Source organism: Eumetopias jubatus, unplaced genomic scaffold, assembly GCF_037043125.1.
Source record: "Eumetopias jubatus isolate StellerSeaLion01/CBP00866 unplaced genomic scaffold, mEumJub1_p1.0 scaffold_10, whole genome shotgun sequence".
NCBI lineage: Eukaryota > Metazoa > Chordata > Mammalia > Carnivora > Otariidae > Eumetopias > Eumetopias jubatus.
The window spans coordinates 35,470,383-35,538,658 of NW_028274816.1; the positions used below are offsets into that span (position 1 = coordinate 35,470,383).

At 59.3% G+C, this 68,276-nt stretch overlaps 3 protein-coding genes across 4 annotated transcripts in view; 2 read left to right on the plus strand and 1 right to left on the minus strand.

Annotated features, from left to right (window-relative positions):
* The first annotated feature begins 16,610 nt into the window (after positions 1 to 16,610).
* Positions 16,611 to 27,245, plus strand: OSGIN1 (oxidative stress induced growth inhibitor 1). The gene is made up of 6 exons (XM_028095009.2): positions 16,611 to 16,657; positions 20,572 to 20,676; positions 21,893 to 22,029; positions 22,839 to 23,030; positions 23,283 to 23,374; positions 25,945 to 27,245. The coding sequence occupies exons 2-6, from the start codon at positions 20,610 to 20,612 to the stop codon at positions 26,891 to 26,893; spliced, it is 1,437 nt and encodes a 478-aa protein (XP_027950810.1). The 5' UTR covers positions 16,611 to 16,657; positions 20,572 to 20,609; the 3' UTR covers positions 26,894 to 27,245.
* A 1,258-nt stretch (positions 27,246 to 28,503) lies between these two features.
* On the plus strand, positions 28,504 to 54,523 carry NECAB2 (N-terminal EF-hand calcium binding protein 2). 2 transcript variants are annotated; one of them, XM_028097043.2, is made up of 13 exons: positions 28,504 to 28,728; positions 31,259 to 31,283; positions 34,362 to 34,470; positions 36,433 to 36,458; positions 36,587 to 36,684; positions 44,978 to 45,114; positions 47,470 to 47,588; positions 47,741 to 47,820; positions 50,649 to 50,702; positions 51,314 to 51,426; positions 53,581 to 53,658; positions 54,096 to 54,187; positions 54,440 to 54,523. In XM_028097043.2, the coding sequence occupies exons 1-13, from the start codon at positions 28,504 to 28,506 to the stop codon at positions 54,466 to 54,468; spliced, it is 1,185 nt and encodes a 394-aa protein (XP_027952844.1). In that variant the 3' UTR covers positions 54,469 to 54,523. The 2 variants fall into 2 exon arrangements, with proteins under 2 accessions (XP_027952844.1, XP_027952849.1); XM_028097048.2 differs by lacking the exon at positions 50,649 to 50,702.
* Positions 54,524 to 60,243: 5,720 nt separating this feature from the next.
* SLC38A8 (solute carrier family 38 member 8) overlaps positions 60,244 to 68,276 on the minus strand; it is a 20,780-nt gene continuing 12,747 nt past the window's right edge. The window contains exons 7-11 of the mRNA XM_028091501.1: positions 65,982 to 66,096; positions 64,333 to 64,480; positions 63,764 to 63,972; positions 62,558 to 62,609; positions 60,244 to 60,337 (exon numbers count right to left, since the gene is read on the minus strand). Of these exons, the coding sequence (XP_027947302.1) occupies positions 60,244 to 60,337; positions 62,558 to 62,609; positions 63,764 to 63,972; positions 64,333 to 64,480; positions 65,982 to 66,096 (618 nt within the window). The remainder of the gene's footprint in view (positions 60,338 to 62,557; positions 62,610 to 63,763; positions 63,973 to 64,332; positions 64,481 to 65,981; positions 66,097 to 68,276) is intronic.

Here is a 68,276-nt window from a genome sequence, read left to right on the forward strand (position 1 = left end):
TGGTCACAGTGGTAGAGACACAGAAGCTCCCAATCAGGGGCCTGGACAGGATCCAGAACCCCTGGGCCTCTGCCAGCCACAGACTCTTCCAAATCAGGGTGTGTGCGCGGGGAGAGGTGGGAGGGAGCAGTCAGAATGGAAAAGACCCAGAGCCCGAAGCCGGTTGACCTGGTTTCTAGGCCTGGCCCTGTCTCCTGGGCTCCTCCATTGAGGAGGAGAGTGGGGAGGTTGGCAGCGAGGATTTCAGCAGAGCTTACCACATGCCAGGCTCTGTTCTCAGTACCGTATGCCCTTCCCAATCCTGGGTGATGGTTGCTGTTTTTATCCCCGTTTTACCCATGAGGAGACTGAGGCCCAGAGCCGGTAAGTCACTTGCCCCAGGTCACTGTGTTGGGAAGTGGCCCCTGAGGCGTGTTGCTCACCACGCTGCCTCTCAAAGCCCCAGGAGGCCGGCCTCCGCCCACAAGCATCCCCCGTTCCCCAGCCCCAGCCCCACTGCTGTCCTCACACCAAGCCTTCCGGCCCCAGGGCCTTTGCCTGTGCTGTTCTCTGCCTGGAGTGCTCTTCCTGTGGCTGGCTCTCCATGCGCTCTTCAGGTCTCAGTGGAAATGTCACTTCTTCAGAGACATCCCCTGACCACCCACCTTCCCCCAAAATCCAGACCTCATCTTGCTCCTCCGCTGACACCTCAGCCATTCAGTAAAGCCTCCCAGGCTCGGAGTACAACGGTGAGCACAGAGAGCAAGGTCCTCCCTGCGCCCTCACCTCAGAGACAGAGCCCTACCACCAGCTTTCACAGGGGAACCCACAGGGTCATCCTGGCCCCTCACCCCTCTCCCGCCTCTTAAATACATGTGAACTCCTTGAAATGCGCCTCAAGCTAGCCGGTCCCCCCACATGACCCCGGGAGTCACTGGTCTGGTTGAAAGAATTAGCCCTCCCTCAGCCTCCCCCTGCCAACACCTGCCGCCTGTCCTCAGGGAGCCTCCCCTGGACCGAGCGCCGTGCAGGGCAGTGGAGAAACCAGAGTGGCTTCAAGCACAAGCCCTAAATGGAAAGGGCTGAGGGCAGGTGTGACCCGTGGAGCCACTGCTCCAAGGAGTGCCTTCTGCCTCTTGGTCTGTGGCAGGAATTCTCCAGAGAGAACAGGCCTAGTGTAAGCCCCAATCTGGAACCTTCTTGCCATATGGGTTCCTCTTTACTGGACATTTTCCGATTTTCTGTTAAGACGTGGGGCTCAGAACCAAATATCTTTGATCAGTGCCCAAACAGGAACTTCACCTCCACCTTCTGTGGACGATGCCCCTAGTAACGTGACCCCAGATTGCAACACAGAAGGGCCATCCGCTTGCCCCTCCTGCAGATGCCAGCTCTAGAACAGTGGTTCTCAACTCTGGCTACCCATGGGGAGTACCTGGGGGGTTCTTCAAACTCCCGGTGCCTGGGCCACACCCCACACCAGTTCAGTCAACATCTCTGGAGTGGTTGGTGTCCCGGGCCTTCCGGTCCTCCGAGCCCCGACCCTTGTACTTGACTCACTGAGTCCCTGGTCTCCTGGCCTCAGGGGTGCCAGTAGGTCTTCAGACAACTATCTAATCCAGGGTTCCCAAAGTATGTTCCAGGGAACACTAGTTCTGCAAAATGTCCCATGAAGAAAGGGTGTGTGGTCAGTGAGTTTGAGAAATGCTGCTCTAAAGCCACCCCCCGAGATGAGGTCATCAGAGGAGTCACGGGGGAAGGCAAAAACACCTGAAATCAAGCTTCCTGTAGAACTAACCGGAAGGGCTGTTCTAGCAGAGCATTTGGACCCCTGTCCAGCCGTCAGTCAATCCACAAATACCCCAGCATGACCTGAGCCAGGCCCTGGACCACAGCTCAGCTCCCAGCTTGCTCTCTTGCTCAGGTGGGCACTGAGCTGAGTGGAGTTAGGATGGGGTGGGGGGCAGGGGCTGGAAACCCTGGGACCAGGGAGAAGTCACCACTGCAGGGTCCTTCTTGGAGCCTCAGGTGTCTTGCCCCCATAGAGCCAAGCAGAGGCCTGGAAGGGCCCTGGAGGGGTGCCTCCGCCCTGGTCAGCTGGCAGGGGGGGCCCTAGCTTGAGTTCTGGGGGCCCAGGTGTTGGGGAGGCCTCTGTGAAACTCCACAAGCATTTGCTTATTTATGTGTGAATTTTACCTATGTGCCGACCAGGCGTACTCCATGGAAATTGTACGGCCCTCAAAGTGCAAATGGGTGTAGAGGGAGCAGTCGGTCCTCAGCCACCCAGGTCCCCACCTCCCGACCTGGGAGAGAGCCACCCCGTCCTCCTCGCGCCTCCTCCCCCCACCCCCGCTCATCCTCTCCCCCCCACCCCCGCCCCATGCTCTTCCTTCTTCCTTTCCCCTGTCTTGCACAAATGGGGGCAGACTCCACCACCTCCTGATACCCTGTTTTCATTCGCCGTCACAGGGCACCTTTCATGTCGCTCCATAAAGAATGGCTGCAAAATACTCCATTATAAGAATGTGCCAGAACCTATTTCACGAGTCTCTTAACGACTGGCACTTGGGTTGCGTCCCGTTTTCGGCTCTTCTCAACAATGCTGTAATGAATAACTCTAGACAGACATCATTTCGGATGGGTGCAAGTCTGTCTCTAAGACAAATACCTCACAAGGGATGGCTGGGTCCACAGCCATGTGCACTGTTACCCTGACAGACGGGGCAATTCCAGCTTCCACGCCCGCCCGCGATGCCCCGGGGATGCTGTCCTTTTCTAAAGAGGGCCTTTCTGCCCTAGAAAAGCTCACCATGCCCCCAGGGGTTTCTGGTTTCTGGTCTCGGAATCATTTCTTCCAATGACATCTTGTGCAGAAGGTTGAGAAGCAAAAGAAAGAAGGGGCGGGGCGGCTGGCGTGCGAGCAGGGGTGGGCATCCGCTCCGTTGTCTGCCACTCGCAGGACGCCCTTTGGGGGAGCCAGGCAGGGAACAAGGAGCACTGGGGCACCCTGAGGACGGCAAAGCAGGAAGCCGGTTCTGCCCCAGGGACAAGGGGAGTGTCACTGGAGCCGAGGGAGGCCGAGGGAGGCCGGGGAGAGGAATCGGGGGGCTGACGCCGGCCGCAGAGCCTTCTCCAGGCGGCCACGGCCGACGAGGTGTCCCCCGGCCAGCGCTGCGCCCAGACCCGCGTGCGCCCTCCTACTTGCAAGAGCCGATTGTGACCTTTTCGGGAATTTTGTGTGCCGGTTGTGAAACACCCCCATGTTTAAAAATTACATGAATCATATCCAAAACAAAGATAATCCATCCTCAGAACTCTTCACTTCCTGATGATTTTGCTGCCTTTTGCCACGCGCCGTGGTCATGATGTCATCTGCATCCGAGGTGATCCTCCCGCACGCCTCTCCCCGACTCTGCGTGCGGGGTCGCCACAGTAGCTTGAAATTGACGGTGGGCAGCACTGCTAATTAGGGTTTTCCACCGTGCCCCCGAGGCTGGCTGTTCAAGTTAGCCAGCACTCCACCACGCTCACTCCTCTGCCCTCTGCCCTCCTGCCCCGGTCTTTCCTCGATGGAACCCAAACAGAAGGCGGCCGGTCAGGGCACCAGGCTCCTGGGGCTCAGAGCAGGACAGGGAAGGTAGAGAACAGATGTGGGAGAAGCCAATGGAAAAGATTTGGCATGCCAGGCCTCTACTGACAGGGTGACAAAAGACACCTTGGCATCCCCGGCTCCCTCCGTGTGGGAAGGACATCTGGGCAGGGTCTCGACTCCCACCAGCGCTGAGCCAGGCAGCCAGCTGGGAACTGGCCAGTCCGCGGGGGAGGCTCGGGCTGGTGCTCTGATTATGGATCAGAGGACGTCAGACCCGCGTAGCAGAACCCTTCCACGTTCTTTAGAATGACTATGGCATCATCGTACTCAAAGCGGTGTTCCCATCCTGCCTGATTCATTGCCAGCACACTCAAGCGTCGGGAGTCAGGGCTCCTCACACCCAAGCTGCACCAGAACCCCTGGGGGGTCTTTGGGAGTACAGGCTGCCAGGCCCCCGCCCCCGACATTCTGCCCCAGCAAGTGGGCATTGCGATAGAGGAAATGCATAATTTGGTCTTTCCCCCTGGCTCCTGGCCAGAGCTCCTCCAACCTTTGTAGTTTTCTGACTGATAAATGTGCTTGGAGCATCTCTTATTGCCATAGTTGATCTTTGACCCCATTTCCGACACAGAGGCCCTGGTGAGGTCTTTCCTGGGTGATGAGAATGCCTTTGATCCCAGTGAGGTGACCCTGGGTGGCTCCCGTACAGCAGCCCCACCCTCCCCATCCTCCTGGACAGGGCGGGGCGGAGACCGAGCTCACGGTCCATCCTGCCTGTGTGCTGAAGTGTCCCTCAAAGTCCCTAAGGTGTGCGGTTTGGAAGGCTTCCAGGTTGTGAGCACATCCACGTGCCAGGGGGGTGGACACACCCAGCTCCACAGGGACAGAAGCTCCTGTGCTCGGGACCCTCCCGGGCCTCACCCTCTGTGTCTCTCCGTCTGGCTGCTCCCCTGTGTCCAAGACCACAGCCTTAGTAACGAACCAGTAGTCGCACATACACTGTTCTCCGGGGTTCTGGGAGCTGCTCTAGAAAACTAGGGAGCCTGAGGAAGGGGTCGTGGGAACCTGTGATTGTAGCCAAGTCAGAGCGTGGGTCAGGGCATCTGTGGGGCTGAGCCCTTAACCCGAGTGGTCTGGGCCAGCTCCAGCTGGTGTCGGAACGGATCGAACTGTGGGACACCCAGCTGGCGGATGAGACTCGGTGGGTGCAAGAAACACCCACACATCTGGTGTCAGAAGCACGGGGGTGGGGGTTTGAAGTAAAGGAAAGAAACAGTTTTCCTAGACAGTGAGTCTGGGATGGGGTCTGAGACCTTCCTGAGCTCCCAGGTGCTGAAGCGTGAGAACGCACTTACTGCCCAGCGGGGGCCGACCTCTAAGCCTCCTACCCCACGAACACAAAGTGTCTCTCTCGCTGTGTTGTCGTGCCAAGCCCAGACGTGTGGCCAGGTGGATCAGGGGGACACACGTGGGCCAGGGTTTGCCTTGATCAAAAGGCCAGGTGGCTGCTGAGAGGGGACCCAGCAAGGCCCAGGGGACAGGGAGGAGGAGTCCGGAACAAGCCAAGGAAGGCAGAGACCAGAGAGAACATTCTGTGTGATTCCTTTTACAGCAAGTTCAAGAACAGGCAACACTAACCTATGGGGAGAAAAATCGGAGGCAAAGCTGGGCGTGTTGCATGCGTTGGCCTCAGTGGCAGTCCCACGGGCGTCCGTGCCTACGAAACTCCATCGAGCTGCACACATAAGCTCTGTGTGCTTTATCAGAAGGCGGTCACACCTGCCCGTGTGTCCACCCAGCCTTGGCCTCGCTGATTCAGCTATTTCGTGTTTACAGCAGCCTCCTGCCTGCGAGATCCTAGCTGGGAAAAGAAGCCGCCATCCCCACCACAAGGCAAACTCGGGGTGCTCAGGAGAGCCTGAGCAAAGGTGGCTTACAGGAGGCGGGAGAACGTGGGGTCAGAGATGCTGGCCAGGGCCTGGGGGACGTCAGCGGGTCACCAAGACGCTCTAGTGAGATTTGAGAGGCCCCGGAGGCTGTCCCCAGGAGGGCAGCGGGCGGACGTGTGCTCCTGGCAGAAAGGACGGTTCATCCGGGAGGACAGAAGTGACCTGTGTTTGGGGAACTGTGAGCCTTCAGGCGGTTGGGGAGACGAGCAGGGCTGCTGGGGGAGGGCCCTTTTCCCCTAAGGGCAGAGGCCGCCTGCAAAGCGCTGTGGGCCGCCGGGTGTTGGCGCTGGTGGGGGCCAGCAGAAGCCCAGACCAGGTGGGCCCAGCCTCTGGAAAGCCATGTGTGGTTTCTAATAACCTTGCATACTTGCCCTCCCTGTGACCCGGCAGTTCTACTTTACTCCAAATAAACGAAAGCAGATGTCCCCACAACGGCTTGCCTGGGAACCGTCACAGTACAAAGCTGGAAACAGCCACATGCCCAGGAAATGGATAAGCCAGCTGTGGTGTTTGCAGACAGTGGAACTGTGCTCAGGAATAAAAAGGAGGGAACCGCAGGCCCACACATCAATGTGAGTGAATCCCAGGGCCACACGGGGGAGCAAAAATCCAGACACACGAGAGGACATTCTGTGAGATTCCACTGATGTCAAGATCAAGAGCAGGCAACGGGGTTGACAGAGAGGGCCCCGGGGAGGCGTCGGGGGGCTGGGCATGGTTCATGTCTTGACCCGGCTGGTGGTTACGTAGAAAGCACGTCTGCAGACCTCAGTACGCACTGCACCGTGTGGACGTTATACGTACATATGTATATGAAATACCGATGCTGCCCCGGTGGGGGCAGAGCTGCAGGGGGCCTGGGGTAAGGGACAGATAGAGGGAGGTGAAGGGTGAGGGCCTAACGTACCCCATTGCTCTGGACCTTTGGAAAGGAGGAGAGACCACACCCACATGCCCTCTGACCTTTCCCCCCACGGCAAGCCCCTCCACTGGCACTTTGACCTCTCTGTCTGCCCCTCACATCCACACAGCACACACACACCACACGTACACACACTCACACGTGAGTGCACACACACACACACACACACACACACACACACAGCATCCTGGAATCCGGTGGGTCCCAAAAGGAGCTTCTTCCTGAGGAACAGGAAGTGGCTATAACCCTGACGTGGCTGTAACCTTGACGCTTTCCTGAGACAGCGGCCACAGCCCCTGACCCATGCTTGCCCTCATCCTCCCCACCACCTTTCCACACTGCAAGCCTGATCCTGTCACCCTCCTCTGGGGTCTTCCCTTTGCTCTCGGTGGGGCTGGGGGGCGGCGGGGACCAGATTCCTTCTTTGGCCACCAAGCCTACATGATCTGGGTCCCGTGAGCCTCTGCCGCCTTCATGCAGGCACGTTCAGTTTCTCCAAAGTCTCCTTCCAACCTCAGGGCCTTTGCACCTGCTGTTGCCCTCACCTGCACGGCTTCTCTCCCTAGTCACTACTTACCCAACCCTCGGTTCCCAGCCCAGTTGTCCGTCCCGGGGCAGCTTTTCCTGACCCTGCCAGAGAGGTCAGTTTGTGATAGCGCACCTCTGCACTTACCTCCCCTCTGGGTAAGAAGATCTTGGTCTTTCTCCCTCATCACATGTCCACTTCTTAGCACAGCGCCCGGCAATAAATTCCTGCTGACTGAGTCACTGAAGGGCGGGGGAGCTTTGGGCTCCCTCCCCGGAGGTCACAGACCTGTGGAGGGGAAAACAGCACTTGGCAGATTTCCAAGGCTGTTCCTGCCGGGTGACCCCGGAGGAACCACTTCCCGGAGGTTCATCAACTGGGAGAGGGGGCGCTGGGCTCGTGGGACAGCACCCTCTGGGCACAGACATCCTCGCACCCAGGATTCTGTGCCTGACCATTCTCGGCCCTCAGTGGACCACGGATCTCGGGGGGGCGGGGGTACAGGCACAGTCCTGGCTGGTGACACAGCAGCGGGCACCCTGATCAAATGGACGGTGGAGGTCAGGGGTTCCAGAGGAGGAAGAAGGCCACAGCGGCCTGGACTCAGGTCCACAGTCCTCGACAGCCAGAGGTGGACAGGCCCATCCTTGCACGGACTTGTGAAGGGAGTGGGGCCAGGCCCGGCCTGATGGCATTTTTAGCCTCCGTGCCCTGAATTCCGCCGTTCAAGCAGCATCGCCTCGAGTGCAGGAATTGTCCGGAGGTGAGGCCAGCTGGGCCGCCCAGCTCGCGCAGTAGACATCTGGGCAAATCTCCCCGAGCCCAAACAGCCAGGTCACTCCTCCACCTCCACCCGGGCCCCAAACACGCAGCGCCTCTGGGGCCCTACCCAGACCTGACTGTGCCCGTTGGCAGCACCCCAGCGCCGCAGGGGGCAGGCAGCCGGGTGGTGAGGTGGCGGGCTGCCTGCCATGCTGGGGAGAAGTCAGTCCCAGGGGCCCGGGGCCTGTCGGGTCCGGCTGGATGCAGCCCCGTGAGCAAGGCGGGGCTCCTGTCCCCTCAGAGGTGCCCCCGTCCCAGCCCCATCCTTCCCCACGCTGGTCCCAGTGCCTGCATCCTGCTGTTGCACCGCCCCCCGCCTCCAGTGGGCAGATAAGGAGCAATCCTGGCGTCCCCCTGTCCGGGCTGCTGGTGGTGGTGGTGGTGAAGGTGGTGGTGGTGGTGAAGGCGATGAACATGGTGGTGATGAGGACCCCCTGCCGGAAGCCAGCGGTGGTTCCTTTTGGTCTCAGCTCAGGGTGGTATCCGTTCCTCAGAAACCACAAGCACGCACCAAGAAGCTGTGTGTTGTGCTCGGGAAGGAACCGGGCACCGGGGACACAGGCCGCCAGGCTCGGCCCCTCGCCGCCCCTCGCTCTGCTCGTCTGAGAACGTGGCTAATGGGAGTTACTGCCTCAATCGCCGGCCCAGGGGCCGGCTAGCACAGACTCGGTGGTAGCTCCTACGATCTTCATGTGGGTCCCAGCCTCCTGCTCTCCGCCGGTAGTCCTCTCCCCCTCCCTCCCCCTCCGTTCCCTCCCGTCCCCCTCCCTCCCCATCACCATCACCTTGGCCCGGAGCCAGACAGACCTCTAAGCTGCTTTGCAAGATCCTCATGGGGTCTGCCTGAGGTCTGGGGGCTCCAGAGTCACAACCAAAGGGGGGACGTCACCGGCCCCGTGAAGATGCATCCTCTGAGCACTGCTGGGCTCTACCTCAGAGCCTGACAGCATCCCCCCAGGGTGGGGGGGGGGGTGGGGGGCGGTGCACGCGTCTGAACAAGCCATGGGGACGGCCGGCTCCATCCTGGCCTCCTTTTTCTCTCTGGGAGCTCCTCTGAGCACCCACACTTACATCCCAGCCAGGACCCCTTGGTCCCCACACCCCAACCTTCTGTGCCCAGCTGGAGAGGTCCATGGGTGCCCTGGGTAGCACGACAGCCCTTGACCACCCCCTCCCTACCTCTCTCCTTACCAGGCTTCTCAGCCTAGCAAATGCCCTGCCACCAGGAAAATGTTCTTGGCACCTCCGTGTCCTTGCTCACGGCCACTGGGCGCTGCATGCACGTTGGTAGCCAGCACACAGTACGGGCCAAAGGGGAGCCCCTGGAGGTGGTCCAGCAGGGGAGGGCAGGCTCTCCTGTGCCATTTGTAAGCTTCTAGGAGACCCTGCAGGCATGTGGGGCCTCAGTGGGAAAGGACGGGGCTCTGGAATCCTGCCTCTGTGTTGGCCCTGGAACCCTGAAGCCCTCTCCGTAGGACTTCCGTGCTGGGCACGAGCGCTGTTTAGGGAGGATTTGTGCAGAATGCTCCTGGGGCTTTCTCTCCTCCTGTCCTGTCCCTGGGAAAGGTCTAGTCACCTGACACTAAGTTAAATCACTGAGGCCCTGACCCCACCTGCCCGAGAAGGCAAGGCCCCGAGGGTTGGTAAAGCCTGATAACAGTGGCAAACATGACATTTTTTAGCAGTGTGTGAGCCAAAGGAAACAAAGACAGTGATGCCCCTGCTCCCTGGGGACCAAGGGGCAACAGCCACAGCTGCCAGAGAGAAAACAGCCCGGCAGCCACGGCTGCTTCTGGCCCCTGGGTCCCGGACAATACACCTGGGCTCGGATGGGCCACACCTCCGCTAGAAGGGCCTGGAAGCCTGGCAGAGGGGCTGGCCAACCCAGAGTCTGCAGAGCTTCCTGATGCTGCAAGCCCACCTCTCGGGGTGGCCGAGGGGGCGGGGGCTCCCAGTCCCCCGGCAGGACCCTCAGAGGCAGGGACAAGGCAGGGGGGACCCAGTTCTCTGAAGAATGAGGCGCGTGCTAAAGCTCCAGCCCCAGGCCGCAGGTTACTTACGGATTCCGAGCCCGTGAGGAGAAAGGAGCAGCACCCCAAGGGCCGAGCGTGGGTTCCCCAAGAGCAGTGGAGTCACATGGCTGTCCCTTCTGGGCCTGGCTCCCTCTGTAGGCACAGACAGATGGAATTTCTCGTCCTTTCCTTCAGCCATTCAAAAACCCGAGGGAATCACCAGGAAGCCTCTTGAGAATGCAGGCTGTGGGTTCCCCGATCTCGTGGGGCCCGGGTGGGGCCTGAGCCTCTGCATTTCTACTAAGTCCCCAGGTGCTGCTAGTGCTGGTCTGGGGACCACATTCTCAGAACCCCTGCCCTCGAGGAAGTTTCGGGGGGGGGATGGGGCGGGGGCTGGGTGGCTGGAAAACACGCAGGCCCGGAGCCACGTGAATGGCCGCCCGGAATGAGAATGTCCGAATGGGGGTACACGGAGGTGAGGGGTGGCCACCACCCCCTGAGAACCCACAGCAAGCCGGGCCAAGAGCTACCTGGGGGCCAGGTATTATATGGATAAGGAGACTGAGGCTCAGAGAAGTGAAGTAACCCACCCAAAGACACATAGCTTCTAAGCTCCAGAGCTGATGTACGACCCAGGGTCTCTTGACTCCACACTACTCACTCACCCCCCTCTGCCAATCAGAACCACATCTACTGGAGGAAGGGTCTCTACTGGTGTGCCACAGGGCTCTGTCTTCAACCTTGGCCAATTCACAGTTGGTCTAAGATTTAAATATATCAAGGCATGCCAGTCCTCCCATATGATAGGAAACATAGGATATAAAGGGGGCTTCTTTCATGGTCAGAAATGTTTTAGGAGTCTATCAGGAAAGTCTGAAAGCCACCAGATTCATTAATTTGTTTAGTCAGTATTATCTGAGCTAGCACTGTGTCCCAGGCCCTGCGCTAGACGCCTGCAGTACATCAGTGAACAGAAGAAAACACAGAAAGTCCTTGTCTCAAGTAGTTTTTACTTAGGCTGATTACTGCTGTTCATGACACGAAAGCAATGGAAATGAAAGCCATCTGAGACTCCCTGGCCTCGAGCATCGGCCTCGCTTCCTCTCTTTGCCCAGTCCCGGTCGGTTCCAGCCCTGGGCTCCTGCGGTGGGTGGGCGCCACCCCAGTTTCCAGGCTGCCCCTCCTGCTGCTATCATCGCGAGCTTCCTTCCACATCGCCTCTGGCTCCCGACCTGCTCCTTCCAAAGGCTGCAGAGTATTTCTCTCTGGGCCTCGGCCACCACTCGCTGACCCGCGGTCAGCAGCGGCCACGGAGGTCAGTCACAGCCTCTGCTGGTAATATCGGCACCCTTGGGGGGAGAGGGGTTCCCCCAGTTTCGCGGAGCTGTTTCCCACGTGGGGGTTGCCCCGGGACTGGACTGGCTCGCGGGATGGCAGTGCAGACGCATGAGACGAAATGCCAAGGGGGAGAAGGTCAAAAGTCAGTGGCATAGAACTGAGTTGGGGAAACCGAGTCATGGTAAATGAGCAAGGGGACATCGAGGTTCGTCCAGTGGTCGAGTCGGTGGTGCTTTGGGGCTCCGGCGAGACCCCCACCGGGGTCACCAGCTAGTCCCTGCCATCCTGGTGGTCCGGCTCCTCTGAAGATGTGTTTCCCTTGTAGACCTCATGACTCTTGCGGCAACTGCACAAGGAATGTGGCTTACAAAGGTCAGGCAGCGGGCTGGGAGGGGCGCTCGCGTGCTGGGCCCTCCACGGGCCAGGTGGTTTCAGTCTGTGTTGATTCAGCTCATCTCCCAACAGCCGCAAAGACAGAGGCTTCCAGCCGCGCTGCACAAGCAAATTGCTGGTAAAACTCCCCGGGGCCAGCCGCACCCCCGCCCAGCCAGATCAGAATCTCTGGGACGGGGGGCCTCAGTGTTAGGGTAGCTTTAAATTCTCACCAGGCGATTCCCATGAGCGGCGGGGATGAGAAGGCTCTCGGCCATCTGCCGCGCGCGCGCGCACACACAAGGCAAGGGAAGCTCAGAGGGGTTAAGGCACTTGCCCTAAGTCACACAGCTGAAGGTGATGGAGCAGAGTCCCTGTTGGTCTGACTCCTGGGCCGGGCCCCCATCCACCCTGAGTGTAGGGCAGGCACGTTCACTCCTGCCATAACTTTCCCCCTAGTTTTTAAGGAGAGGAGGAATGAATCAGGAAGCAGAGAGTGTGCCTGCAGGATGGGGCTGAGCCCCCCACCAGACTCGCCCTTTGTGCAGACTCTCCTCTGGGGGCTGACCCCACACTCTGCTTGTGGCTCCTGACCTCCCCGGTCTCTCCATGGGCGGGGGGGGGGGGGGCGGTTGGGGGCAGGCAGGCCTCCTCCAGCTTTGACCTCATTTCGCACAGGGCTCTGTGGCGACTCCCTGGGTCATGAACCCAGGCTGGGCCAGGCCCTGGCAGCTCACACCCCTGTCCTGGGGCGGTCTGCCACCAGACACTCTTACATCTCAGTCGCCTCTACCACTTCATGGGGAAGAGTGGCCTTGGGCAAGTCCCCCCGGTTTCTTCATCTGTCAACTCAACTTGTTATTGAAAATATTTGCCCACCCCCTCTGGTTGTGGAGAGTCGAGGAGATAAGGTGGTGACAAAGTTTTGTAAATGGCGAAAGCAAATATTAGCTCTGGTGTCATGTGCCGGAAGAGCCTGGTCTCGTCGAGCCAGGGCACCTGGTCACAGTCCCACTGTACTGCTGGCCGTGATTTGGGGCCACGTTTACCAGGGCCTCAGCTTCCTCACCTGTTGAATGGGAGAATAGTAGCCCCGTGCAGCCTTTCCTCACCGGACTAGCGTACAAACCAAACGCACCAATCCCCAAAACGCCTTTCAGCGTGGGCACCTCAGACCAAGGGCGACTATGGTGGTAGGCAGGCCTTTCTGGAGAGTTCTTGAGGCCGTGCGTGCCTTTTTGCTCCAGGCAGGAAGGAGACTTTGTCCCTTCGCTAGGTCACTGCCTTTTCGCAGGAAGTGTCCAGACTCGGCAGTCCCAGCCCTGAGTTCAAGCCCCAGTTCTGTCGCTCATGCTGTGTGACCTCAGGCTCAAGACTGGCCTCGCTGAGCCTCAGCCGTGTGTAAAGAATATTCCGTCTACAGCCTGGAGGTGCCCAGCAAGTGACAATGCTATGGGAACGGCCCCCAGGAGGAAGGGAGGAGGAGGGGGCCAGGAGCAGCCCCTGGGAATAGTCCTAGGATTGTGTAGGGAGCGAGAAATGGTAGTTTTGATATGGAGGCACAGGGGTGGTAGTTTTGATATGGGGGCACAGGGGGTCCTTTCACCCGAGGCTACCCTGTCCTCCCTTCCACTGGTTCCCCAGCTCCCAAGCACCTGCAGGGAGCTTGGGGGAGGCCGGGGGGTGGGGTGGGGGCTGCTGTGTCTGAGCTCCTCAGTGCTGGGCCCCTCCTGCAGCGGCACCACCTTGCAAGTCTGGTGCCCTGGTGGGGAAACTGAGGCTCAGAAGGGCAGCACCCCTCCCAGGGCACACTGCCCAGCTGTTTGCAATGAATGGTCCAGATGCCCAACCGGTGTGGTTTCCCAGGGACTTCCACTGCTGAATCCGGGGATGTCACGGTTGGCAGGAGCAGCTGGTGCCCATGTCCAGTATAGAAGGCTAACGAGAGCCACATGTAAATTTTCCAGTCGCCACATTAAAGGCGTAAAAAAGAAACAGGTGAAATTAATTTTAATAATATCCCTTATTTAACCCAAGATGTCCAAGATATTTTCACTCTGTCACGTAATCCACAGAAACATTATTAATAAGACGTTTTACCTTCCTTTTTTTATACTAACTCTTCAAAATTTAGTGTATTTTACACTTACACCTGGGTTTGCCAAATACAGGCTGCTCAGGTAACTGAATTTCAGATAAACAATGAAAAAAGAGGTTTTTGTTTTTGTTTTTGTTTTTTTTAGTATAAGTGTATCCTAAATATTGCATGGGACATATTTACACTCAAACCTCTTTCTTATCTGAAATTCAGTGGCCTGTGTGCCTCTAATTCTATTTGCTACATCTTGCAACCCTAGTTTCGGCACCTCTGAATCCAGAGGCCTACCGGCCACCTGAACTGGGAGTGGAGAAGGGGACAGGCAGATGTGGAGGGATCGGGGCCCCCAGGAGAGTCTGAGAGAGCCAGGCACCCCAAGTCAACCTGCCTTGCTCCTTCCCTCCCCATGGCGCCCCCTAACCACCATCTCTTTGTTGCCCGTGACATTATCTCTTTGTCTTGGTTGAACTTTTGGGAAGCAACTCAACACATTCTATTTCCCACAAATCTCCTGGCACAAAAACAGGCGACAGGGAAGAAAGTCCACATCTCACCCACAATTCTCTGTATCAGCAAATTTTCCAAATCCGGAAAAGGGGTCAGGGCCAGCGGGGGTGGTGGGGCAGGTCGGGAGGAAGGATGGGCCAGACCCAAAGATGGGGGACCTGGGAGCCCACCTCCTTCCCAGGCCTTCCTCTCTGGACCCCAAGCCTCAGCCTCATCCCACGGGGGCTGAGACGCTCCAGGTGGGAGTCTCTGACTCGGGGTTGTCGCTCTCTGCCTCAGTTTACACATCCAAACACACTGGGAAGTCGCAGTCCAGAGCCCTGGGATGGGGAAGTGGACACAGCCAGGCGGCTGCTGGGGAGAGATGCAGCCCGCACAAGAGGTACGTCGGAGGGGAGCTGTCCTCCCCCGGCTGGGGCTGTCCCTGGGCTCCTGGCATGTGGGGGGTGCACATTCCAAGTGTCCGGGAATGCTGGAACAGAGACCCAGAGAGGTGGGCCGCAGCCGAGGTCACACAGCATGTCTGCAAGGGGCTAGAACCAGCTGGGGAGCCGGGGCCCAGAGCAGTGGGCTTCCCGCTGCCCCTGCCACAGGCCATGTACTGTGTCACATGTGTCCCAGAGGAGGAGAGCGGAGGCAGGAGGGAGGTGTTCCCTCACACCTGGCCTGGTGCAGCCCCCTTCCCGGGCTTGTGTCCCCTAATCTCCTCCCTAAGCCCAGGGTCTCCCTTCTCAGCCCTGCTCTCTATGCTGCCCCCCGCCACCCCTCGGTTCCCCCACCCCCAGCCCTTCCCAGCGCCAGCCAGCTCACCTCTCTCCCCCTCCCCACCTCAGCTCTCGCCTCACTCCGTCTCTGTCTGTCTGTCTGTCTCTCTCTCTGCTGGTCCCAGCAGAACTCTGCATCCTCGGAGGTATCTTTCCTTGGTGGGACGCCAGACCCTGTCCCTACAAGAGCCCCTGGCCTCCCTTTCCCGTCCCCCCTCCCACTTCCCGGGGCATATTTTGTGCTGTGCACATTTCAGCCCCATCCCCTGTGGGCCACCAGACCCAGGAGAGAGACCACACAAAGTGTAAGGGGCACCGCAGCGTTCCATAATCAAGACCCACAGTGTTGTGTTCCTGTGATATTTTTAAAAATCAAGAGTAATGCCAAAAATTCGGGATGAAGAAAAGAGCAAAGTTTTAAATAAAGACAGCATCAGTATTCTGAGTTTTCCTCATGCATCAGGCTCCAATATGGTTCAGCACAGCGCTGTTACAGATCCTGTCTGGTTCTGGAAATTTAATTATTTTAATATTTAATCTCCACTTTTTGCATTACTATTGACTTTTTTAAAAAGTTTATTTATTTTTAAGTAATCTCTACACCCAACACAGGGCTTGAACTCACAACCCCAAGATCAAGAGTCACACGCTCCCCAGACTGAACCAACCAGGCCCCTAATTTGGATTTTCAAAAAAAATTTTGCCCTAAAACATGATTGTCTTCATCACTGAGTGTTTTGGGTACCCCCTTAAGCCTTGCATGCAAGGTGAGAGCCTCACTTGCCTCCCACAGGCCGCCGCCCCCCAGCTACAGGGAAGTCCCCAGACAGGAAAGGATGAAGGGGTTAGCCATCACATCAGTGATGAAAACCACAACTGATGTGCACTGAGGTCTATGGGCTATTTAAATACTGTTCCAACTCTACCACTTCCTCCCTCCCTTCCTTCCTGAGCACCTACTATGTGGGGAGCACCAGGCTAGACTCGTGGTAAAGCAGACACGGGAACACTTCCCTGCCCATGCAAAACCCACATCCTGGTCTGGGGAGAGAGACACTGAAATCGTAAGTAAGGATCAGCAAAACGTGAGGTGTGCAGAGAAGAAATAACCAAGAAAGGAAGATAGGAACCAGGGAGCCGGCTTCACGTTTTAGGCATGGGAGCCAAGAATGGCAACACCTAACCACCACACCCACCCCGTGAGGGAGAGCCTGTTTGTTCGCCCCATTTTTCATATGAGAAAACTGAGGCGGCTTGCCCAGGAAGTGGCAGGGCCAGATTCTCACCCTGGGCAGGCCGATGCCCCAGGGCTTTATACGGGGTGGGGCGAGTGGGAGTGGAGGAGGGGGCGACACCAAGTGCAACCAGGGCGTCTTTCTCCACTTCAAGGGCCACCTCCCTAGGGGAAAAGGCCGGGTTGGCTGGGTCGGGGGCCCCCGGGTCCTCTGTTTACTGACCGAGCCCCGCCCCCCCCGGGGAGGGGGAGTCGCCTGGCACGCCCCCCCCTCCCCCGTGGCGGGGCCCCTTTAAGACCGGCCCTGGGTCTAGTGCAAGTTCATTCATCCAGGGGCCCCTGCTGACTCACGCTTATGAAAGTGGTTTTCCCGGCCCCGCCCCCGCCCGCCTCCTCCCGGGCCCGTGAAATACCCCGGCCTCCGCGCCTCGCACAGCCTCCTCGGTGCCCGCGGGGAGACGGCCGCCTGCTCCGCGGTGGCTCCGACCGCGGCCGTCCCGGCGCGCGCCAGGCCGGGCTCGCCGCGCCCCCGCGCCGGTCAGGTGAGTGGCCTGAGCAGGGCCGGCGGGTGGGAGACGGGGACCGGCGGGCTGGGGGGGGGTGGGGGGGGAGCCGGCCGGACGCTCGCCCCGCCGGCCGGTTCCCGCTCCGCCGCCGCCGCCGCCGGCCCCAGGTGCCCGGCCCCCTCGGCCGCTGCCGCCCCGGCGCACGTGACGCCGCCCCGGGCACGAAAGGGAGGTGTGGCCGCCCGGGCGCGCGACACGCCGCCCGGGCCACTGGGTCCCGCAGCCCGGCCGGGCGCTCTTCTCGTCCCCTCGGGGGACCGGGCACTTGGCGCCTGACAGGCTTGGGGTGCTGAGCACGGGGCTGGGGGGTTGCTCCAGGTGGGGGAGGCTCTGGAGGGAGGCGGCGCACCCCGGGGGCCCCCGAGGCTGCGGGCAGGTAGGACTCGTGTCCACGGACCCTCCTCACCCTCACCCAGCCTCAGCTTCATGTCCCTTTCTTGGCGGCACTGTCGCCATCGCTCTTTTCCGCAGAGGGGCCTCGCCCACCGTCTGACAGGTACGGCAGGCAGGACTTGCACTCTAGGGCATCGTCTGGCACATTGCTGGGCAAGACGCCCCCTCCGTCCTCACCACCACGTCTGTCCCACCCCCGCAGGGATAAGAACGCTCTCCGAGTTGGGGGGGGGCGCGGGGGGGGGGTGTCTCAAAGTCAAGTGAGCAAAGGGCCCACCAGCGGTGCCCAGGAAATGCAGCCGTTCAGGTGTCCTGGAGGCTCAGAGCAGTTTTAAGCTCTAGTAACCCTAGAAGTGCGGGTGCTACAAACTTCAAGGAAACATCCTGTCATTTAATGCTGCCAATATTCCCATTTCTTCTATGCTTATTTGCTTCTGGGAATGACAGTCTGTCCCAGGAGCTGTTTGCACTTGGCACTTGCTGTCTTCAGCCAGGAGGGACTCAAACAAAAAAAGTTAACGTTAAAAGTTGGCCATTCTAACACCACAAAACTAAAACACATAAATGAAAATGAAAATAGTTGGAGATCATCCACTGTCTGTTGGCAGTGTATGCACTGCTCCAAGGTAATGAGGGCTCTCAGCTGCTCGGGGACCTCGGGACACTGCACAGGAAATGACCTCGGGGTGGTGACCTCATGTATGTGGTATCTAGAAGTTTCTGGGAGGGAGCACTGAACTCGGAGCCCAAAAGCCCGGATGGTAAGTGGATTCCTCCACCTCCTGGGAAGCAGGATAAGAGGCGAACCAAGGGCTCCTAGGAGTGCCTCTCGCACTGGGGAGTCGGGGGCACCAGCGAAGGGACAAGAGAGGTGAAGGACGTGGCCCAGGGTGGGCATGCTCATTTTGGGGGGCCATGGGGAGTCCAGGCGGACTCAGACCTGGGGGGGTCAAACTCTAGATCTGTCACCCACTGGCTCTATGACCTCGGGGGCATGGCCTCACCTCCCTCAGCCTCAGTGTTCACATCCGTGAAGTGGGTTGCCATGAGAATTAAAGTTGTAAGGCATAGGGAGCTCTCAGCAAGGACATCGCATGGGTCCCCATTGCTGTTATTCCTGGGGATAGTAGAGACGAGGGGTGGGGCCCTGGGGCTGTTTGGAGGTTCCAGGAGAGCGTGCTGGGGGAACTGCAGTACGGCTCCCCGGTTCCAGGAGAGCGTGCTGGGGGAACTGCAGTACGGCTCCCCAGGGCCACCAGGCTCCCCCAGTGCCCCGCGGGTGGTGAGAAACTGCTCCCTCCCCACTGGGAACGTGGCCCCTTGGCCTCCCTCCCCATCCACAGTGGGGACAGAGCAGAGGGTGAGCAAGGGCAGCTGGGCATACTGCACTCTCAGCCTGGCTGGGAACGGCCTTTGGCAGAAGCTGTCACACCCTGTCACTCTGCACTCTGGAGCCCGGCTCAATGACCTCAGCTGCCCTATCTGTAATATGGGAGTGAGTGGAAGAGTGTGCAATTAAATAAGGATTATATGGCTTAATGTGTATAATGTGTTTAGAGCATGCTTGGCACCCAGCCAGCTCTGCATAGCCATGCACGAATGTTACCATTTGTGCTGCTGGTGATGGTAACAGTGGTGCCACCCCCAAATCCTGTCCCCGGGCAGACAGCGCCGCCCCTGCAGGGAACCCGGTGTGGAGAAGGCTAAGCAGTCCCCAGTGCCACCTTCCATCTGTTGGAGCCCCGTTCATCTTTCGGAGCCCCGGGGCTTGTCCACACAGGAGGAGACTGTCTGTTGCCCTGGGCCCCCGGGACCCAGCCAAGGCAGAGAGGGCTGTTTCCAGGATGAGGGAGACCCTGACATGCTACCTGACATGACACTTCCCGCCGTGGGTCCTTCACCTCTGAGCCTCCCTTTCCTCACCTACCAGCAGAGGTGACATGGCTCACCTCCCAGAGTTGCTGGACCCAGTGCTGTCACTTAGGTGCGAGCCCCTCACTGTAAAGTGCAGGGAGAAGGTCTGTCGTCCTCCCTGGGAGAGCAACACCGGGTCTTCTCACGGGCCCATCCGTGGCGGGGCGGGGCGGGGTGGGAGCGGGGGAAGGGTGGTGGTGGTCCTTGTCCGTCTGCTCGGGACCTGCCTGGGGGCAGATGCTGGTGTTTCAGTCACTCTGCACGCATCAGAGGTTGTATTCTGGCCTCCGTCATGTTTGGTCACTGGTCAAGATTTTTTCTTACAAGTGTGAATTAGTTGCCCACTTTTACAAATCAGAGAATGCACATCAAAATCCAGATTTCTGCCTTCTCCGGAATAATTCTGTAGGCAGTGAGCCTGGGCCCCCATCTCTGGCTGCTCTGGGGCCACATGATCGCTCCCTCACTCTTTACACGTGTGTGTGTGACCCTGAGCTGAGCCCCGGGTCTCCCTGGGGCAGGCCAGTAGCATACAGGGTGCACACACAGGAAAAGCCTCGGCACCAGTTTCAAAGCCAACTTCGTGACACCGAGCAACTGTGCGCCCTCTCTGGGCTCCAGGTGACGTGTGTGTGAAGTGGGATCATAACTCACAGTGCTTTCTGCGTGGGGCAGCGTGAGGAGCTAGGTCCGTGCTAAGGGCCACACACTCCTCACACGCTCGTGGGGATGTTGCCTTGTGGCCCTCGGGACGGCAGGGTGTGGGCAGTGGGTGAGGTTGGAGGCCCTGTTAGCTGGGTTTGGGGGATGTAGAGCAGGTGGGTCTGGACCCTCCTCCGGCACCTGCGGCCCCAAGAACTGGGTGTAGGTCCCCACGAGTGATGTGATGCGGGCCTGTGGCCAACAGGCGGCGCTGGTGTTCCAGAGACAAGCCAGTTCACAGGCATTTTCCCCAAACCTCTGTCTTCCAAAGTTTCAAGTCCACCTGTTCCAACTGAGCCCCTGGAACCGGCAATGGGCTCCGGTCCTTGCCCAGTGACACATTTGCTCTGGCCGGTGCTTCATGGCCATTACCTCCCTGTGTCCCCCACCCGATGGGGTAGAGACTATTATTCCCATTTTATAGATGAGGAACCTGACCCAGAGAGGTCCAGGAATGGGCCCATGGTCACCAGCTAGGAAGCACCCTGCCGGGTGATGGCTCCAAAGGCCACCAGCTGCACTGGAGAGCTGAGGGCTGGATTGTCGGGTGGGGGCTGCAGCGGTCACGAAAGGGTTAGGTGGGGCTTGCCCCCACGTGGGGCAGAGGAGGCCTTACAGAAGATGGGGAGAGTGGGGTGAGGCTCAGAGCTGGAGGGGACCGGGCTGGAGGAGGGGACCCTGCCTTGTGGGGCAGGAGGGGAGGCGGTTTGTTTGGAATAGAACAGGTGTGAGGAGGAGAGAAGGAACAGGGGAGTGGCATCCCGATAGGCCTCAGCAAGGACCTTGGACTTGACCCTGAGGGCCACAGGACAACACCCCGTAGCTGGGAAGGGAGTGCATGACACCCCAGGCTCAGGGCCCTTCCCCCTCGTTGCCCCCAGGTCAGCTGCCAGCCGCGGGCCCCCCACCAGCCATAGGCATGAGCAACTGGAGGAAAGACCACCTTGGCACCAGCAGCTCGGAGCCCCTCCCAGTCGTCGTCATCGGTGAGTGCGTCCAGGGGGAGGGGCCACACGGAACCCCTGGGGTGGAAGGTCAGGAGCCAGGCGGCCCAGGCCAGGCCTTTCTTTACAAAAGTTGTCTTTAAAATTGGCCATTGAGCATTCAGGATGTGCCTGGTGCTATGCCTAGCAGTTTATAAAATGTCATTCCCTGTGATCCATCCAAGAACCCACGAAGCCAGAGCAGAATGGTCCACTGAGGCTGCCCAGCAAGGGGGCAGGGAGGCCTGGTCCTAAGCCTGCAATGGTCCCTGTGCTTACCCTGTGCCTGGCACTCTGCTAGGGGCCCACGTGAGGGGGACGCAGCTGCAGCATGTGGTTCCTGTCCTCGGGTCTGCCAAACGGAACAGACGGCCCCTCCCCTATGCAATGGCCATTTCTGTAAATCAGAGTCAGCTGAACATCAGTGATCGCATATGGTTTGGCCTAAGGGGATTCCACATATGGGTAATACTCTGCACAGCACAAGATAAGGTGGGGGCAGGGAGACTCAGACAAGAAGAGAAGTAATGTCACGAGGGTAAATGCCCAAGAAGTGCCACAGATGAGCAGTGTGACTCATTCAGGCTTGGGGACTGGAGGCCCCACAGGGGGCTCTGCACCCCTCCTTAGCCCCCCCACCAAGCTCGCCCCCCAAAGCACAGGAATCTATCCTGTAAGATCATTCTTGTCTGACCACTCTCATAGCTCTCGGAGGACAGAACGAGTTCCTGGTGATCTTAGCATCTGTCATGCTGCTGTGTGACCACAAGCAAGTTACTTAACCTCTCTGAGCCCCCAGCTTTCTCAAGTATGAATGGGGGAAAAGGGTAGCCTGCACCTCACTAACGTTATTGGGAGGGCACAGTGGTCTAATGCACGTCAGGGCTTCACGTGGGGCCTGGCCCAGCAGAAGCGTCTGTCACGTCTTACTATTTTGTTATTAAAATCCCTTGACGCATAATAGGTACTCCGTAAACATCTGTGGTTATCACCTGTACCTCACTGTTGTTAAAGTAGTACCCAGTAGGCTCTCAACAGTCGTCCCTTACTTTGTTACTGTGATTACGCACAGCGCCTGGCACACGCTAAGGACTTACTGTTGTATTTTAATGAATAAAGAGCAAATCAGTGAACCAGTCAGGTCACGACCAAAGCCCTCGGAGCCGGTGGTCTGTTGCACCTACTGGCCCTGCCCTCTGACCCCACCTTCTCTCCCCAGGCAATGGTCCCTCGGGTATCTGCCTGTCCTACCTGCTGTCAGGCTACACCCCCTATGTGAAACCGGACGTCGTCCACCCACACCCGCTGCTGCAGAGAAAACTCACCGAGGCCCCGGGGGTCTCCATCCTGGACCAGGTGGGCCAGAGCTCTGGGCACGGGGCAGGGGACACAGCCGCCCTGGGGAAGCAGGGCAAAAAGAAAAAGAGGCGTTTGTTAGACGCAAGGAGGAACGGGAGTGGCCGCACAGTCAGGCCCGGAAATTGTGAGAGAGGGGTTGCCTTTTGAGACCTGCAGATACCGCACCTGCTTGTCCCACATTCCCGAGACCAGTGGGTCTAAACCTGCTCTCCTGGGCGCACTTGGCAGTATCTGGAGACAACACCAGTTGTCACAGCTGGAGCTGTGGCGCTCCAGGCTCACAGGGTCGCGGCCAGGGAGGCCATTTAATCCCCTACAGCACAAGGGACAGCGCCCCCCACAAAGTGTGAGCCGGCCCAAACGTCAGCAGTACCAAAGTCGAGAAATCCTGCCCGAATACTTCAGTTCACTACCCCCTGCCCAAGAGGGCTCACCAATCCTCCATCCATGCCCCTTGCCTTCCAGAAGGCCACCCATTGTCCACCCCCCCAACTTCCAACATCATCCGTCCTCCTAGCTCTTCCCCCCTCAAGTTGGCTGATGAGGAAGTAAGCTGGCATTTGGTCTAGATCAGCATTTCTCAAAATGCCTTCTACAGGACATTTAGTTCCTCAGAGAAAATGTTCATACTTCAGTAAGTCTGAGAGTTACTGGGTCTGGCAAAACTTAAACAGGTAAATTCAGCTGCGGGACTTGTCAGAGCCTTTAACACGTGGATGTGCATTATCTCCACGAGGCAGCATTTTCCAAGCTTGTCTGACCGCCCTGATATCAGGGTGCCCCTCTGACCTGTGCACCACCCCCAGGACCTGGATTACCTGTCCGAAGGCCTCGAAGGCCGGTGCCAGAGCCCTGTGGCCCTGCTCTTTGATGCCCTCCTGCGCCCAGACACAGACTTTGGGGGAAACATGGAGTCCGTTCTCACCTGGAAGCACCAGAAGGAGCGAGCCATCCCCCACATGGTCCTAGGCCGGAACCTGCCCGGGGGAGCCTGGCATGTGAGTGGGGGCTGGGAGAGGATGAGAGGGGCTTTGGGCCGAATCCACCCGCGGTCTTGGAGAGACTCCCTCCCGAGGGTTAGGACTCTTCCATTTCCAGCCTTTCCCTATTCCCTCCCCCTCCTGCCCCTCCTCCCCCTCCCCCCCCCTACCCTTTCTGCACCCACCCCAGCTAAGGCCTCCCATGCCCTTCCTCCCTACCGGGCTGGGGGCTCGGAGAGGCCGGGACCAAAGGGCTCCTTTTGCACACAGTCCATTGAAGGCTCCATGGTGACCCTTAGCCAAGGCCAGTGGATGGGGCTCCCGGACCTGCAGGTGAAGGAGTGGATGTGCAGGAGGCGAAGGTGAGGCTGCTCTGGAAAGCCCAGGGGGGGCAGGGGTGACCGGGGCCCACCCCCACATTGAGCCCAGGAGCCAGAGGTATAGGGGCTCTGAGGCTCCCCTAGCCTGCCCCTCCTCTTACTTCAGGACGGGAAACTGAGGCTCAGATGGGGAGAGGACTTGCCCGGGGCCCCAGGGGGCTAGGCTCACCCCAGGACTCCCTGCCAGTGCTCCCTCCACCTGATGCACAACACCACCCCCCCCCCCCCCCCCGCCGCCCCCCACCCAACATGGCCCCTGGGAGCATCCCAGCCTCTAAGGAGGGCGTGGCAGCTGGCCCTGCCCTGTGCCTCTGGCCTCCCTCCTGCCCTTCCCACCACTCAAACCTGGCCTGGAATAATCTCTTTACTCCAAGGTCAGCTAATAGGATGCACTTCCTTTTTTTTTTCCTTTAAATTTTTATTGTTATATTAATCACCATACATTACATCATTAGTTTTGGATGTAGTGTTCCATGATTCATTGTCTGTGCATAACACCCAGTGCTCCACGCAGAACGAGGATGCACTTCCTTTTTAAAAAATGCTCTTGCAGTAGAAACATAATCACACAGAGAAAAGGAGACAACTCAGCCGAATGCCACGCTTCTCTGTCACTCTCCCATTTGGGGGTATTTCCCCCCATCTTGTTTCCTGCTCCATCAGGACCACACGACACCCATCTGACCATCCTGGGGGAACAGTTCAGTCGCTGACCAAATGAATTCCAGCCCCTACTCATCCTGGGGATCGAGGCAGAACGCTGCCCAGTGCTCGGCGGGGGGGGGGTGCAAATAGGGGATTGCCACTTGCGTGGTGGCTGACCTTGTGTGACACCCTGCTCCCTTCGATCCCCAGGGGCCACGACAGGGGCCCGTCGTCCCCGCCCAGCAACTCAATTTCACAAGGACTGTGTGTCTCTGTGGTTTTGGTAGGAAGATATCCAGGCTGCTGGAGTGATGTGTTAGAGACAGGAACCGCAGTCGTAATTGGGGACATACCCTTTTATATCCTACTTGTAAATTTAATATCATGGCATAAGGACCTCAGGCGGGGGAGACAGGGTTTGCAACCGTCCTTTTACGAGGCTGCATGATATTCCCGCTCGAGCCCCTCTCCGTGGTCTGTGTCTAGACACTGCCCGGGCTCCGGAGCCCCACCCAGACCTGGGGCTTCGCTTCTTTCTGAGCCGCCCTTCTTAGAACCCTGTATGTAACATCTTAGGACCGTTCTCTGGAAAGGTTTTTACTCAGAGAAGGGAAGTGACAAACCTACAGACACAGACCGCAGAGTTCCAGTTTCAGAAGCAGGCTGACGTGCTGGGCTGCGTGGCGTGGCCTTGGGGGATGCAGTGTGAGCTGGCGCTACCGTTGGTCCTGCTGGGTGTCACGGAGGATCCTCCATCTTTTTTATTTTTTAATTTTAGAGCACAAGAGGGGGGAGGAGCAGACGGGGGAGAGGGACAAGCACATGAGGCTCGATCTCACGATCCTGACGTCAGAACCTGAGCCAAAACCAAGAGTGAGACCCTCAACCAACTGCGCCAGCGAGGCGCCCCACGTAGGATCCTCCTTAAGCACAACGTGTCCGAAGTTGGAGAAAATAACCCACTGAGGTCACACCAGTAGACAGAGGGAGGAGCGGAGAGCTCGCCCCAGGCCTGTAGCTCAGCCCCCTGGCGACACTGGCCGTGCGGTCATTGCCCTGGGAGGGGTGGCAATGAGAGCGAAAGCAAGAGTAACGACACTGATAATAAAGTAGTCTCTGCCGTAGCGGTGTGTGTGGGGGACTCTGCCAAGTGCTCGGCATGGGTTGTTTTTAAATTAATGTGTTTTATTGAAATACAGCCTGCCTACGGAACAGCGCACCACTCCAGCGCATGCAGGTGGCTGGGTTGTCTCAAAGAGCTCACACCTGCACTGCAGCTGCCCAGAATCAGAGCTAGATCCCCTGCCCCCAGGAGCCCTCCTCACAGCCACCCCCCCCAGCCCCCTCCCCCCCCGGGGGGAGCCACTTCTTCACCTCGAACTCCATGCATCAGCTTTACCTGTTTCTGAACTTGATAGGAATGGGATCCTAGCATCTTTCCATAGATTAGGATTTAGTCCTGGGAGGTAGGACTGGTGGCTGACTCTCACCTGCCACTCACTACCTGGCAGGTTCTGTTTCACACCACCGTCTGACCCTCTCAACAACCACAGGAAATAGTTCCGTCACCGCCATCATCCCCATTGCACAAATGAGGAAACTGAGGCACAGAGCGTTTCAGGCACATAGCTCTCCAGCAGCAGAGCCAGGATTTGAACCCAGGCCACCACACCCTCATCCCTACCCTGATGAGGTACCCGAATTAGCTCCGTTTTACACATGAGGAGCTGGAGGCACCGAGGGGTAAACCGAGTCCCACGGCAGGGGGAGGCAGAGCCACAGTCCAGCCCCAGGGCCCGCCGCCACCGGCCTGGTCACCCCTGTCACACCTGATCACCCCCACACCCTGGTCTGCTCTCTGACACCCTCCTCCCCCCCACCTCACCCCCCGCCATCCTTCCCTTCAGAGGTCTTCGGAACAGCCGGGCCACGGCTGGGGACATCGCTCACTACTACAGGGACTACGTGACCAAGAAGGGCCTGGGCCACAACTTTGTGTCCGGCGCCGTGGTCACGGCCGTGGAGTGGGGGACACCCGCGTCCAGCGGCTCCGGGGCCCAGGACCCCGGCCCGCTCTTCCAGGTGAGCGGCTTCCTGACCACCGAGGACCAGAGCCGGCAGCCCTTCTCCCTGTGCGCCCGCAATGTGGTCCTGGCCACGGGCACGTCGGACAGCCCGGCCCGGCTGGGCATCCCCGGGGAGGCCCTGCCTTTCGTCCACTACGAGCTTTCGGCCCTGGAGGCGGCCACGCGGGCGGGCACGGTGAGCCCGGCCTCGGACCCCGTCCTCATCGTGGGCGCGGGGCTGTCGGCCGCCGACGCCGTCCTCTATGCCCGCCACTACAACATCCCAGTGATCCACGCCTTCCGCCGGCCCGTGCACGACCCAGGCCTGGTCTTCAACCAGCTGCCCAAGATGCTGTACCCTGAGTACCACAAGGTGCACCAGATGATGCGGGAACAGTCCATCCTGTCGCCCAGCCCCTACGAGGGCTACTGCAGCCTCCCCGAGCACCAGTTGCTGCTCCTCAAGGAGGACCGCCAGGCCGTGTTCCAGGACCCCGAGGGCCTCCAGAAGGTCTTCGGCGTGGCCCTGGTGCTGGTGCTCATCGGCTCCCACCCCGACCTCTCCTTCCTCCCCGGGGCAGGTGCGAACCTGGCCATGGACCCCGACCAGCCCCTGAGCGCCAAAAGGAACCCCATCGATGTGGACCCTTTCACTTACCAGAGCACCCACCAGGAGGGTCTGTACGCTGTGGGGCCACTGGTGGGGGACAATTTTGTGCGGTTCGTGCAGGGTGGGGCCCTGGCAGTGGCCAGCTCCCTGCTGAGGAAGGAGGCCAGGCAGCCACCCTAGCACCTGGCCTGGCCTCCTCGTACCCAGGCCCTAAAGAGGAAGGGAGATTCTACAGCCCCACTGGATGCCCCAGTGAGGGAAGGGGGGGCCTCTCCTGGCAGGAGACAGGAGGGGCCGTGAGCCCATGCAACAGGCCTCTCGGCTGAAGAGGAGTGGGGAACCCAGGCTGCCTGGGCTGGGACTAGTGCCCAGAGTGGGAACAGAGGCTGCAGGCCAGGGTAGGCTGTGATTTGGGGTGAAAGCTGCTGGTATGAATTGGGGTTACCAGGGCCAGCTGAGCACTGAGCCAAGAGGACACCAGGCCCTGCTCCTTCCAGAATCAGGTCCTAATTAAACCCAGTGCCTGCCTCCACTCATGTGTCTGAGGATTCTGTGCGTGGGGAGGGGGCTGGGTGCCTGGGGCGGGGGAGGGGGGGAGGGGAGAGAAGCACAGGGCCATGTGGGAGGTGGGATGTGCTGCAAGTCCGGGCACAGCTGTGTTAGGAAAGTGAGGGGAGGGGGTGTGGGGGGGAATGGTAGGCTGGGGAGGCTTTCACAGCCCCTGCCCACCCCTCCAGCCTAGTCCCTGCCCCTCTCCCACGCTCCCTCCCAGCCACGCTGTCTCTTTTCAGGCCCTCATGCTCCCCATCCTTGCACCTGTCACAGGGCCTTTGCAGGGGCTGGGCTCCTGGCCAGTCCTTCCACTCTCTCAACCTAAGGATCACTTCTTCCAGGCGGCCGCCTCTGACACGAGCCCCTCCATAGCCACCAGGGCAATCCCCTGTTCGTGGCCCAAGTTTCATGGCAGTTCAGTAGTAATGGTTCATGTATCTGGGGAATCACTCCGGTATCTGCTCACTTGGATCTAGGTTCCAGGAGCCCAAGGACACCCCCCTCCCCCCCCCCGCCCCGCCCCGCCACCATTAGTGCAACCCAGCGCCTAGCACGGGCCTTAAGTCGTCCTTTGGACAGATGGATGATGGGTGGATGGGGTGTGAGGGGAAGAGGGTGTTCTGGGGCACCAGTCGGCGCTGTGCTGTGGGAGGGGGAGGTTTGAGGGGGCACGCAGGCCACCGGGAGTGGTGGGGGAGGCCCAGCGCGCGGGCACTGGTCCCTGGAGCTGCAGCCAGCAGAGGGCGCTCCGGGCTCGCCGGACACCTGCGCTCCGGCCCTTGCGTCGGCGCCACGGGTGGGGTGGGGGAACCTTCGGGAGGGGGGCAGCGGGAGACTTTCGGGGGGCGGCCCCCAGGGAGCCCCCGGCTGCGCAGCCGGACGCCCACCGACCCCATGCCTCCTGGGCAGCCCCTTCCGTGGCCGGGCTGGGGTCCAGCCCCCAGCACCGCGCGTCTCCCGCGGTTAGCCCCCTGCCGCCGCGCCCGGCTGCCGGGGGCCGGGCGGGGGGGGGGGGCGGTGGACACGAGGCACGTGGCTCGGGGTCCAGGCGGAGCGCCCCCCCCTCCCCGTCCCCCGGCGCCGGTCCGTCCCCGCGGTGGCCGCGGCCGCGGGGCAGAGGGAGGGAGGGAGGGAGGGCGGGGCGGCGCGGGCGGCGGCGGGGAGGGGTCGCGCGGGGGCGGGCCGCGGGCCGGGCGGGGGTCGGCGGGTTTCCGGGCGGCGGCGGCGGGCGCGGCGCGATGTGCGAGCGGGCGGCGCGCCTGTGCAGGGCCGGCGCGCACAGGCTGCTCCGGGAGCCGCCGCCGCAGGGCCGGGCGCTGGGCGGGCTGCTGCGCTGGGTGGGCGCCAGGATGGGCGAGCCCCGGGCGCCGCTGGCCCCCGACGCCCACGACGCCCCCGCTGCGGACCCCAGCCCCGGCCCCGGGCCCGGCTCGCCGCGCGGGGGCACCGCCGTCATCCTGGACGTGAGTACGCGCCGGCCGGGACCCCGAGCCCCCTCCTCCCACCCGGGCGCTCCCGACGCCGCCCTCCTGCGCCCCCGCCGGGACCCGCGAGGCCCCCTCCTCCCCGGGCGGGGGACCCCCGGCCCTTTCCCCTCTGCGTCCCAGAGCGCGACCCCAGGCCCTCTGTGTCCCGTCCGGTCTCCGTCCCAGTCTAGCCTCGCCCCTGGACCAGGACGGTCCTCCTCCTCCCGCCCCCTCCCTCCATTTCTCGGGATCCCCACCTTCTCGGAGCCGGGACCCTGGAGCCCTTCGACCTGGCCTCCGCCCCCCTACTTTTGTGCTGGCCGAACCCTTACCCTTTCCCCAGCCCTGCACCCCACCCTTTACCCTCATCCCTGTCGGGACGAGAGCCCCTGCCGCCTCCAGCCCCCTTCTCCTCTCCATCCCAGATCCCTGCCTGAATCGCTACTCTTCTGAGACCCCCTCCCCTTCCAGCCTCTGGCTCCCGGGGCCCCTTTTCTCATCCTGGCCATAGACCCTGAGCCCATGCATTCTCATCCCCAAAGCACTTTCCCTTTTCACCCCAGGCACCAGCTCTTTGAAAGTGAAGCCCCCTCCCCACCTGTGTCTTCCCCTCTTCTTTCAGGAGAGCTGGGGCCACCCCCATCTGCTCTGAGCCTGGACCCCTCTGGGCTGCCGGCCCCCACCACCCCCGACTCCCCTAGGAGCCCCGTCTGTCCTCCACTCCTTCCATACCCTCTACTCAAACCACCCCTCCATCCCCTCTGGGGTCCAAACCACCCACCTCTGGGAAGCCCCCCTCACCCTCCCACCCACTCCCCAGGAATGGGAGGAAGATTCTACAGGATGGACTGCTGAGGGTGGGAGACTCGCTCTGTAGAGTGAAGGAGAGGCGGTGGGGGCTCTATCCTGGGCACCCCCCCCACCTCCTAACAGCATAGCTGTGGGTTGTGCGTGTCCCAGTGAGGGTCCTGTGCCTGGTGGGTTTTGGGGAGAGTTGTGTCTGTGTGTTTGACTGTTGGGGGAAGCGTGGCTTTCCTCGCCCCTTCCCTTCCTCTCTGCTGGAACCCACAGTTGGCTCTGTGCAGAGAGGGCTGGGCAGGGCAGGGGGCACTGTGCTGTGGGTGCTTGTGGCTGCCCGCGGACACACACACACGCACACACACACACACACACACACACACGCACGCACACGCACAGCCAGATCCTCTCTCAAGACCCCAGCATAGTTCATGTGGGAGAGCCCTGGGGCCCACCCTTGCAGGGAAGCCCTGTCCAGACCCTTCCTGTTTCTAACAGTACAGGTAGGGGGCTCCGGGGTCCTTCTCAGGCTGGTGTGTGTGGGCTCTGAGCCTCCATTTCTTCATCTGGGAGATGGAGTGATGAGTGGGGGTGGGGAGCGGACGCCTGGAGCCACATCACGAGGTCTGCCTCGGTTGCTTGTTTGGTGTGGCCATCGTGGACCCCTGAGGGGGGACCCCTGGCCTCGGGGAACTTTGCAGTCAGGAGCAGGGGTGTGGAGGGCCCAGGGTGGGGCTTTGGGGAGGGCCTGGGTGCTCTGGTCATTGCTCCCCCTTCTGCCCCAGCCACAGTGGCTCCTGCCCAAGTACCCCAGGCTAGGGTTTTGGCTGCGGGAAGGGGGTGATGCCTGAGAAGCCCTTCCTGAGCTTCAGCTTCAATCTGTCACAGTCTCAGGTGCTTGGGCGGGGGGAGGGAAACATCTGTTCTTGGCCCCAGGGCAAGAACCAAAGGTGGGATGGTCAAAGGGGGGTGATGCCCCCTCACCCCCGGCTCCTTCTTATCAGCATGGCTCCTCTCGTCCTAAAAATACCAGGAGTAGTCATCTGGTCTCAGCTCAGGTTTGGGGGGTGGCTGTCACCTCCCCCCTCCCCTCCCCCTGCAGCCAGAACTTCGCATCTGCAGCTGGGTTTCCAGCTTGGTGGCCGGCTTCCACCCCCTCCCCGCCCCCCATAAAATAATCCAATCCCGCCCCTGGCTGGCGCAGGCACCAGGCCTCGAGGTTCCCTTAGCAGACACCTCTGTTTAGACCTAATCAACCTCCCTGGAGGACAGCGGGGCTCCCGCGGGGCTCTGGGAGGGGTGCAGTGGCTGCGTCCGGGGGCCACGGATGCTGAGTGTGTGCTGCGTCCAGGGGCCACGGATGCTGAGTGTGTGACTGAGCGTAGCACAGTGGGCGCGGCCGCATGGATCGCTGGCTCTGGAAGCACACCCGCAAGCATGTGGACGGGTGCGAGCATGTGTGTCCGCGTGTGCGCGCGCATGTCTGTCAGTGTGGCCGTGGGCAGGCCGGCGGCCCAGAAGGAGCGTGGGCGCTGCTTCCTCGGCCGCTGGGAGGGCTCTGCCTGAAGCTCGGTCCCGCCCTGGGTCCCAGCCGGGGTCTCCTCTTGGGGGAGGGGCTGCCCCGCACCCCCCCACCCCAGGAGGAGTGGGATCCCAAGATGAGTCAGAAGCCACTGGAGGGCGCCCGCCCCTCTGGGGCCCACGCTGACTGTACTTTTCTTCTCTGCAGATTTTCCGCCGGGCCGACAAAAACGGTGAGTTTCCCTCCCAAGCTGTGCCCTGAATGAGCCCTGGCTCCTTCTGTTCTGATGCTTCAGGGGCAGGGGCCCAGGGTAGGGGCGTGGACAGCCTTGCACCTAAAGGTTAAAAGTACAGGATGTCCTGAAGTCAGAAGGCCGAATCCTGGCTCTGCCCTATGCCTCAGTTTCCCTGTCTATGCCGTGGAATTCCCATAGTTCCTACTTAGTAGGGATGCCACAGGGATTCAGTGAGCTGGTGTCCGTGATGCCCGGATGTCTTGCATATAGTAGGTGCTTGGTGAACGTTAGCCCTCATGCAGCTGGGCTGGACCAGAGCAGCCCAGGTAGGGGGTCTCCAGCAACCACCCTTTAAGAAAGCCCCCAGCCTCACTCTAGGCCCTTCCCAGGCCCTGATGCGTGTCTTCCTCACTACGACCTCATGCACTTGGTGCTGTTTGCTCCTGTTCTGACAATTCCCTCGTGGTCCAGAGAGGTTAAGTGACTTGCTCAGGGTCGCCCAGCTGCAGGGCCTGTGCTGGGGACTCCCGGGGCAGAGGCGTCTTCATTGAGATAGACCCATCGTGGCTCCTGAGGGGAGGCCGAGGGTCAGGGCTCTGCCCGCAGCCGGGGCACGAAGCCTGGAAGGGTGGGCAGGTGGCGTCCAGCGGAGGGGTGAGTGCCAGAGTGCATTTCTCTCCGGGGACATGGACTCAGGCAGAGTCCTGGCATTTGAAAGGTCACTGTGACGGGCTGAGCTCATGCTCATTAGCGAAGACAGCTGCAAACGGCCTGCTCGGTGTCCTTGCTGGGAGTGGGGGTGCCAGGCCCGCTCCTCGGATGGTACAGAGGCCTGGGTAGGAGCTGTTACCTCCCTCATTAGCTGACCGGGGTTCATTAGGGCCGTGGTAGAACATTTAAGGTAAATGTCAGCCCAGCAGACTGTGCTCAGGAGGCCTGGCGGGTGTCTCTGTGCCTGCTCTCCTGAGTGCAGACTGGGTGGAGGAACCTGGACAGGCAGGAGGAGATGGAGGCTGGGAGATGCCCCCCACCACCCCCAATGCTGTGCCCGTGGCAGCCATGACTAATCAATCACCGCACGCTTCCCCTGAGCGCAGACCTGACCTCAGCCCTTCCACACGGCCCTGTGGCAGGGGTCGGGGGTCTCGCCAGAAGACTGTCCCCAGCTGTGGATCCTTTAGCGGCTCTGTGTCTCGGTTTACCACTCTATAAAATGGGGGTCTTGTGAAGACTGAACTCATAGAAAGAGGCCCGTGTGTCGGCCGCAGTTCTGCACGGTGCCTCCTTGTTTTTATCAGTAGTCTTGCCAGAGGAAACTTGGAAAGTCTCCTCTCTTTCAAAAACAGAGCCACCATGGAGCTTGCATAGTTCACAGTTGGTAGCGTGAAGTCCTTTTCACGGTTGTATTTTTCTGTGAGTGTGTGTAGGGGCGGGGCAGGGCTTCTCTGCTTTGTTGGGGGGGGGTGCGGGGAACTCTTGTTTTTGAAAGTTACAAATTCATTTCCCTCTGTGACATTGAACCTCGAGCCCGGATGTCAGAGGCGCACTGGGAGGTTGCCCTTAGCCCACCCCTCCCTCCAGCACATTCATTTTCTCCCTCTCTCCCAGCGCCTGACACTGTAGGCCTGATGGGCCAGAGGGAAGACAGGTGGAGGGAAGCCATGCAAGGTTCGAGGATCTCCCTCTGCTGAGCTGGTACCTGTGTCCTGCTTTGAGCCCCTGCAGGGTTTGTGGGAGCAGAGATAGATCATCCCAAGCCTTTAAAATACAAGAATGGGGGCACCTGGGTGGCTCTGTGAGTTAAGCGTCCGACTCCGGGTCAGCTCAGGTCATGATCTCAGGGTCCTGGGATGGAGCCCCGCTCAGCGGGGGGGTCTGCTGAGAGGGTCTCTCTCCCTCTGCCCAAACCCTGTGCCCTTGTCCCCCTTCCCCTTCCCGGACCAGGAAGGGGCCTCTCTTTCTAATCCACACAGAGGTACCACATGGGCTTGCAGGGACTTTGGTTGCAGATTGGCTGGAAGTAACGGCCGGGGGTCTGTGCCGAGGGGCTGGGGGCTTCCCTCTCCCTGACTTCCACGGCCTCCCACAGACGTGGCTCCTTTAAGGAGCAGCAGGAACTGGTCTGAGATCATTGAGGAGGGGGCGGAGGCCGCAGGGGGTTGAGATCAGCAGGTGCGCCCAGGTAGAAGGAAGTTGCAGAGGGGGAAGCTTGGGGACTGAGTCTCCCAGAGTCACGGGTTCTGCCGCAAGCCCCTCCGTCTGTGACCACGTCCCCCCAGCCCATGAGACGTCCCCCCGCAGATGCTGGTGTCCAGGGGGGCTACAGGCGGAGGGAGAAGAGGTGAGACAGAGGGTAGGACCAGTGGAACACAGGGGCTGTGGAGCCCCTCCCGTCCCAGGCCCACAGAGGCTGGGCAGTGCTGGGGGCGGGGGGCCCGGGCAGGCCTGGTGCCTCCTTCCCATGCGGTTTGGCGTCTTCACGGTTGGGTCTCTGGCAGGGTGAGAACCAGACGGCTGTGGGCAGCTGTCTCCCATCAGACAGTATGAAAGTTTGGGCCCGAAGTTGGCAGAGTGGTGAGGAGGTGTTCCCTCCCCTGAGTCAGGACCTGGGTGCTGGGGTTGGAGATGATGCCAGTATGGGGCGGGGGGGATTATGTGGGCATTTGGAAGCAAGAGAGAATGGTCCTCAGACCCCCTGGCGTCAGCGTGGTGCTCCGGCAAGCCATACCCACCCCCAGGTGGCCAGGCGAATCGGGAGAGAAGAGCACCTGGCCGGGAGCAGGTGCTGTTCGTTGAACCTGTCGGTAAATGAGCCCCAGGAAATTAGCTGCTACTTGTCGTGTTTGCTGGCTTGGGGATTATCTGTAAATGGGAGCTGATATGTCGGCTTGGGAACCAGCTGGATGAGTTGGTGATTTTCTGCGGCCCGGAGTTTACTGGTTAATTTGGGCATTCGCTGGGCGGGCGGAGATTATCTGGCTAGAGTTTATCTGTTGATTTGGGAATCGTCTGGATTTGGGGATGTCTTATCTCTTAGACACCAGCTGCTCTACCTCCTTCCTCCCTTGCTTGCAGACGATGGGAAGTTGTCCTTGGAGGAGTTCCAGCTCTTCTTCGCAGATGGCGTCCTCAACGAGAAAGAACTAGAGGATCTCTTCCACACAATCGACTCCGACAACACCAAGTGAGCCAGGCCCCCGTTGCTGGGCCTGGGGCGCGCAGTGGGTCTGGGGAGGACCGTCTTCCCCCCAGCGAGGTGATCCGTCTCTGTCTCCCACTCCCCCAGAGGGACAGGGGACCCGAAACTTCCCCACACTCGCTGACCCAAAAGTCTGATCTGTTTGGCCCCCACCAGCCGGGGTGACCTGGGGAGTGGGCATGTTGACATCACATTGGCACGTTGGTCTTTCCTGAACACACGCGGCTAAGGAGGGATAGACCCTCGATTCTGCAGCGTGTCCACAGGGTAATGAAAAGGGAAAGTTGGTATTGACCTCCGCCTCCTGGCCACTCAGCCCAGTTCTGACCCCGGCACCTCTTGCTCATCCCCAGTCCCGATGTGAACTCCGTGACCTTGATCCTCACTGGTCCTGTCTTAAGCCAAACGGACCAGATACTAGTCGTCGCTCTGAGTTTAACCCCGCTTCTCTCTATCCAGCTAACTCCCGTCGTAACCCCCCGAACTTGCATCTCAGAACTAACAAAACTTCTGGCCTGACCCATTCCTGAGCCAAGTGCATACTTACCGACCCCACCACCTCATCGTCCCCTGGGATTCCCCAGGCAGGGTGAGGCCCGGCCCCCTGCTCCACCCCGCAGCCCATCCCTTTCCTCGGGCCCACGCAGGCATGGGGACCAGAGTTCGGGGATGCTGCTTGGAGCAGGTCTGATGAGCTGGGGTCCCCTGAGACAGGCAGAGGTGGTCTGGACAAGGAGCTGCCACCACGCATGCCTGCAAGGGACCCAGCACAGTGGTGTCCTGGACCAGAGGTTGGGGCTGAGAGTGTCCCCCCCGTGTAGGCTGGGGGCCAGGGTGGGCAGGTGTCCCTGTCTTGGGAAGGCCCCTGGAAACAGCTTCCTGCTGCAGACCCCGTGAAGGGCTAGGTTTCTGCCAACAGATGGAGGTTTCTGAGAGCTTCCTGCCGTCCCCCAGGGAGTTTTCAAAGGGCCAGGGTGCCCCTTGGTTTATTCATTGTCCTGGTGCCTTTTGTGTTGGGCCAGCTGGGTGGGGAGGGGGGAAGGGAGGAGGCTTTGGTTGAAATCCTCTTTAAGCACAATTAAACAGACTTCCTTTCTGCAGGACTTGTCAGAACATTTAATATTAAATTTAAAAACAGACTTCCTTTCTGCAGGACTTGTCAGAACATTTAATATGGGAACATTAATAATCAACATGCCCACTCCCCATTTAACTTGGAGAAAGCTCCAAGACAGGGCTTCCAAAGCCTCTGAACCCAGATTTATTTGGCCACAGGAGCCTTCTCCCAGACACATCTTACTGACCTGGGGTTCCAGGCGCTCTCCAGCCCAGGGCAGCCCCTCCTCTCTCAGTGAAGGAAGTGGGGCCCAGAAAGGGCCAGGTCATCAGAACCTGCACAGACACTCGGGTCCCTTGGCATCTGCCCCTGGCACGCCCCACCACCACGTCTCTGCTCTGAGGCTGCTGCATGCACCTTCCCCAGCATGGGTGGCATTCTGGGGCTTAGTCTCCTCTGAGGAAGCACAGAATCCTCTCCAGGGTGTAGGAATGGGGACACGGGACCCCAGGGCAAGGGTAGGGCTGTCCCAGGACCCAACAGATGGGGATGCCCCGGGGGAAGCCTGTACTAGTCATGGGCCCCCCACCTTCTGTCCATTCCCTCCCTTCTCCCAGCCCCTGGCTTAGCCCCATTCCGGGTCCCATGTGCTCATGACAGGGGCAGTAGAGTGGGGGAGAGGAAGTGAGTGGTGGTGGGGTCAGAGGACACGCAGATGTGGGCCCTGCTCCGTCCTTGGAAGGGCTGGCATCCTTGACCTCATCTGCGAAGGCAGGGCTCACGGGGCCAGCTTGGAGGATGAGGACAGTTAGGGTGTGGCGGCAGCCCGGGGCCGCGGAGGGGAGCGCAGATGGGACGGGCCTCCTGAGTCTCCCTCCTTCTCTCTGCAGCCACGTGGACACCAAGGAGCTGTGCGGTAGGTGCCCAGCTCTGCAGGGGCCAGGACTGGGGTGGCGGGGTGGGCCTCGGGGGAGTGCTGGGGGCCCGGGGGGTGGCGTGGGGTCCTGCGCCTCTCACCCTGACCTTTGCTTTCCCTTCCCTCAGATTACTTCGTGGACCACATGGGGGATTATGAGGACGTCTTGGCCTCCTTGGAGACCTTGAATCACTCTGTCCTGAAGGCCATGGGCTACACCAAGAAGGTCAGGGGGCTTGGGTGGCCCCTGGGACTCCGGCGTCTGAGATTTCTCCCTGGGCATCCTCACCCAAGGGGGCCTGGATTTGGGATGCCAAGTGCTGGGTGGGTCGGGCTCTGGGGTGGGCTTTACTCGGGGCTCCCCGAGGGAGCTGATGGAAGCTGGGAGGTGGATGGAGGGGCTCGGCGAATGGCCTGGTCCTGCGGCACCTGGTTTGGAGCGCGGGGCCGTTTCCTGGCGTTGGGCGTGGTCTGGGCACGCGGCCCTGGAAGGCGAGCAGGGGCCTCCCGGAGCCCTCCGGCGCCCTCGGACAGGTGAGGTCCCCCGACAGTCTCGGGCCGTCCTGTGGCAGGGCTACGGGACAGCAGGGGACGGAAAGACGCGGGTTCCTGCGGCTGCCCTTGGCCGAGGGCTTGCCCAGTGTCCGGTGTGAGAACCCTGCCTGGGTGGCAGGACTGTTCGGGGTGTTGGGAGCAGGCCCACTGCTGGGGTCCCTGCGTGTCCCAGAGAGAGGTCTCGGGGGCGGCTCCGGCGGCTCTACCCACAGCCCTGTCCCCGCCTCGTGTGCCCTGGAGGAGGATGAAGGCAGGGAGCCGCGGCCAGGATGGGGGCTGGGCGTCGCGCCTTCTCTGCTGCCGCGCAGGGCCGGAAGCAGCCCGTTCCCCAGCCTCGGAGTCTGCACCCCGCCGGGCCGGGGGCTGCCAGAGGGGCAGGCATCGAGAGAAGAGGCGCACTGGCCAGCCCTGCGGTACAGCCACTGTCACACTCTCACCGCCCCATTTCGTAGCCATGCACACAGGCCCGGAGGAGGGAACCCTGCAGAGTCCTAGTCTGATGGCCATAGCTGCAGGTGAACTGAGAGAAGCTGAGGCAGGGACCCGGCAGGAGGTGTGGAGCTCGCCCAGGGGGTGACCCGCGAGGGGGGGCAGCACACCGAGCAGGCGTGCAGGGAGGGAGTGGGGAGCGGGTCGCACTGAGGGACACTGGCGGAAGGACCCCGAGCCAGTCCCTCCCCCCCCCCCCCCGCCGCAAGCCTCAGTTTCTCTGTCTGTGGAATACAGTGTTCACCTTCTAGTCCTCGGGGACTGAAGGAAGTAAGGTCTCTCGGCTACTTAGCACGGGGCCTGGCACAAGCAGAGGTGGCTGTTTTATCATTAGGCTCCTGTCGTCTGTCCGGACAGAAGTTAGATGAATTCTGTAAGCTTTTTCAAATGGTACTCAGTTACTGCCCTGCATCTATCAGGGAACCCCTCTCTTCCTCCAGATCTCAGAAAAGCCGGGCCTGATCCTGAGCCTCCATGCACCCACATTTCCATTCCTCTCCTCCTGCCCTGCTATCACGAGTCTTGGCGTCTTAGAGCTTATTTATTTATTAAGATTTTATTTATTTATTTGACAGAGGGAGACACAGCGAGAGAGGGAACACAAGCAGGGGGAGTGGGAGAGGGGGAAGCAGGCTTCCCGCGGAGCAGGGAGCCCGATGCGGGGCTCGATCCCAGGGCCCTGGGACCGTGACCTGAGCTGAGGCAGACGCCCAACGACTGAGCCCCCCAGGCACCCCTTAGAGCCTGTTTTAAATATCGTGTGAGACCGCTTGCCTGTCACTGTTCATCTGTCTGGACTTCGGACGTTCTGAATGTATCAGGTGGGCAGTGGGTTTGCAGGGGAGCGTGGAAAGAGCCCAGACTCTGGAATCCCTGCCCGGACCGGGGTAGCAGGCCAGCTCCGCGCCTGATGGCCCCGGGGGGACGCGTCCCACGTGCCCCCCACGGGACCCCTCGAGGTGGAGCCACCTCCCAGTGATGCCATCTCGAGGTGTCACCCACATGCACAGTTACTTCTTGGTCTTTGGTCATAACTCTTCGTCGGAGAGACCTCATTCTCCACCAAGGAGCGGATTTTAACATCTCCCAGTAGAACTCGGGCCGGGTTTGGAGATGCTGCCCTGGGAAGGCATGCGCTCGTGATGCTCAGTGCAGCCTTCGGGGCGTTTCTAGCTGTGATGGTAACGCTGTTTGCAGCGCCGGTGGACATTCCTTCTTCTGGCTTGTTTTCTAACCGAGTTTTGTTGGTAGGAATGCAGCTCATTGGTTAATCCAGATGCTTCGCTCGCACCGCCGGTCTGTGTTGAGTTGGTGGCCCGCGCGGATGCACGGTCCTGGCGTGAGTTGTGAGCTAGTGCGCTTCGCTTCTTGGAGTCTCCCGCGCGGTCGTCTTCGTTCTGGGTGCGCCCCGCAGCCTTCCCTCCCCCAGATTCTGCAGCCCCGCACCGCTGTGTCAGCTGTCCTTGTTTGGCTCGTGATTTTCAAGTGCGTCTCTCCAGTATTTCTCCGCTAATGACAATATTAATACCAGCTCTTATTTTAGAATCCTCTTCAGCCTGTAAAAAAACATATATATATTTTTTTGCATTCCCTTCGTTAAATTTCGTCTTAGGAGGTGGTAGTGAATTTTGTAAATTGCCTTTCTGATGACGTGATCCTCTTCAGTGATTGGTGGGGTGGATTCTGTTCTTAGAGTCTCTTCTGTTGGACAGTCCTTCCCTTCCTGTGAGAAACCCCGACGGGCGCCCTGTGCCTCCGTCACGGGGCCGCGTTCTCTCGGTCTCTCTCGGAGATGCTGGGGAATGAATGTAGGTGAGCTTGAAGATTCTGCTGTGTGTGAATCAGCTTCTCTGCCACAGAATCCCTTTTCTATTCAAAAATAGAATTTATCCAGGAAACTGGGGTCAAGGTCCTCCACAGGGGAGGAGCAGTCTTTTCATAGGTTTTTGAGGTCAGTCCTGGGTTCAGTTAAGTGGTTGACTTTTTGTGTCCATTTTAGTGCAGTTTTAAACAAAACGGTCACAAACACGTTCAGCTTCACGATCGGTCATGCAGAGTATGTTGTTGATGATTTTTTTTTTTAAATCTAAAACCTTCTTTGACCCGAAACAGGCATTTCGTGCAGATTAAATTGAACAAAACATCTGCTTCTATAGCTCGTCTTTTTTGTCCTGTTGTGCTACATTTTAAAAAATTTCTATTTGACAGTTTTGCCTATTTTTTTTAAGATTTTATTATTTATTTTAGAAAGAGAGCATGCGAGCAAGCGGGGGGGGGGGAAGGACAGAGGGAGAAGGAGAGAGAAGCTCCAGCGGACACCCCACTGAGCGTGGAGCCCGACTTGGGGCTCCATCCCTGATCCCACAGCCCTGAAATCATGACCTGAGCCCAAATCAAGAGTCAGGTGCTTAACCAACAGAGCCACCCAGGCATCCCCCTCACCACTCACTCCTTCTTAAGTTTTGGTTTCAAAATTGAGAAAATCACCTAAGGACTTAAGGCTTTTTTTTTTTTTTTTTTTTTTGTCTTCATAGAGGAATTTTCTTCAATAATTTTAATCCCAGAAATACAGAGTTCATGTCACTCATTTATAAATACTTGGGTTGTGTATACAGTTTCTCATGCAAAATCTTTATATCTTTTACCATGTTGTCTCTTTATTTAAAAAGGTTTTCATGATTTAATTTTGACCTTACTTCCATGACTGAATTGATTAACTTTAATTAAGAATTATTTTTGTTATTCATCTTTGCTTTCTACTACCTGTATAAGGAATATGAATGTTTAAAGGACTCATGAATCAATGTGAGGATGGGTAATATGTCACAGCTAGCTCAAAGGAAAATTCAAAGAACACACACCACGTACAGAAGCAACCAGGAATTCTGGAATGACTTTGTGAATAGATGCAGAATTGACCCGTCCCCAGTGACAGTGACAACCCTTTGCATTCTTCCAGACAAAATCCATGTGTGCTTCTGTAGATGAGAATTATTTGCAATATCATTCCTATTGTACATTGTACAGAGTTTTAAGAGTCGCTCCAAAACAAGGGAAGACTTAGCCCAGAGGGTATACTAGGCAGGAGATCCAGTAATAATCTTGTCCATTTTGAAGACTTTCACACTTTCCTGACAGTGCTCCTTCCATTCATTGTTTATTATTGTCCAATTTATCTGTCCTCTGGGACAGTGATGAGCTAATTTGTCACACTAAATGGCTTAATTTTTAATGTGTTCCCTAACTGTATTTTTAGCCATGTTGTTTGATGCATATATACTTTGGTTATGTTTTTATTATATAAAAGGTACATGTTCAACTTGCAAAATTCAGGAAGCAGAGAAAAGTATGAAGAGGAATTTCACATTTCTACTCCCAGCGTTCCTCACCACTGTTATGTTAGTGTATTACCTTATTATCTCTGAGCCTTTTTGTCCCCATGTGTATTTCTTTAATATACTTAATACCGTTCTGTGCACACACAAATTTATTTTTTGCTTTTTTCCCCACCTAATATTTTTAACACTTTCCCCACGTTATTAAAACTGTCCAGAAGCATCTTTTTAAATATTAATATTTAAATGTCCTGTTCTTCTCTTTGGGGCATATTAGATTATTACCAGGTCTTTGCTATTATAAATAATGCTGTAACCTTGGGACATAAACATTTATGCACATTTTGCATGATTTCCTAAGGATGGATGATCAAAAGTGGAATTACTGGGTCAAAGAATAAGAGCAGTACAAGGCTCTGGATATAAAGCAAAATTGCTTTATGAAGTGGCTGTGTCCATTTGAGTCCCCATTGCCATGTTTGTTTATTTATTTATTTTTGCTAGTTTTTATTTTTTTATTATTAATCACCATACATTACATCATTAGTTCTTGATGTAGGGTTCCATGAGTCATTGTTTGTGCATAACACCCGGTGCTCCACGCAGAACGTGCCCTCTTTAATACCCACCACCAGGCTAACCCATCCGCCCAACCCCCTCCCCTCTAGAACCCTCAGTTTGTTTTTCAGAGTCCATCGTCTCATGGTTCGTCTCCCCCTCCGATTTCCCCCCTTCATTCTTCCCCTCCTGCTATCTTTTTCTTTTTTTTTCTTAAACATATATTGTATTATTTTATTTTTTATTTTTATTTTTTATTTGATGGAGCGAGAGCACAAGCAAGGGAAGCAGCAGGCTGAGGGAGAGAGGCAGGCTCCTTGCTCAGCAGGGGCTCGATCCCAGGACCCTTGGATCATGACCTGAGCCGAAGGCAGGTGCTCAGCTGACTGAGCCACCCAGGCACCCCTCCATTGCCGTGTTAATGGCATCTTCGAGTGATACTATGATTTGTCCTGTTGATTTGACCAAATTTGGTGGCAGGATTTTTTGCACAGACTTGACTTTGTTAATCTTGTGGTACTGTTTTGGTTTAGAGGTGCCTCCGTGTGGCTCTCATTTCGTCAAGTCTGGGACTGCATGTTTACACGAGGGAACTGAGGCTGCTTTCTGCTGGATTTTATGGTTATAATCCATCTGCTCTGACTGCTGTTGGAATCTTTTATGCTTCCCATTTTGCGTGCTTCCTTTGTTCCTCGGTTTGCCATTTGATGGTCAGCTTTGTTAATAGCATTGATTGTGATTTCGAAGGGAAACATTGTAGCTTTCATTTTTCACTGGCCACCTCGAAAACAGGCGCTTTTTGAGCGCACTTCCTCCTGTTTTTATACCTAGCTCATAAAAAACACTTCCTGTGCCTTTTTGTGAAATTAAAACAAATTTGAGATCTTCAGATATTTGTTCCATACTTCTGCCCTCTTTATTGACATAATCCAGTGTGATCAAAATTAAGCTATGATTAATATTTTCATTTCCTGATCTCTGTAACTTTAAATTTAATTACAGCTATCACTGCTGCTGTTTTCATGACTCTCCTAACCAAGAGTTCTTTTTTAGGTTCGACCCTAGATATTTCAGGGGGAATTCCTAGGCATAGTTTGCTGGAAAGGCGCTCATCTGGTAGCATGTCAGAGATTTGCAGGTTTCTGAGGGTCTCCCTGTTGTGTGTCTACCCGGTACAGAATTCCTGGATCTGACCCTTTTCTTCTGGAATCGGTGGAGTTGGTCTCTTGGTTGAGGCATCGATTGTGGTGGAGGAAAGATCTGTAAAGGCTCATTTTCTTTCTTTTTTTTTTTTATTAAAGATTTTATTTATTTATTTGACAGAGAGAGACACAGCAAGAGCAGGAACACAAGCAGGGGGAGTGGGAGAGGGAGAAGCAGGCTTCCCGCAGAGCAGGGAGCCCGATGTGGGGCTCGATCCCAGGACCCTGGCATGACCCGAGCCAAAGGCAGACGCTTAACGACTGAGCCACCCAGGCACCCTGTAAAGGCTCATTTTCACTCCTTGGAAAATAACTCGTCTTTCTGGAATTCAGCTAACCAGTTACACTCATGGATCTTTTGCAACCTCAGCCACGGATCTGGGTGCTTCTAATATACTTACAGCTCATTTTTCTGCCTGATGGTTTCTAGCAGGCTCTCTCTCTTTGCATTTAAATTCTTACCACATTATATCTTCTTGGCCATTCATTTGTCCAGGGCCCATTGATCACTGGATTGAGTGTGGCTTCAGCCGTTTGCTGGGGAGGGTAATCGGTCACTGAAATGCATTAGGTGACGGGAGCCTTATCTACCTTCTGCCACAGATTCATTCTCGGCTGGGGCTCGTCTCCAGTGTTGGCATGGGACATCCCCCCCCCACACGCCTCCCTGCGTGTGCCTGCCTGTCTTCCCCACGCTCCCCGTCCCTGCCTCTGTTTCCCTCTCTGTCTCTAGCCATGTGTCCCTTGTGCACTCATTGCTAGTTAATTCCTGGTCGGAGTGATGGATGGCTCAATTTGCTGTCCTTGGGAAGCCCTGTTTTCCCTCGCCATGCCAGGGACGGTGGACCTCCAAGGTGCCAGGCACTTGGCTCAGCGCAGGGGGGTCTTGGCACAGGAGGTGGGGGCGCTGCACAGCGTTTTGGGGACCAGCATCCCCAACACGGTGCTTATTGGATCCCTTATCATCTTGAGTGACCCGGCTAAGCCAGAAGCTTCTCAGTTCCACCGTAAAGCCTTCGGAAGCCAAGGGGATCACAGCTGGATCCAGAAGCCCTGAGAAATGTCTTTGCTGTGGACTCTTGACGGAAGGGGAGATTCCGTCCTGCAGCACGGAGCGAAGTCTGTGGCGATGCTTTTCCTCTTCCTGTCCCCGGAAGTCGTCCTCTCGTGGCCTCTGGGTCTCCTCCTCTCCGCTCACCCCAGGCTCCCTGCTGCCTCCTCCTGCTGAGGTGGAGTCTCTGGCATTTTCTTGAGAGGAGCCAGTTGAACTTCTCTGGTTGCTTTTGAGGTTTCTTTCATTTTTTTCTGGGTAGCATCACGAAGGCCCAGGAGCCCAAGGAATCCTCCTCGGAGGAGAGAGGGGCAGGGTCGTGTACTCTTCTTCTGTCACACTTCGTCCCTGTCACGGAGAACATCAGGAACGCCGCCACCAGTGGGCGTGCTTCTCTCTCCCAGCCCCTCACCAGCATTGTCTTCACTGTCACCTCCGTCATCCTCACCACCATCCTCTTCAGCCTCTCCATCACCACCTCTGTCGTCATTGTCACTGCCATCATCACCATCACCATCGTCACGTGATGCTGTCATCATCACCATCATCTTCATCACCATCATCACGTGACACCGTCATCACCATCATCTTCATCACCACCACCACCCCCGCCATTACACCACCACTGTCACTGCCATCTTGATAACCACCACCACCACCGTCATCACCACCACCCTCTTCAGCACCTCTATCACCACCACCACCATTGTAGTCATTGTCACTGCCATCATCTTCATCACCATCTCCAACACCACCATCACCACCACCGTTGTCACTGCCATCATCTTGATAACCACCACCCCCACCCCCACCACTCCCCCACCATCACCACCATCACCACCACCACCACCATCACCACCACCATCATCACCATCACCACCACCCCCACCATCACCATCATCATCATCATCACCATCATCACCACCATCACCACCACCACCATCTTCACCATCTTCATCATAGCAGCTACTGTTCATTGAGTACTTGCTATGGGGCAGGCACGGCACTGAGCATGTTACATACATTCTGTCACTCAGTCCTCCGTATGACCTTGCAGGGGAGATACTAGAGTGACTCTTATCATGGTCACAGAGGTGAGGAGCTGGTACGTGGTGAAGCCAGGGCTCAAACATCCATCTCTGAATCCATAGCCCATGTGCCCTGATGCAGGAACTCCACTGTTCCCCAGATGCAGGAGGCACTGGGGTCCCCATTTCCTCCTGCGAGGCAGAGACACCAACCCCAAGTGCCCCCCCAGCTCAGCCCCCCCAACACCCAAGTTCCTCTGTAACCCCTCTCCCATCTGTGCCCCATTGCTTCCCTCCACAGGTGTATGAGGGCGGGAGCAACGTGGACCAGTTTGTGACACGCTTTCTGCTGAAGGAGACGGCCAATCAGATCCAGTCGCTGCTGAGCTCCGTGGAGAGTGCGGTAGAGGCCATCGAGGAGCAGACCAGCCAGATCCGGTGCGTTCCCGGGACCTCCCTGTGTCACTTGGGGCTGTGTCGCACACACACACGGCAGTCTGCTGCTTGCAGGGGCCGTGTGTGCTTGGGGGCTGGGGGGACCTTGGGCAAGGTGCTACACCTCTCTGTGCCTCTATTTCCCCATCTGTAAAGTGGGATGATTATATACCTGCCTTTTCAACGACTGTGCATATGGAATGAGACACTGTACGTGCAGAAGAATGCCGGGGGTGCATGCAGGACAGGCACGTAGAGTTAAGACTGTTTCCTAGAGTCTGACCGATAAGCCACATCCCTGTACCACTCACTTTCATTATTACCCGAGACGATTCTGTCACTTGCCTCGCTTCTGAAAACTGGAAATAGTTTCAGGAAACTACGTGGTTACCATAACCAGAGAAGTTTCCATGTGCCATCAGTGCAGTAGCTATAAAACCAGGCACCTGCTCTTGCATGGTGTCGGGGAAGCCCGAGGCCTGCCCTGCCTCCATCTGTTAGAAGGAGGGACTGGGGTTGCAAAGAGAGGCCTTGAAGAGAGAGTAGTCAGGCCTGAATCCTCACTTTCTCTGGAGGACTGAAAGAGAAGCAAGGTGATCTAAGTGATCTCGGGCCATGTTTGCGTGCCAAAAAGCCAAGGAAAAGCATCTGTGCCAAGTTGAGACAGTTCCCCTCTGCCCCTTCTTTCCAGAACAGCCGATGCATCGGGTGCCGAGGGGACACAAATGGGGACAGGAACCACAGCCACGCATCTGCACAGGCAGAGGCTCGCCGTGGCCAGGGTGGCCGTGGCTGTCCCGTGGGGGTTTAAGCACATGATGTGTGGCTGGTGAGGGCTGCTCCCAGCCAGATATGATTGCAAAGGCTGCTCGGGGATGCTGTTGCCAAAATTTGTTTGCTCTCGTTACCCGCGGGCACATTACCTGGGAAATGTCAAATGCAGATCCCCGGCCCCTGACCGTGCCTGCTGGATTGGAGTCCCTCGTTGCTGAGCCTGCAGCTTTGCATCCGTCTGCGCTCAGCCTCGTGAATCAGAGGGCCCCCAAAGTGAACAGCCCCAGCTCTGGCGGCTGACACGGACACTTCCTTCATTTTTTGGTCACTGGATTAAAAGCTGCGTGTTTTCTCCTGCTGTAGGACAGGAGTTGGTGGGTGCAGTCGGTGGCCGATTCCCTGCGCTGTACCAGCCCCATCGTGTGTCGGCACATATACCACCTGCCCGGCCCCAGGCTGGGACTTTCCTTTGGGACCTCGGTGGCAGAGGGGGCCCTTCGCGATGGGGAGCCACACCTCCATATGTGCTCCCCCTTCAAACTGCCCCGAATCTCAGCTAACTCGGCCCCTGGCTGCAGGTCCCCTTAGGCTCCCGTGTCCGGGAGCAAGCCACTGGTTCAAAGCCCGCGGCCCCCGTGGGACTCCTGCTGCACACATTTGTGGTCTGAGGGCCATGCTGCATTTCCTGCCGGTTTGTGGAGCATCAGGATGGACACCTCAAAGTCTCCACCAGCCTTTCCCTCCCCCAAAGACTTGGGGTGGCCCTTGCTGCACAGGGGCGAGGCTTGCTGAGCTTTTGGGATCGTGGGAGACAGTCTGGAACGTACCAAGGCAGAAGGAGGCCCAGGACAGGGCGTGTTGGCTGTGTGCCCAGCGGGGTGTGTGTGTCTGGGTGTATTTGTGTGTCTGAGGTGAGTGTTCCAACATCTCTTTGCACGTGGGTGTTTGGCCATTCCCCGAGCATTGGTCGAGCCCCCATTACTGGGCCAGGCACCGTGCTTGGCGAGCTGCGCGTGCCCGTCAGGGCGTGCCGGGGCTGTGCACTTATGTGTGCATCGGTGTGCATGGGGGCAGTAGACGGGGACAGGCCGTGGGGCCTGGCTGAAGTCGGGAGCACAGGTTTTTCTGTGCTGTTCTATGCCCTCTCTGGGCTGTGTCTTAGGGCTCCCATTTTCAGAGAAGGGGGCTGTCTAGCTGGGACAGACCCAGGCTCCCCCCCACACCCCAGTGAGGCAGGGAGGGGAAGCCGTCACTTCTGCAGTGGAGTGGGAGCCTGGCTCTGTGTCAGCCCCGGAACGGAACCCCCCCGGGCACGGAGCCGGGGCTGTGTCGTCCTAGAATGTAGCGAAGTTCGGATCCCGACTGCCCCCTAGCTGTGTCGTCTTGCTGAGGGCACCTGTCTGTGGGCCTGATTTACTCCTCGGGGAAACCAAGGCCATTATGGCCGCCTCACAGGAATGGGGCTCCACCGGGTCAACTGTGCACATTTCCGCTCACAGCAGGTGCTTAATATTTGCCAAAGCTAAAAGGGGCCAGGGTCCTGCGGCCTCCCTCATATGTGTGTTTCCTCCACTCAAACTGCAGACAGAACCACAGCAAACCCAGCCACGGCGTGGTGGAGACCTGGTCTGGAAGCGCCGCGCCCCCCCACGCCCCCAACCCCAAGCTGGGGGCCTCGGAACAGGGGAAGAGTCTTCCATCTGGTGAGAGGGAATGGCGGCCTGGGGTGGGGAGCCCTGGTGGTGGCCCAGATGCAGCCTGGGCCTCCAGGTGGCACTGGGAGGGCTGAGGGCGCCTCTCCTCTCCCCCAGGCCTCACCCTGCCCACCATCAGCATCTCTGTTCCTTTTTCTTAGGCACTGTGGACCCCAAGGAGGAGGGCCTGGAAGCCCAGATCAGCCGGTTGGCAGAGCTAATAGGACGGCTGGAGAGTAAGGTAAACCCGCCTCGCCCTCGCCCCTCGCCCCTGCACCCAGTGAGTGTAGGGTTGGGCCTGGAGTCCGGACAGGACAGGAGCCAGGGACCTTCGAGAGGGCATCAGCCGGGGGGCATGGGGAATGGAGTTCAAGACTAGGGGGAATATGTCCCTTGCACCGGCCCAAGGAGAGGTGCTGGGGGGGGGGGCGCTGTCACAGGGCTGGGGGCAGCCCGGAGGGGCACCTCGAGCAGGAAGGAGTCAGCAGGGACGCAGATGACAAGGGGACAAGGCTTCCTGGCCTTTGCTCAAAGGTGGGCCTGGCCTGGGCAGGTGATACCAAAAGGTGGCAGGTGAGGGCCTGCGACATCCCAGGGGAGATGAGAAACATCCCGAACGACCACATACGATTTGGCACGTCCGCGGGTAATAGGAAATGGCACAGTCTCTGCAGAATCCTGTCTTCAGAGAACATTTCACCGCTCGGTAGGTCCTCAGGGTAGGACCGCATTAGTCTCCCACGGTGGCCGTAACTGGTACCCCAGGCGGGGCTGAAAGCCCAGCCCCGGGTCTGAGCCTAGTGAGATGAGGCTGTTCCCTGAGGCCTGTCTCCTGGTCGGTAGATACCGCCTCCTCCCCGGGTCCTCACCCGGCCCTCTGTGCACGGCTGCGTCCTGATCTCCACCTGAGGACAACGGTCAGGTTGCATCCGGGCCCACCCATGGGCCCTCATCTTAATTACCTCTTCAGAGGCCCTATTTCCAAACACAGTCCCGTGCTCGGGTGCCGAGGGGTCGGACTTGCACATAGGATTTCGGAGAGGAAACGGTTCAGCCCATAGCGATGACCGTTTGTCGCCAGAAAGACAACAGGCGGCCTTAAGGTTGACCAGTGGGCCCAGGTATCAGATTGCTCTCTGAATCCTGGCTCTACCACTTAGCTGTGTGACCCTGGGCCAGTGACCTACTCTCTCTGAGCCTCAGATTCCTGCTCTAACCACAGAGAAGTATTCAGGATAGTCCTCCTCCCAGCGTTGCTGTGAGGGTTAAAGAAAACGAGGTCTTAACGGCCCAGCCCAGGGCCTGCGCGCCGAACCTGTCTGCCCGCAGGACCCCGGGGAGCAGGCAGCTCCCAGCTCTGCGCTGACAGCCATTTGACGTGGCTCCTACCTCGCTGAATTTTTTTACATCTTTGGCAAAAGGGCAAAAAAGTACTTTGATGGGTTTGGGGGTTCTGAGGGATCCCCACGCAGAGGGAGGCCGAGGCCAGACTTGGAGGGGAGCCTGAGGGAGGAGGCGGCTACCCACGTGCAGGGCGGAGGCCGGGGTGGGATCCCCCTCCCGTGAGGCCGGCCGCTGAGTGGGAGCGGTGGGAAAACGGCTCGGCGGGACCCTGAGGCCCGGTTGTCATAACAACTCCGAGCGCCTCCAGAGGGAGGCTCTTGGAAGCTTATTTTTAGCACCCGGTCGCCTTAACAACCAGCTGGCTGGAGACCTCCGAGCACCTGGGTGTCCTGGAGATGGGGCGGGGCCCCTCTTGCTGGCCTCTGATTGGCCCAGGCCGCCAGCGGGAGCCAATCCGGGATGGGCCGGGGATGTCCCGGCCCTCCGCGGGCCAACCTGCGCCTCCTGCCCGCTCTGCCTGGGTGGGGCTGATGGGGCGCTGGAGGGGGCGGGGCAGACCCCCCTCCACCCTCGCCCTCCGCCCCCCGTGGCCCTGCTGGCCCGGAGAAGCCAGGGACGCCAGTTGCGGCCCCTGCCTCCAGGGCCCCACCTATGCGGTTGTAGGATGACGTGCCAGGCACACCCTGGCCACCGGTAAAGCTTCTTGCAGCGCCGTTTCTGAGAAGTGGGTACTTGCCGCAGGACCGGCTGCAGAAATTACGAGGCCATCTTGGGCACATGCAAAAGGAGCATGCAGGGCCCCTTGCTCAGACATTCTGAAGAATTTCACGGTGGTGACTGCACAGGTCACATGCCCCATTACCGCTCGCTGTTTTCCTTAGCCAGCTACGGGTCTGCCACTCGTGCCGCCTCCACACGAGAGGAAAGACCCGGGTCTGTGACTGTGCCGGAGACATGGCTGTCCTCGTGGAGGATGGACAGGCACAGGCACAAAGGTGCCCAAGTTTAAGAAGAATCACAAATTTGTGGGTCAGGAGATAGACCCTGGCTTCAAACCCAGGCTCCAACGCTCACCCAGGGTTCTCTGCTCTGAAACAGCGAGAGCATCCATCAGGTGCCCTGTTCTAGACGCTGGCTCAGGGTCGTGAGCAGTATGCACGCGCTTCCTGCTTCCTTGGGGCTTTCGGTGGGCCAGCACCTCCCTCAGTCTGCACAGTTCAGCAAGATGTATTGGCGAAGTGTTCAGTTCAAGGTGTCTTGGGAGGCCAGGGATAACAGACCAGCCCCTTCAGACCATTAGATTCACAAGGCGCCAGGGGTTATGACTCGGGGTGATTGTTCGGTTAATGGGGAGTCTCAGGGCTGTTGCCAGCAGCTGTGGCAAAAACCCAGCATCCTGGGTTTGAGACTCAAGCCCACGCTGCTGCCTGTCCCCAGACTGCACTCCCCCACTGACAGAATGCCTGCTGGGCAGGTCTGGGTAGCCTCTGTGCCTCCCAGTGCTCCCACAGGCCAAGGCCAGAAGGGCTCTCTGCCGTCGGTCTCCCCACCTGGCTTCCCAGCTCCCCGCAGAGCCAGCACGGTGTATGGAGGGTGGACTGAGCCCTGTCCAGCTGCCTGGCGACTCCAGAGCCCCTGGAACCTTGGGGTGGAGAGGCTGCAGCTCTTTGATGGCTCTGGGCATTCTGGTCTCATTGTGGTGGTCTTTGTGCATTATTGTTTCAGACCCTTTGGTTTGACCTTCAGCAGCGCCTCTCGGATGAAGAAGGCACCAACATGGTGAGGCCTGCTCCCTCCCTGCCCCTTTCCTGTGGCCCCATCCCTGCCTGAGCCCGGACTCGATGCCGGCAGCTGCGTGTCCTTGACACCCCCACCCCGGGACCTCCACCAGGGGAGACGCAGCCCCAGCTCCTGGCCACCCAGCCCTCCCAGGGGTGGCTTACTTTTGGACAAAATAGTTGGGCTCAGAGCAAAGTGAGCAGCACAGAGACACCAAAACACGGATTCAAGCAGAAATGAATGTTGCTGGGCGCGCTGGTGCTGCATCTCAGACCAGAGAGCCTTGCAGGCAGCTCCCGACGTCCGGAGAGCCTCTTTACACACCCTTGTTGGCTGTCCTGTGTTGGTAGGGCTCCCGGCAGCTTTGAGCTCTGAAGTCCTAGTTCTTTTTAAGCTCGTTTTCATGTGTAAGAATGAAGGGGCCTGTGTGTCCATGGGTTTTTTCGGTTTTATTTTGGCCAAGTTGTCTTGTCCTCTGGGAAAGAAGGTCTGGGGAGGCTGGGTCTTAAGATGTGCCCAGGGACCAGGGAGGGGTCCTTGGAGGAGAGGGCTGGCAGGGAGTGGGGGCGGGCACCCCACGCTCACGCTGCCCCCCCCCCGGGGTCCCACAGCACCTGCAGCTGGTCCGGCAGGAGATGGCCGTGTGCCCCGAGCAGCTGAGCGAGTTCGTGGACTCCCTGCGCCAGTACCTGCGGGGCACCGCTGGGGCCAGGAACTGCTTCCAGTGAGTGAAGGGGCGGGTGCGGGCAGCTCGGCCTGGGGGTGGAGGGTGGGCTCCCCCTGAGAACAAGCCATGCCCCAGGGAAGCCCCTCGTCGGTCCGGGCTTTGCCCTGCCGTGTAAATGTGGCCGGGACTGGGTCTCCCTGGTTTTAGCTTCCTCGTCCTCCCTGGGGTTGCTGGAGGTGACACTGGAGTAGTGGCCGTGAGGGGCTCAGGCCAGTGGCTGGGGCAGTCTGCGTTGACTCCGGTTGCACAGTCGCCCCCCGGGCCTCACCCTCTGCTCCCTGCCGCCCAGGCCGGACGTGGCCACGTCTCAGCCTTGCTGGTGGCGCTGAGCGAGGGCTGCTGGCCCAGGCCACCGGGCTCACGCCGCACGCCGTCTCACGCCCACTGGGGAGCGGCTGGAGCCTCTGGTCCCTGCTGCGGTTCTCTCTCCCCAGCTCGCTTGCCTCGGCCTCCAGAGCACGGGCACCTTCTCCCTGCTTCCTGGGGATACAGCCGGGAAGCAGCCTCCTGCTCTTGCTGAGCATTTATTCTAGGGGGGAGAGGGGCAGACAGAGAAGGAGGGTTCCCGATGGGGCCAGGAAGCGGGGTCCTGGAGAGGGGGGGCTTCGGGAAGGGTTTGCCCTGGGTTGAGGGGCTGCATGTGCTTGAGGCCAGAGTGAGGAGCAGCCCGACCTGCAGGATCTGAGGGAGGGCGGTCTGGGCCAGGGATCAGCTGGTGCCGAGTTTAGGGGCAAAGTCAGCACCTGGTGTGGCCCAACAGTGACACCAGCGGAGAGAACTGGGGATGGTCGGGACCGTGTGGGAGATGGTTGAGCAGAAGGCAGACGTGGTCTGGTCTCCTTTGTGGGAAGAAGGGGTGAGTGGGGACTAGGGCGCAGCAGGGCCAGCAGGGGCCCTGCAGTCACGGGAGAGGGGCAGGCCTTCCCGTGCTGTGGGTCCGGCCTTGTGAGGGGCTGGGATGGAGGAAGGTGGAGAGAGGAGCAAGGCTGAGTTGGCGAGCCTTTGGCTTAAGAGACCCGAGAGCGGATGGTGCTGTGTGCTGAGCCAGAGGGGCGGGAGAGGTCAGGTGTGTTGGTGGGGACGGCCAACGGGCTTTTGGGGCCCCGTTAAAGCTGCAGTCAAGGCGCTGACGTACAGGTGGGGTGACCCTGGGAGCGGAGGCGTGCTCGCCGTGGGCAAGAACGTGGGAGGGGAGGCGGCCCGACGCAGCGGGGCTCCATGCCTGCGTGGGAAGCACTGTCCTCCCTGCGCCCCACGCCTGCCTGCGTGTCGTCCGGCCCCTGTAGCCCTGTAGAGGCCTCCCCCGCTGCCCAGCAACCCGTGTGTTGTCAGCCAAATGCAGTCCCCACGGGGCCTTTCATCACCCCGTAACCGAACGTACGTGAACCAAGTCGCTCCCAAGCAGTGCCAGCGGCGTTGGAGGAAGGGTAACGTCCGGGCAGTGGGGGACACGTGTGCCCCATCCTCTCCCCGAGTACGAGCCCCCAGCCCCACGTGTGCTTTGAGGCTGGAATGGCCCGTGATTAGAGAGGGACGGCCACCCCTGACAAAGTCCTCCCCCTCGTGGGATGCTGGGGATTCCGTCCTGCGGAGCTGTGAGAAAGCAGAAGGCAGGAGCGCAGCCTAGGGGCCACGGCGGATGGGGTGAGAGACCATGGAATCCTGGAGCCTCCCCCTGTCCCCGCCGGGTCAGCCACGCTCGGGGAGGTAGCCCCCTGCCTCCTCCCTTGGCCCAGGTAGGATCAGCCCTGTTTAAGGGGAGGTAGGGGGCCTGCCGGACCACTGACCCCAGGCAGGCCTTCCCCCAGCCACTGCTGGTCCGATTCCAACTCCCGAGACTGTTTCAAGGATCAAATGAAACAATTCTAGAGGACAGCGTGGCAAGAGGAAGATGCCTTTATTTTTGAAGGAAGGAAGGTAGGGTTTTTAAACCTTTTCAAGCGTCATTTCACTGTAACTCATTCAGTGAGTGTTTCTTGGCTCCTTGGCGGGGCAGGCCCTTTCGTGGGTGGGAGGGGATACTCCCTGACTGACCGGGCCGGCGCGGGGGGGGGCACGCGCTAGGGGCCCCTCCCACCTCCTGCCAGGCTGGTGGGGGCCCCTGCCTTGAGGGGGACAGGGGCAGCCCCCCAGCTGGAGCCTCTCTTTCAGCATCGCAGCTGTGAGGCTGGCTGACGGCTTCACCTTCGTGGTCTACGAGTTCTGGGAGACCGAGGAGGAGTGGAGGAGGTGAGCCCAGCGTCGGGGGGTGGGATGCAGGCGCCCCCGCCCTCGGGCCCCTGCTCTGGAGCATCGCTGGGGAGCTGGGAAGGCAGGGGAATAATGAGGGCCCCCCCCATCCCACCAGCGGGGCTCTGAACCCAGGTCCTGGCCTGCCCTGGGAGCTGAGGGTAAGGCTGCTCCCGTTTGAAAACTGTGGCCCCAGGGGATCAAACTCCAGAAAGTTTTCTGGGAAAGAACACACTGTGGGAGGCAAGAGCCAGGCTGTCCCCTGCACCCTGAGCCTGCTCCAAGGCCACAGCGTTCAGCCTCCCTGAGGCCTGGCCTTCGTATCTTTACCCCCTGGCTTGAAGCGCCCAGCCTGGCGCACAAGGGGTTAGGGCCCCACCCCCATCCCGGGGAGAGCCACGGGATGACCCCCCCCCCCCCGTTCCCCTGGCTTGCAGGCACCTGCTGAGCCCTGTCTGCAAGGCGTTCCGGCACGTCAAGGTGGACACGCTGAGCCAGCCAGAGGCCCTCTCCAGGATCTTGGTGCCAGGTAGACGGAAGTGGGGTGTGCAGAGGGTCCTAGAAGGGGGGAGATAAGGATGTAAGAGGTGAGCCCCTGAGAGGGGATAGGACCTGAGATGGAAGGTAGCCCTGTAACCTCGAGCCAAGAGGGGGGCTGCAGGGAGGGGGGCAGAGCCTCCACCAACAGGGCTGTGGGCCCCCCCCTCCCCTGGGCCCCCAGTGTGGGCAGGGGCTGCCCTTCCCAACCCCCTCCTGTCTCCTCTCTCTCCCCTGCTACCAGCTGCTTGGTGTACTGTGGGCCATGACTGACCACCTCCCTGAGGCCTTTGGATCAACCTGCCACTCTGTCCACTCTTTTCTAGAAACTTTGGTATATAAGCTGTCTTTTCAATATACTTCCGGACAAGAATGTATTTTCCCTGTGTGACATGAAGGAGCAGCCCCTGCCCCTGCCCACCCCCCGCCCCGACCCCCCAATGGCAGAGCAGCGTCCGAGCTGCTGCAGCCGAGACACAGAATGCACAGGGAAGCCTCCTGGAACCAGCACCCTCCCCTCCCAGCCCAGTGGCCACGCATGACCCTCTTCCCCTGCCCCCCCTCAGCAGGACCGGCCCCTCCTCGGGCCACTGCCTCACGGGCCTGGGGAACATTCCTCTCCCTGGTAGGAGCTGAGACCCCGTAGTGCCCACCCACAGCCTGGGCCCCGCTGCACATGACCGTAGAGCCCTCGTAGCCCGTGCCCTGCCTGGCAGTCAGGCACCAATAAACCCTGGTTGGGAATGGCTGCGTGCTGTGTTTTTCTTCCGAATTTTCTAGCGCATGGCTGCTAAAGGAACAAAGCGGTCTCGGTGCACGGGGCCCCCTTAGTGGCCATGAAACCTTGACCCAATCACCCCAAAGCCTGTTTCCTTATCTGGAAAACGGAGCTGATGAAGCTGAGGTATGTATTTTAACAGACAGGGTCTTGTCTATTCCAAAGTTCTGGGAGTCCCCAAGAATTCCCTGCTGGCTCCAATAACTCCCTGAATGCCCTGGAGCCCTTTCACTCAGCTACGAATTACGGCAACAGCAAAGGGAAGCCGTGCAGGGGTGGCGGAGACCAGGCCCAGAGCTTACAACCGCCCCCTTTCTCCCAGCACCGAGGTGTGACCAAGCCCATCGAGTACTGTTCTCCAGAGCCTCCGCGGCCGGGTTCCACTAGGGGCCAGTCATGCCCAGTGCTGAGTTAGCCTCCAGCCCCTCTAGAGGTCAAGCTGAAACCTTCCAGTCAGAGACCCCAGGTAAACACAAGTTTGAGATCAGGACAGTCCAAGGTCCTAGAGGTCACCTCCCGGGAGCCAAGGGCCAAGGCCAGACTGCTCTGGGCACAGTGGATCCTTCACTACACACCTGTAAGTGAGCTATGCCAACAAGACAGGAGACCGAGACCCTACATTTACAGATTTCAAGTCCTGTTCTGGAACCTAACTTCCCTGCTCTGTTTCTTAGCACCAAAGAGGTCAGACACAGAAATCTCAGCGGACCAGGAAAGAGCACCCTGGCCCCCCGTCTGCAGGCAGGATGGAGGGGGGACAGAAAGGTCCTAAACCAGGGCAACAGTGGGACCTGGTGGGAGCCCTGGGGCCACGGATGCAGCCGGAGCAGCCAGCCTGGGACCTGGGGACGAGAGGACCGCTGTCCTGCCCCCTCCTGGCTGGGTTAGATGCTGGCCCTTCACGCAACGCCCGTGACCTACAACACGGGCTTGCAGGAAGTGTAAAAACCTGGTTCGGATCCAGCTGTGTACCTCCCAGCTGCATGCCCCCGCAGCCAGCCTCTCCGAGCCCCCATTTTCTCATCTGTAAAGCGGGGAGAAGACCCTTCCTTGAAGACCAGGACTGCCTGGCTCACCAGAGAGGCACGTACCAGGGTCCTGCCCAGAGCATCCACAAGCACCCCCAAAGCGGGGGTTGCTCCAGTTGGCTCCGTGGTCTTACAAAGATTCTTAGGGGGCTGAGGCTCTTTGGGGTATAACTGAGGAACCCCACGAGCTGGGCGTGTTACATTTCTGCCCCACATCTTACCCACTGGCCCAGGCTCCTGCCTCCCCATGTTGTAGGCTCTCTGCTGATCGCAGCTTGAGCTCTTAGAGCCTCAGTGGATTCTGAGTGGGTGGGAACAGGCTCTGAGGAGAAGAGATTGCCAACCCTAAAAGGTACAGAGCTCCCACTGAATTTCCACTTCTCTGCCATCTCCCTCAACGCTGCCTGTGCCATCCTGTGACTGGCAGGTTCCCCCGGGGGCGCAAACAGAGAGCAAGCAACTCACCAGAGGTCACACAGCAAGCTAAGGGCACCACTTACACCCCAACCCAGAGGGACCTGCCCCCAGTCCTCTGCCCTAGCCCGTGCCACACAGCACACACACGTGGGAACAGCTCCATGATGGGACATTAAGGCCTCAGTCGGGTTCCTCAGTTAAAGACAGAGTCACTCTAGGAGCTGGCCAGCCCACTGCTAGGTCTATGCTATGCCCAGAAGAACAGAAGAGCCGCATGTGAGCAAATGCTCATGTACAAACGCCGATGGCCGTCAGTGGATGATCAGACAGCGTGGGCTCTGGCCACAGCAGGGAGTGAGAGAGACCAGCCGTGAAGGATCTAGCGTGTGATCCCATCCCCACGAAACATCTAGAATACTGACGTCTACAGAAGCAGGAAGCAGATTAGTGGTTGCCAGGCTGGGGTACGAGGAGGAGGGAGTGACTGCTAACGGGGCTGGGGTTTCTTGTTGGGGGACAGAAGTGTTCTGGACATAAGCAGAGGTGGTTACACAACACTGAGGCACTTGAGTCATAGACCTTAAAGTGGTTACTTTTGTGTTAAAGTTCACCTCAACTACCGCCCGCCCCCCAAAAATCTCAACTCACCTGCCCAGATCAAGAAGTTCACCACCTGCATTCAGTGGCCGATCTACGTTCTTGCCGCGTCCAGCTCAAAACCCAAACCTGGCGAGCGTGCGGAGGCAAGCCTGGGGGGGGGGGGGGGGCAGCTGCTCAGGGGACCGGCAGCACCGGGCGCTGGTGTCCCTGCCCAGAGCGCCCTGCAGCCCTCGCCACGCAGCAGAACTAATCACTTGTGACACAGTATCACTTGGCCACATCAGCAGGGTTGAGACGTGGGTCTCCACTCTCATGCACAGGGTGACCGAGGCCCGGGACCCGTGACAGGCCAGCCTCTGTGCCCGTGGTGTTACAGGTATGTCTCAGCTCACGCTCACGGCCAACCTGGGGTGGGGAGAGGGGCCGTCCTTTGCTTGGTTTTCGAGGAGAGCAAGGACGACGCAAACGGAGGGCCACAAGGGAGAAAGGAGGCAGGGGCTGCTGACCTACCTGAGGAAGGACACCAGGGCTGACAATAGCAGGAGGGAGGTTTGCCTGGGCTAGCCCAGGCTGTACCGCTGCTAGGGATAGGCAGAGCCCACGCCCAAAGCCCAAATGCCACCTTGGCCTTGAGGACACCGCTTCACCCCTCCTGCCACCTGCGGGCAGGAACCTGAGGGGGTCACTTAGTGTGCGAGAAGGACAACCCTGAGTCCGCTCATGCCGCCGCCGGGCGAGACGTCAGAGGGCAACGCCCCAGCCTGCATTTCTCTGCCACGCGTCCTGCATGATGACGGCTGAGGTGACGCTCCATCCTAGGAGGATCCCACCCTGTCCCTGACACAGATCAAGATAAAAATGACAGTCCCCAGCGAGATGTGCATCGCCCCTTCAAGGGCCCCACCCTCTTCCCGCAGCATGGAGTGCCAGTCCACTTCCTCCCTGATGTGCCTTCTTGTTTTTGGATGGGCCCTAGCATCTTCTTTCCCTTTTCCCTTGGCGGCCGGGAAGCTTGGTGTTCACCTCATCTCAACCTAGGTTTTCTGGAAATAAAGCTACCGTTGCTCAGCGGCCCCCACCCCCACACTGCTGCTGGAGACACGTTATCACCTTTAACTCTCACAGTGAGCCCTCCTGGCGGCGTACACAATAAGCCTGCTCCGTTTGGCTGGTGGGGAAACAGATTCCCAGAAGCGGTTCATCAACTCCCCCAATACTGAGATGGCAAATGGCAGAACCAGTGCTCAACGGCAACGGTCCGACCCCAGAGCCAACTCCCACAGTGCCCCCTTCGATGGCCCCAGCCTTCCCCTCCCACACTCCGCTCTTCCCCGGGACTCCGTGAGCGGCCCTAGGCCGGCCCCAGCCTCCCGGCCGGCGCTGCACCACCTGCCCGAAGCGTGCGGCACACGTGATCAAGGACTCCGCTCGCTGCTGCCGCGGGGCAGTTCTGCCGCAGCCCGTGGCCTGGCTCTGAGGCCCTTGTCCGGGGGGACGCTGTGGCCACCAGACGTGTGGAGCTAGCCAAAGGGCACTTGGAGGAGACTCCTGTGCCCACCTCACTGGGTCAGAGTCTACACCCGCAGCCAGGACAGAGGAGGGCAGAGGGGCCATCCCTGCCCCTGGCGTTGGGCAGACCAGGTCCCATCCCCTTGGCCACTTGGAACACGTGCTAGAAAGAAAATGGACAATGGAATCTAACCCCAAATCCATCCCGACCCTGGCTCTGTACCTCACAGGACGGGTATCCTGGACTTTTCTGAGCCTCAGTGCCTCATCTGTAAAATGGACGATTTTGAAAACAGGCGAAGTCAAAGGAGCCAGACACGAAGGCCGTTCGTACAGAGTGTCCGGAAGCAGCCGATCCGCAGAGACGGCAGACTCCTAGTTCCCAGGGCCAGGGCCAGGGCAGGGACTGCTGGGGGGTGCAGCTTTCTCTGGGGGGACAAAAAACACCGGAATCAGACGTTGGCGACGGCGGTACCACTTTGGCCATCAACAGCCACTGAACTGTGCACTTTGGAAGGTTGAACTTCATGGTACGTGAATTACATCTCAAAAAAACTTAATGCAACTGGATAGGCTGGAAAAAAAAAAAGCCCCCAAACCCCAGCTGTTATCACTGCTAGTCTCACAAGGGCAGGCACGCATTTCTCAACACAGCACCAACAGGGCCGACACAGCGCTTACCCTCAGGGAGCTGTCCTCGCATGTCGGCCCCTCCCAGCTCTGGCACCGCTGGCTTCCCGCAGACGTCCCAAGGCAGAGGAAGAGGGGCCCGGATCCAGTGACATCCAGAACATCCCGGGTCCCGTGCAGGGTCAGTGCCAGCAAGCACAGCACGCAGGAGCAGCTGGGCCCCTGGCCGCCTCTCTCCCCGCCTCCTCCTTTCCCCTACCCTGGCCCCGGGGCCGACCCCCGGTCCCCTCACTCTCAGCTGCAGGTGCCACCCCTCACCCCAGGATTGGCTGGGGTCGGGAAGAAAGCGGAGAGCCAACAGTTCACTGGGCTCCCAGGCTCTTCAGGTCCCGCCGGAAGGGAAAGGGGGGGCTCTCCCTGGGGCCCTCCCATCGGAGTGCGGGCCAAAGCAGAGCTCCCTGGGCCTCAGGCCCTACTTGTGGTATGAACTGCATCCCCGGGAAATATTCAGTTGAAGCTCCACCTCCTGGAACCTGGGACTGCGGCCTCATTTGGAAAGAGGATCTTAGCAGTCCCTCAGTTAAGGGGAGGTCATCCTGGACTAAGGTGGTCCTGATCCAATGACTGGAGTCCCCGTAAGAGGAGGGAAATCTGGATGGACACACAGGGCAGACAGCCATGGGGGGGGGGGGCAGGAAGCAGAGCTGGAGGGCTGTGTCTACAGGCCAAGAAGTGCCGAGGACGGCCAGCAACGCCAGGGGCTGGGGGCGGCGGGGGGCCCTCGCCCGGAGCCTTCAGAGAGAGCGCGGTCCTGGCCACGCCTCCATCTCAGACCCCCCACCTCCGGGACTGTGTTTGAAGCCCCCCAGCGTGTGGCCTTCTGTTAGGGGAGCCCCAGGACATCAATACACCCTCCGCAGCAGCACCTGAAACCCTCTGAACCCGCAGAAGCCCAAATGAGCAGCCTCAGAAGACAGGACGGGTCCGTTTCTGCAGCATCTTTATGACGGAAGGACACGGGTCTCAGCTGGATGCGGGGGGCAGCCTCCCTGGCGCCGCATAGAGGCTGGGCCGACCCCCTCCCGCTCAGAAGAGTTCCAAGGCTGCGGCCACCGTGCTCTGCCCGAAGATGAAGGTGCCCACGAGCACGGAGACCACTCCCCACACCTCCAAGCAGCACCTGCCAGGTCAGTACACACACATCAACACACTCTTCTCTGGACCTCTGTGCAGACAAGCCAAGCACATGGCAGAAAGCTCATCACAGGAAGCCAGCGGAGTGACCGAGGTGGAAAAAAATCCACAGTGTCCTCCCTCACCTGTAGGAATGGGTTTCCAAGGCCACGGGGGATAATGGCCCCAGGCAGTTACAGCCTCACACTGCAACTGTTAACTGATGACTCCATTCCTCCCTAGCCTTTTATCAAAACCAAAGAAATGGGGGGAGGGATACGCCTTGTCACTCCTTTCCCTCTGGGAGCAAGGGGAGGAGGAATGAAGCCCCCCGCTGAAAATGAGGAAGGAGAAGAAAGCCCAAAGTCACCCACGATCGGGACAGTGGGTGGGGCATGAGGGCGCAGGAGGCAGAGGTGGTTGGCCATGGAGGCCACTGAGGACATGTCTGCAAGCTTCATGATGTACCGGCCGACGCCGTGTGGACAAGGAGACAGGATTCCCACAAATGGCAGGGCTGCCAGAGACATTTCTGGTCGGATTAACAAAGGCCCCAGGACCCACTGTCTCGGAAAGACTGTCTAGGGAAGCAGAGTCACTGGAAGCAGGGAGAGCGTGCTCACCGTGCCCGGGGCCTGCAGCTCCTGGAGCAGCTCTGAGGGATTAGAAGGCCCTACAGCAGCGCCAGGATTAAAAACATCTTCAAAGACCACCAGTAAAAACTGTGGTGAGCTTGGAACAAGGCACGAAAAAGCAGCAGCAGGACCGCAAAGACCACTGAGGGAAAGAGCCGTGTAGGGGCCCCAGACAACTGCGGCCAGCCCCCAGCCCAACTCAGGTTCAGAGACATCCAGAAAAGCTCTTCTCCACCCAGAAGGGGACAAAGCCTAGCTGGCTGCTTTGGGAAAACCAAGCCTGGGCTTGAGGGGGCTGGAGGCAAGGGGAGACAGAGACACCAGCCTGCAGGTGGGACCCAAGCCCACAGCTGCCGTAACTTAAGAGCACCTGCCCTGGGCTGAATGCTGCTCCCCAGAATTCACGTCCACTCCAAACCTGTGCACATGACCTTATTAGGAAATAATGTCTTTGCAAATGTGATGAAGTTCAAAATCTGGAGAGCAGATCATCCTGGATTGGGGCTGGGCCTTCAACCCAGTGACAGTTGTCCTTACGAGAAAGAGGCACAGGGGGATTTGAGGCAGACACACACAGGCCATGTGAGGCTGGAGGCAGAGACTGGGGTGATGCAGCCACAAGCTGGGGACACGTGGAGCCACCAGGTGATGGCAAGAGATGGAAGGAACAGAACAGGCTCTAGAGCCTTCCGAGGGAGCCTGGCCGGGCCTCCCGAGCTGGGAGAGAACAGATTTCTGTTGCGGTGAGTGCCCCAGCAAACCTAACACAGCATCTCTTTGCAAGCCTCGACCTGTTTTCATGCCTGTGAGACAGGAATAAAAGGGCCACACAGGCTCTGGCTGAGGTATGGTGCCTCAGCTGTGCACATTCTCTTTCTCAGAAGGGACAGCCTGGGCCCCTCAAAGGCAAAGGACAGGGTCCCAGTCCTATCACAAGCCACGCTGGAGAAAGAGGGCCTTCTGCTGGAAAAAGGGATATCCCAAATTCTCTTGTCTGCCCCCATCACGGGGAGCAGGGAGAAGGCAAGCGTGAAGCCTGAGCCAGGTCAGCCGGGCTGGAGTCCCAGCTCTGTCCTGACTTGCCATGCACCCATGGGGAAGTTTCTGTCCCCTCGTCCGCAGGCTGGATAGCCCAGGATCATAGGGAGCTGGGTGAGGCCTAGCACTGCGGAGGTGTCCAGACAGGGCCCGCTACCTTGCTGAGGGAACGTGCTACCCTACTGCCCACATGGCCCCCAGAAGGCAGGGTTCCATGCGACAGGAACAGCTGTGCCCCGTGCTGCCCGGGGTCGGAGTGCAGGATGGGGAAGCATGCACAGCTAGGGACCCCCTGAGCCCACAGACAGCTCCCAGCACGGACGATCACCCTCTGGGTGGGAGCAACGGCCGTGCATAGACTGCTAGCTCGAGGGCCGGGGTTCGGCTCCTGGCGCAGACACCCTCTCATTGTGTGGGTAAGGCCCATATTGTGTGGCCGGCCATTTTTTCCTCCACAGGACAATGGGATGTCCACAGGCCCTGCCATGTTCCCATTCTGCTCGCTCAGAGCCCCTCCAGCGCCCACACTGCCACCCTTGTTTTGGGACACTTACTTGATGCTCGGAGCCATGGGCTCGACGCTGGCAGCACAAATGAGGCACAGACCTGCAAGGAGACATGGGGCCACTGCAGCTCTGGACAGTCGAACCCAGAGCAACCCTGAGCTGGAGAGCTCAGCTGGCACCCAGCCATCCCCAGGGACCCAGGAGGCCAGCAAGACCTGTGCCCAGTGTGGCCCCCGGGGCTCCCTCTGCTCCCGGCACAGCAAGCTGGCAGACGGCCGGGCCTTGAGGGCCCAGCTCAGCGTGCCCCTCACACCTTGGCCCCTCTGAGCCTCTCTTTCAGACGGCAGGGACAGCCCATCCTCCGTGCCAGGCTCTCTGGGATGACCTGTCAAGGGCCGGACTCTGGACCGGACACTGGGGATGCTTTCAACGGTAGGCAGCTGCTAGGCTGATTTTTCTTCTAAGAATTCTCCTGGGATCTGAAGCCAGACAGTTCTGCCTAAAGCTCCCATGGCCTCTCCCCCACTGAACCCAGCCTGGCTGATCATTCCCAGAAAGTGGAAAACAGCTGGAGCTAAAGGGCACCCCCAGGACAAGGGCACCGAACCCGAAAGACGGGATGTCTCGGACTCCAAGCAAGCACGAGGGAGGCAGCCATGTGACCACGGCCCTCGCATCCAAAAGTGCTGCCCAGAGCCAGAGGCACAGGGATCTGCGGTTCCTGCCCTGAGCACCAGCAGGTGCCCGGCACGTCTGCTTCTCTGGGAGGGCCCTCCCCGGGCTGCCCAGGCCGGGATAACCCTCAGGTCGCCTTGACTGGAACTTCGCTTGCTCACACCGGGAAGGTTTTGTAAGAAGCCGCGTTTGCCTCCCAGGTCAGGGAACGAAGTAAGAAGATGTTCGTGGGATACATTGGAACCATGTGAATGTCCTCTAACCGGAAAAAAATTTTAAAATGTAAGAGAAAATCCCACAGTGAGTGGCAGCAAGGGGAGAGTGGGCAACGTCGAGGGTGACGCAGCCCCGCTGTGCCTCCCGGGCGGCCTCTGGGCCTCAGTGTTCTCGCCGGCAGGATGGGATGACAACAGTCCCAGCAGGTGCGTCTGCCAGCCACGGAGATGTTTCCCGCACGGGTGTACACAGTCCCCAGCTCGTGTCCGGCTCAGTGAACAGGGCTGGGCGCCATCCTACCTCTGCGGGGCTCCCCGCCTCCAGACCCTTGAGCTCCAGCACAGAGTGGAGCAGGTGCCTCACCTGGGAAGATGAAGATGAAGAAGGAACTGATGCCCCCGATGATGCCGATGATCTCGCTGAGGTCGGGCAGGAACAGGGCCATGGTCAGTGTCACGGCCACCCACAGCACGGTCAGCAGCCCCCGGACCCATGGCCCCGAGGGCTCTGCCAGGGCCGTGAGCCCACCTGTCCAGCAGCAGCTCCTCCTCCAGAAATCCTGCATCACGGACCTGGGGGCCACACCAGCGCAGGCGGCTCCAGCCCCGCGCCCCACATCGGGCCCCCCTTGCGATTATCCTGCACACCCAGCAGGGCCCCGGTTCCTCGCCAGGCGCCGTTCCCCAAGGACTGCAGGCCGCCGACAGAGAAGGACCACGCAGGGTGCAGTCTTGGGCGGGCTGGGGCGCCAGGCTCCAGTCCTGACCCTCACGAGCTGGGCCACTCTGGGCAAACCGCCTCAGCTCCCGGCCTCCGTGTTCTCTACAGAGATCTTCCCCAACACCCGAGCCCGCACGCTGCCTGGCGTGCCCCAAACCCTGATACAGGTCAGTGCCCCGCGCTGAGTGGAGCCCCCACGGGCCGGGCCTCACCTCCCCAGGAAGAGCACGATGGGGTAGGCGGTCACGATGGAGACCCCGAAGAGAGCCCGGGCCACGACGATGACCGCGTCGTTGCCCGGATAGGACATCAGGATATCGGCGGAAACGTCTGTCCCGAAGGTCAGGAAGCCATAAACCCCTGGGAGGCCAAGAGGGTGGAAGCCCAGAGTGAGGATTGGGAAGACGCCATGCCGGTGGCAGAGACGGGAAGGAAGGCACAGCACGGGGCGTGCGGTCAACAGCACTCTACTAGCACAGTGCGGACACGGACGGCGGCCACACTTGCCACGAGCACGGCCTAACATAGGAGCCCACCCACTGCGCTGCACGCCTGGTGCTAACGTAACATCGTGTGTCCCCTATACACGCACAAAATATTTTTACCGGTCACATCCCGACTCCCTCCACTCGGACACACTGACAGCACCCAGCTCTTACCACCCCGAAGGTTCTCCCTGGGAGCAGACAGAAGGTTCTAGAAGGGTTCTCCGTTCTGCAGGTTCCCAAGGCTTTCCTATCCTCGGCTGACACGATACCCTGCCCTTCTGACTCAAAACTCCTGCTGGCCAAATCGCTGCTTCTCCTTTTCTCAGCTCCCAGGGCCGATGTGAGGGGCCCGCTCACGGAAGGAGCCACCGCTCAGTACCGCACCACCACCTCATGCCCGGTCCGTCCCACTCCTGCCCGTGCACCCGTTTTCCTGACCCAGGGCGTCAACCGTTGCTGGAATCACGCAGCTAGCGACGGCAGGACCAGGGGACCAGGGGACCAGGGCACCAGGGCCCTCCCCCACACCCACACCCCCTCGGCATCCTGGTCACCTGCCCTGTCCCGACACCGTTCATCCCCAGCCGAGAGCTGTGCCTCGTTTTGGCTTCTCTCTGGGCCCTTTCCAGAAGGTCTCACAAACCTGCTGGCCCTGGAGGTGACTCTCCATCACCAGGTCATGGACCTCCAACCCAGGGGACACACATTGACAGTGACCACCCCGCCCTGCCGGGGAAGGGTTATCCGGCAAGTTTCCCAGATGACCATGATGCTCCGAGGAGCCCGAGACGTTTGCGGCAGCCCACAGGCTTCCCAGGTCAGGGGCTCCAAAGCTGGATGGAAGAAAGGGCCCCGGGGCTGGAGGAACACAGCCGGCCAGAAGTCTGCCTGAGCCTGAGACCTGGGGCGTGCTGTGTGACCCTGGGCATGTCACAGCCCTCTCTGAGCCACGCTTCTGTCACCTTTGGAGACCCTTCTGTCTACAGGTCTGCGAGCACCCAAATCCGTCAAATCCACAAGAGCGTTTTGTACACTGCTCCCCAGCTGTAACACGAAGATGACCCCCATTACGGTCCTGTCTGCCAGCAGGGGACGGGGGTGGGGGGCAGCGTGGCCCAGGTCTGGGTCTCAGCTCTGCACGTCTAGTCGGGAGACCCTGGACAAGCCATGGAAAGCCTCTGAGCCTCCGGCCCCTTGTCTAGGAAATGGGGACTTCCCTGAGGGGTTAGGGTTAAATGAGCCAAGGCTCCCACACTGCTGGGCCTGCTCCTGGCACGGCACAGCGGAGCTCACGGGAAGGACTCTGGAAGCACGCATCACTCGGGCTCTCCTGAGCCCCCCACCCAGCTCCGCGGTGCCCCGGCGGGCCTTACCTGTCAGCGAGTAGATGAGGCAGCAGGCCAGCAGGGACAGCACGGAGACCAGGGCCCAGTGGGAGAGGCTCTGGTGGTGCATGCTGCAGTAGATGGACACGGCGGCTTCGTGACACTGGAAGGCAGGGGCAGAGCTCGGGGGACGGGGCTGGGCAGGAGGGAAAACCCCCCAACGCCCGCCCAGAGTTGAAGGTGTAAGGAAATCAGCAGAGATTCACACGTGGAATATTACACGGCACCGAAGGAGGAGGAACACCACCTTATGCCTGCACACGGGAGAGCCTCACAGCTCTACTGCTGCGCACAACGGTAAACGTGTTTCCGTGGATGTGCAGTTCAAGTTACAAGCTAAACATGCCAGGACAAGCTTTCTCGACGGCAGCACATGGACATGTGGGAGCGGTCCTGTGCACTGCAGGACGCTGGGCAGAGTCCCCGGCCTCGACCGCCTGGATGCCAGGAATACCCCCCAGTTCTCACCACCAGAAAGGTCTCTGGACGGTGCCAAATGGGCTCTGGGGGACAGAACTGCTCCTAGCTGAGGACCACCACTTACAGGAACAAAAGGAACTATGGGTGGAGGGTGCTAGTGAATGGGAAAGGTCACGAGGAAGCTTGCAGGGGGACCGGCAATGTTCTAGATCCTGATGGGGCTGAGGGTTACACGGGAGCAGATGTACCAATGACTGATACACTTCACAGGAACTCTGTTACATCATGAGAAGATTTAAATACAAACCACCTGCAGCCAACATCAGGGTGTTTGTTTAGTTGGGGCAGGTCCTGGGCAGTGGCATTTCACGAGCAGCCCAGGAGACGCTGACTTGCGTTCAGGGTTGAGAGGCACCGCTTTATCTCCATGCCCCGCCCATGGCCTCCAGGACCGTCACAGGCTCCTGGGACAGGGTTCCTACCATATCAGCCTCTCTACTCACTTCTGATCAAAACCAAACACACCGATCACGTCCGCCTGCCCACGCTACAGGCTCCTAGGGTGGACACTCCCCTTACCCACTGGACTCAGTTCACCTCCGTTCCTCCTTGCTGCCTCAGGGCTTTTGCTCGTGCTGGGTCATCTACCTGTGATTCTCTCTTCGTCTGGCCAGCTCCTACCCAACCTTCCAGAAAGCTCTCCCTAGGAGGACCAATTTCCTCCCTGTCTCACCCCCCGCCCCCAGCCCCAGTGAGTACACTGGGGTTTGCTTGTTCAGCGTCTGTTAGCTACAAGATGGCCAGGACCACATCAGCCTCACTTATGCCTCTGAGCTCAGGCCATACATGGAACCTGGAGCACAGCTGCAGAATGCTCCAGGGGTGACTCATTTACCTACCCCTTAACCCACCCAGCAGCCAGGAGGCCCCCCCTAGCCCAGCCCCAGCCCCCCAGCACTCAAATGCTGAACAGTCCCCCTCGTGCCAGTCTGGGATGCCACACAAGCCAAACACAATCCCCACCCTCCTGTAGCACACATTCGGGAGGGGCGGGAGGGGTCACACACTGGGTCCTCCTGACTCCAGGTGTAGTGGCAGCATCCAGCCCAGGGTGAGCTCATGCACACCCTCCCCTGTGCATCTTAGGCTTTCTGCCCCGGGCCTCCCTGACCTTGCAGGAGCCCGCTGGCGGCAGGCTGGCTCAGCCAGGCAGTGGGGGCTTAGCCCTCGCGGGGAACCTCTACCGGGGAACCCAGAGGACCTACGCTCCCACCTCCTGCACTGCTATGGCATTTCTGAGGTACATCCCGCATGCTTCCCAGGATGGCCCAGTGCCCGTGACGGGGAGCCACCTGTCTCCCTGTCCCTGCTCCCAGGTCCATGCCAGCCCCAAGCCCGCAGGCTCTGCAGAACCGCACAGGATGCCACGCGGTGTGTGTGTGTTGGGGGGGGGGGGGCGGGTCTCAGGGCTGCAGCTCTGTGCCTAGAGGAGCAGCCGAGCACAGCGACGAGAAGATGCTTGGTGGTGGCAGGAGGCCGCCCAGCCCTCCTTCCAGTTTGTCCCCAGACTCCTGGGCCCTGTTCCTCCTGGTTCCCCGCAGGGGACTGAAGCTCATCTCCGGAGGGCGGGGCTGCTCGGCTGTGACAGCGTGTAGGGAGGGGGTGGGCCGCTGCTGGCCCTCTGCGCTCCTGGGATCGGAAGGCGAGGCAGAGGAGCATGCAGCCACTCAGCAGCAGAAAGTGGCCACACATCCACCTGCTGAGGAACGGATTCATAAGCTGCGCTCGATCTGTCTGGCGGGAGACTCCGAGGCGGCTGGGAGCAGAGCCTGCAGCCCTCCTCCGCCCCTCCGCGGGCCCTTG

What these genes read in the sequence shown, in the direction of transcription:
- OSGIN1 (XM_028095009.2), top strand. Translation starts at nt 20,610, where the DNA reads ATGAGCAACTGGAGGAAAGACCACCTTGGCACCAGCAGCTCGGAGCCC. An exon ending in GGGTCTCCATCCTGGACCAG is followed by an intron (nt 22,030 to 22,838) that starts GTGGGCCAGAGC and finishes CACCACCCCCAG; the next exon opens with GACCTGGATTACCTGTCCGA. An exon ending in TGGATGTGCAGGAGGCGAAG is followed by an intron (nt 23,375 to 25,944) that starts GTGAGGCTGCTC and finishes CCTTCCCTTCAG; the next exon opens with AGGTCTTCGGAACAGCCGGG.
- NECAB2 (XM_028097043.2), top strand. Translation starts at nt 28,504, where the DNA reads ATGTGCGAGCGGGCGGCGCGCCTGTGCAGGGCCGGCGCGCACAGGCTG. An exon ending in GGGGCCAGGAACTGCTTCCA is followed by an intron (nt 51,427 to 53,580) that starts GTGAGTGAAGGG and finishes CCTCTCTTTCAG; the next exon opens with CATCGCAGCTGTGAGGCTGG. An exon ending in ACCGAGGAGGAGTGGAGGAG is followed by an intron (nt 53,659 to 54,095) that starts GTGAGCCCAGCG and finishes CCTGGCTTGCAG; the next exon opens with GCACCTGCTGAGCCCTGTCT.